Raw genomic sequence first — 72,089 nt, 5'->3', positions numbered from 1 at the left:
GATGTTTTGAAATTGATTCGGCCATCCAACAGTTCAACAGATATTCAGGAGACAAACTAACTTCCGAGTTAGGATTTCGAGTTAGATTTTCGAGTAAGGACGTAGATTCGTTTTTTTCGAGATGGTTACTAGTAATCCAGCTGCAACGAATCGGTTAGTTCGTCCCTAAACCGTCTCGTGTATTCCCAGTGCAGTCAACAAAAGAGATCCTGTAGGGGTGGGGTTCAGTAGTTCTCTTTTTTTTTTTGCGTCTTTTCTGAAGCATGGGTTTATAATTCGAAAAGAGAGCGAAATTGTTGAAATGATACCGAGAACTCATCTCTATCATTTCTAAAGAATCAGCAACTGAAGAGAACCACAAGATTAGGATCCGAAACCGCGGTCTTACCTGACCATTGCCTAAAATGCCACAGAATTTACTAACGGCCGAAGGACTCGTAGCAGCCCCTGGCCAGAGCAACACAGAAGAATTGCCTAATCATGCTATGGTGTAATCAAAACACAGGAGGAAAATACTAAGCTACCGCAACACAAAGCTTACAATTACAGAGCGGTAGCAAAAACACAGCCGTAACTCAAAGTGGCCTTTAGCCTTCAATTTAACGCATTGTATAGCTTTCAAAAGGCCCACTCTGGGACCTTCTCTCGCCGCAGGATTGTGCCAGCTCATGCGAGTTAAAGCGAGTTAAGGCAAGTTAACGAAAAATTGAGCTTTCCTATCAGTTGCGAGTTTGTGCGAGTTAAGGCGAGTTAGGGGAAAATGACTCACCTAATGATAAGTGATAAGGGTTAAAACATATAATATGCTTTAGTAACGTACATCCAAAGCTGCCTTCCAATCTTTGTATGTCTTGTATATATAACAAGGCTCCATGTTTCCCAATTACGAAAAAAATTAAACGAAAAAATTTCAGATAAGCCAAAAAATTCACTAAAGCAAAATACTATTTAAATTTAAGAATTGAATACTTTCCTCACCACAAGGCATCCCTTAATTTCCATTATCTGCTTTGTCTAGCATTGTCAAAACCCTAGTCGTCAGTGATGAATCTTCCCTGCTTCGCATTTTTACATTTAAAACTTCGACTGTACATTTCCAAGCTTAAAAGGAGGTTTTTTATCGATGCGAATTAAACAGAGCGAAGTTGAGAGAAGGTATGGGACACGTCTATTTTGGGTGCTTTTCTAGACACGTGGACCCGAACAGATTTCATTCAGTTTTTCTGGGTTTAGAAAACGATTTCAAGAAATCAAAACCACCACATTACTAGAACTACCATAGGGTATCCTTAGTCAATTTATGAAGGACTTTCATTTTTTATCATGTGCCACCTCTCGCTTGATGTTAGTCACATTCCCTCTTAAAGGATTCTGGCTACATCGCAGGCTTTTCTTTTTCAATTCTCATTAAGCTCCATTAGATTATAAGATGATACTATTGCTGCGGCTATTTATTAACATAAACAGCTTCTATGTATATATTTGCAAAGTAATTAGATTTGCAACTACAAACAAAATTTATTGTAAATCATTGGTCAGCTTAAAACTAAAATTTAATATTCTGTTATTATGTTTTTGTATTTCTTTGTCTCGCTTAGAAGTATAAGACTAAAATTTACTATTTTATGAATACTTTTTTGTGAATACTGTTTGTTCTCTTTGTTAATGTTCCATACTTTGTGGACCAAAATACTAACAGTCAATGTGGGATTTTTAACTGAATATCCCTAGGCCCTGTGACCCCATGCCTCTGGAATTTCCGCCATGTTTAGCACTGCAGTCTTTTTCATAGGCATCATCAGAAACTAGTTAGTATGCTTAGGTTGTTTCTGGTAGTTCCATTGACAAATCCAGTAGTGACTCCAAGGCGTGACAAGGTTAATTTAGAAATACCATTGCCACAGAGGCTATTGGAAATTCCAGAAGGATGGGACGGGTCAATTTATGTATTTTTTTTTAAAGGTAAAGACCCTGTTTTCCTTACGAATCACCACTATGTAAAGTATATGAAATGATTCATATATGAACTGCGGATGTAGATGAAAGTGAGAAGTGACCATCGCAGTGAATTTTCCAATTTATGCAATTGGAAATTAGAAGCCTGAAAAAAATTCAGGCTTCAACGGGATTCGAACCCGTGACCTCCGCGTTACCGGTGCGATGCTCTACCAACTGAGCTATGAAGCCACACATTGGGAGCAAGGTCCGATTGTAGGTTCCCATTTTCCCGTGAGAGGAGTGAAACGATGTAAAGTATATGAAATGATTCATATATGAACTTCTCACTTTCGAATCACTATCTTTTGCACTTTTGAAATCCATATTCTTTGGCGACTTCCCTTTGGGATTAATTTTGAAATCACACTGAAAGTGGGATGAGATAATTAAATTGGTATCTACTTTTCTGAGTGGCGAGATGGAGCGAGTTTAGGCGAGTTAAAGAAGTTTGAACATAATCTGAAGTTGCGAGTTAAGGCGAGTAAAGGCGAGTTAAGGCGAGCTAAGGTCCCAGAGTACGCCTTTTCAAAGAAGCTACAATGCTAAAGAAAGGATCAAGATACAAATAACCGTGATAAGAAACACATCTTTCCTATAAAGAAGCTAATAGCCAGGCCCGGCGATACAAAAGCTGCAAGATAATAATTACTACACGGTTCAAATCTTATCCTTACAAAGATAACAAGATGCCCCTAATGGAATTTTCACAGGATGCTTAATGTGGCCTCATTTATTCCCATTCTATGCTTCGCAGATTATCTAAAAAAAAAACCTAGACACAGTCTGCCCTGTGGGCATCCCGTCTAACAACAAGAGGTCAAATAGATAGAACGAGAAGATAGAACGCATAACCCAGAAATGGCCTTAAAAATATAAAATACAAAACATGCGACAGTTACACACATGGCTTTATTCAGTGACTATCGCGCAAATCCTCTAAACCATAAATGTTATTAATAAGAAAATACAGCGCTAAAAGAAAATTTACATAGAGCACCACTCTGAAAAGGGTGTTCTCTGAAAGACATACCCGTGAGGGCAAAACTTTTATTTAGGCTAAAACACGTACATGATAGTCGCACAGGCCTGTCAACCCTATTATTGCCTCCTTCTCTTCCATCTTGAAAATACCTCAAGACGATGTGCAACACCGCTAATAAAAGTACGTTGTGTAAAACATTGAAAATTTATTGGAAACCGGCCCCCAAAAACTCCCACCAAAAAAAACCTTACTTGAGAATCCATCTCGAAATCCAACTCGAAATCCTAACTCGGTGATTAGCCAACCTCGAGATTTAGTTGTAGTTTTAAAGAAAATCTTTTGCTTTCTTCCTTAAAATGTCGGAACAAAATTTCGTACACTGGAATACAATTAAATTCCTTTCGTTTTCGAAGAGACAAATACCTCGATAAAAATATGAAGTAGCACTAGCTATAGCCTTTTGGTAAAACCAACGACAGCTCGAAAATTCTGGAAATGTGACTGCATTGGCTTAATAAAATATGTCTTTAAAAGACCACCAAACGATCTGCAGGAACACAGGGACAACCTAAGCCGTCTGCCATTGACTGGATAAAAAAAACACTAATAATAGCACGTAGGGTACAAAGCTCTCTTTGTATTTTCGATAAATTTAATTAAGCCGTGATTGTCTGTTCGGTATTGGAATACGTTGTTTCGTGTTTCAACTTTGTCAGTTTGAAAAGCGTCTACCTCAACCTGAAATCATAAGTACGCGTCGAATGCATCTAGAAATCCGCTTCAATCTTCCCAGTGTTTTATTGGATTTTCAATCTTTTACTGAAAACCTGCTTCTAAGTATGCTTTTGCTCATCCTCTGACGATATTATTTTATCATATTTGGTTAAAAACAAGTATGGATCGCGTCTCCAAAGGAACATGAAAAGAAAAAGTGGGAAACGTGATCGCGCCGGGCGGAAAAAATCGCCTGCGTTGACTAAAATAACGAGAGAAGTAAATCAAGAACAATGGACAGCAAATCACCAATATATATATATTGGAAACATTGCATCTTCTCAACCTGGCGATAGGTTTGTGAGGAGGAAACCTTTTTAAACGATTAGTACGATTCAAACTTCGCGTCCTGGCTGCTTGGTTTGGACCTCAGACGAAGACAAGGTTCGGTAGACAGTCGATTATCTCCTCGACAAGGACAACCTCTAGTAGGACCTTGTTTTCTACTGGGCGAGCAAGCGCTCTTGCAATGACATGAGTTCGGTTCCTAAATTTAGATAGCGGAGAAGTTGTAGAAACGAAATTATAAAAGCGAAATAAATGATTGAAAGCAGAAATGAACGATTCAATGATGTTTCGACTTCAGAGGTATTCGTTGACGTTAAGCTTTCCCTGGACAAGTCCATCAGAAAATTCTCCATGGTTTCAAGAAAACGAGTGTTGTAATATGATATTAGGTCTATAATCACTAATTTGACTGACAAATACTTCGACTCCATAAGGTTTGTTTAGGTTGCGCTTTGTTATTAAAGGATGCGCTTCTCAGCGCGAGGCTTGTGATGAAGTGTGATATGCAAATCAGCTAACAAATAGTATCTAAAGCGCATGTGCACCAGCTGATTGTGTCCCTTTAAGTTCTTTAATGTTCTTGTTGAGTGCCCCTGACATTCCATGTTTGTTTGCACAGATCGTGCTCCTGGACGAAACCTCACTTCAAGCTGTGGAGGACCATTCCGAAACAACTGATCGCAAAGGTAATGTGAATAGTGATCAGATACTGACTCTTTATTATCTGTCAGCCTTTCCACTGTTTCTGTAGGAAGTACACAAGTACACAAGTTTCCATGGCTTCGCCCTACCGTATCGATAACTTAGTATCGCACTTGCAGTATCGAATTCACAAACACGCGGATCGTCCGCAGGATCTTGGTGATTGTTGTGTAGTCATACAGAGAAGTGACTCCAGTGTCATTGCTTGTATTCAACTCATTTTTTATTTTGTAATCAAGAAAGTATATCAAGAGTACAGCACTAGTTAACAGTAATACAACTTTGTACTTTTGAACAGTGTAATTATTATGTAACAGGAAAAGTACAATCATGATGAAAATGATGCAATACATTACAGTGATATTCAAAATGGCGGACCGCGTAGCATTGTCACGTGAAACACACCTGATTACGTCTTCGCTGCACTTTATCCGGGATAGACTTCAAGGGGTCCCTTACTGGATAGTCAAGAGGTCGCGCAAAATAGCCGAGCGCGAAAACACTGGAGAGAACGAGCGGAGGGGGGCTTGGGGAGAGGCGGGAAAAAGGGGAAAGTCTCTTCTCGTTTATTTTACTTCGCTCCAGTCTCGCTGCGCTGTGAGTGCACCCTCTCGACTAACCAGAAAGGGACTGCTTGCATCTCTATATCCGGGACCAAAGGTGGTATCCATCCGGCAGTAATCATAAGGGGTATCGAATGGTCTCATTTAATTTAAAAGTGCTCGCAAAATTTGGACTCTGCTCGAATTGCTCGCAAAAATTACACGGGCGCTCGCTTGCTCGTGCTCGCAAATTTTTTGCAACTGCTCGCATGCTCGCATTCTCGTTAACATGTGCTCGATTGCTCGAAACTTAATCCTCCTTTGTAGTTATTTTTTATACATATATAAACGATAAATCGGTTATGATATGGTTAAAACAAAAAGGTTGAAACATCCTTACCTCTAGCTTCAGTCTTTCTTCAACTGAGTTCAGACTGTAACTGTTGTTCTGTTTTGGAGGTGTCAGCCAGATTATTAGCTATTACTTGGCGCAAAACAACGTATCTTATTTTAAATAAAAGAGAGATTCCGGCTAGAGGAAAATTTACGAAGTACTCGAAGTGTTCGCTGCTCGCCATGTGTATTTTCTAAAGTGCTCGCTGCTCGCAAGAAAAAATTGTCAACTGCTTGTGCTCGCAAAAATAAACACACTGCTCGCAATGTCGCAAATTCTCGCAAAGACCATGCGATACCCCTATCACAGATCCCGGATAAACTGTAGCGAAGATGTACACGTCACTTGACAAAATACTGCACACATCTTCAAACACCCACAAACCTCAGAACGTTGTCGTCAATTTTGCTCAGCGGATTGTTTCGAAATCCTTGATTCTGCCCCCACTTAATTTCAACTTAAACTAAAGGAGGCCATGTATATAAACTGGGAAAAGGCCAATTTAAGGACGGTGCCTACTATTGTTACTGCGCATACGTTCTGCGCATCGCGAGATACTCAGGTTTCCTATGGGTGGTTCTTACTAATACAGGAATATTTTTGCGCGGTTTAAAACTATGCGGAGAAAGCAGAACTTACCAAATACCTTTGGTATCTCAAAAGAAAATTGGGGGTAACCATGCATTTTTCAGAGAAAATTAAGCTTCAATTTAGGAAAAAATCCCATACATTGCTTTATATTTTGGCGCTTTTTAGAGATATTGTTGCGTAATTATCTCTGAAAAATGCGTGGTTACCCCCAATTTTCTTTTTGGATTTCAATAGGACTTGCTAAGATCTGATTTTCCCGGATAGTCATAAACCGCACAAAAATACTTCGGTATTAGTAGGCACCGTCCTTAAATCAACAAGTTCATCATGTCAACCTGGCACTTACGCTTTAGGCTTCATTTCTTTCTAACACTTTGTTACTCACTCAAATATGCTCTCTATTTTTGTCACTTAATCATAGTTAACTATGCATGTTTCGCTTATAATTAGTTGTTATATAATCCTAACGGTTCCTCAAATACTCTGTAACTGGCGATGATGTTTGTAACATCGAAACATGTCTTACAAATTAAAAAATGTCCTAATGTTCTTAAAAATTACACATGTTAGTAAAAAAAATGGTGTGCAGACAACTCAAGAGTGCTTTTGGCTGCAGCTGGTGCTAGAGTCCAGTGCTTTTTATTCCAATCAAAATCAGTCAAAACTGTCAATACTCATTTTCGCTACATCTGTTTTGCTTTGTCAGATCCACCGCCCAGATCATCCAAAGTTCCAGCAATTTTTCCTGTTGCTTTTTCCATGTTGGAAAAGGTAAAAGCGGCAAACAGCTTGGGTTGCCTCTCTGCTGTTACCCATTTCACTGAAGATACCAACCTAGATGGCGAATGAAGTGCTTTCAATCAACGAGCTTTAGTAGTAGATAAAATATGAGGGGGAGATCTGTTTGGGCGTTTATAGACGCGAATATTTTATCGTACCGTGTGAAATGAAAACAGTAAATTAAATGTATTGTGTTTTGCATTTTAATCAGTAGAGATCTGTATCAAAAGTTCATGATTACTTATTAGCTGAGCAGGAGTTTCAGTGTTTCAAAAGAAATTATACTGTTTCAAAATTCATTGAGTTGTATTGGGGTTTACAGAGATGTACATGTGACTTTAATTCTACCCATTGATTGGTCATAACTTTGATGAATAATTAATGATCGAGCAATGTTGATTCTTGGAAGCTGAATATTTTGTGTCAACTCAAAATTTTAAAGCCAATAAAATTTTGTTGGTAATGTTCATGAGGCAGATGGTGTCTTTGATAACCCCCCTACACCAGACGAGGTGAGTCCACTTCGAACAAACTTGTTATGACCAGTTCCATAAATCTCCCGGATAAAAGCCACCTGGCCTCCTATTTGTAAAATAAGCTAATATTTCAACTCATCTCAAATCGCCCAAAATACTGGCTGGGATGAATTTCCGTGGAGGGGAAAGGGGGAGGGGTGGGACGTGAGTGCATCAGTTTTGTTTGAGGGGTATGGAAATAAGGGGGGAGGGGAGGGTGCTCAGAAGAAAAAAATCTCCATATTTCAGATCTTCAGAGGTTGACATCTCTGCATGGTGTATCTCCCTCAACATCAAATCTGAAGATGAATGTATCAGAATAAAATCTTGTATTGTGGTCTCTCCTTTCGCTTCGCAGATGAGTATTCAGCAGTCAGTCTGTGGTTGTGCCCCTAAGTCGGTGTCATCCCTTGTGTGGGGCTCAAACAATCTTAGAATAAAATCTAATCAAGAAATAACTTGTACCGAATGCCTATCCATGTTATGGTACACGCGCCTCATAAAGCTACCCCATTAAACACACAGCACTTCACGGCACTTGAAAACATTGTATTTGTCACTGAACAAAACTCACTTCGTCTCACGAACATTCTGCCCCGGATGTATGTGTTGACCTACGTCATACATCACGTGTTGCGAACTGACTTCCGCCTCGGGCTACTTTTCCATTTCTGGTTACTTTTATCAATGTTTACTACCTAACAGCTACACAGGTTTCCATTGAATATGACATATTTTATTCCTCTTACTAACCGAGTTTTTTCCGGTTGATTTTTGGCCCAAACGCGCAAAGACTGGACATTTTAGACCAAAAAAAATAAATGACTTTTATCAGGAGCCGCTCCTGCTTTTATACACTAAAAATGCAATTTTAAGAACAGTATACATACTGCCTTTCTGCTTTCTGCTGCTTTCTTTCTGCTTTCTGCGCTTTCTGCTTGAATTGCGTAAAAACTATCAGCCTGGCGGAAATTCGAACCCAAAAAAATACGCGCAGATTTTTCAGACCCAAAAAAATACAGGAGCTGAAAATTTTAGACCCAAAAAAAAAACGTCGGACCCTCCCCCCCCCCCCCCCCCCCCGTCACGTTTATACCCGAGTAATCCACCTGGGGCCGTAACTCTTCAATCGTAACCAAGCTCGCAGCCGAACTTGCAGCGCTTCACAGCCATTTGATTTAGCCTCTGTTAATTGAAGATTTACGGCGTAGATAAGAACATTTAGCACAAGATTTCCCAATGTGTATGAATTCAAACGAACAGCACAAGTTATCGAAAATTGGATTTAGTTTTTGTAAAAGACGAGAGAGCCGAAGAACATGAAATAACCAAAGAGATAACATTCTAATTCAATGAGCTCAGATTAACCGCAGATTTACAGCAGATTAATCTTGAATTGAGACTAGTGGAACATTGCAGTCCGCGTGAAGACTCGAATATAAACGTCACCGCAGGAAGCTCTTGGGATAAAGGGTTACCTGAAACGATGTTTTGTCTACTTTGTGTTTTATTTTCATCTTGGAAAATAAAGTTAGAAACTTTCCTAAATAGTTCGAGAAATATGTTGAAAATTAGAGAGGGTCACTTTTAAACTGTCGTACGTTGCATTGAGAGGAATAGCCGGATCTACCAAATCTGCGGGTCAGCGATGCGTGTGAGTCATGCGAGTCATGCGAGCCATTTTTTTCTTCGATTGGTCTGTGAGATCGTCGATCATTTCACCAAGGAAAAAATTAATTTAGCTACAAAAGTGCTTAAAATTGAAATATTCCATGAAAATTCCCTTACCTCGCTTCGGTTGCCAGAACTATCGCTGGGCGCATCAGATATAAAATATAGGCGAAACATCTTGGACGAATTTTGATATTGGATATGGGCAAAGATCACGTTATTTTTTCGTCAGAACATAAGATACGGCTGGGTATTTCCCTGGGACTCGTAGACAAGCCTGTAAGCTTGGATCGCTGCGAAAGTGCTGCTAATGACTACACCGAATTAGAAATGGCCACCTATGAACCTGTGTTACGGAAAAATGTCAAAATCGGTTAATGTGTATGTACCAAATTTCCAAAAATTCGGAAAAAGTCAAATTAATGGTTGAGGTCTTCGACAAAGCCGTGAATGATGCACTTCTCTCGGTCGTAGTGGAATATGGCATCGCAAATGTTGATTATCTCGGATGTGGGTTGGATCACAAGTCATACGTTGGAGACGAAGGGGCGGCGGGTGGGGACGGGGAGTCACTTTGGAAATGACTTTGTTTAGCTATAAAAGAGATCGCTGTAAAGAAAAGATTGTATGTGACTTTTTTCGTTTTAAACAACACCTAAATCGGCATAAAATTTACTTCCAAGACAGCCAGTCCAAAAATAAATTGCCGTCGCTGATGTTGGATGCTTACGACGCCCCAATTTTAATACAGGCGGATCAAGCAGCAGAACAGCTTGACGAGGGGGGTGAATAGGTCTACGGATCGGCGGATTTGGTGAATATTTTAGCCCGGATTCTGGATTCAGAGCGAAATTTTAACGGATCAGCGGATCCTATGATCACAGCGGATCGCGGTTTTATCCAGTTTTGGGGCCCGGATTTTGGATTTTGGTTGTTGGGAAGTTCAAGTTTGCTCTTTTTTCTCTTATCTACAAGTTTTTGTTTCGATACAGACGTTGGTTACATAAACATTTCGTTGATAGTCATCCTCAACGCTAAAACACAATATCATGCAAGGCAACTCCAACAACTGAAGTCCCTTTGTGTCTCGCGCATCATCTAACGCGGCAAACAATTTGCGGATTCGGATTTAGTTGATTTTTTGAGCGGATCGACGGATTCAGCCATTAATTTTAGCGGATCGGCGGATTTACATACCCCTATTCACCCCCCTCCTTGACGTATTGATAGAAAAAAGTCAACCAATGTAAAAGAAATGAACGGCTACAAGTCATGGTGGTGGTAGCCTGAGTATCAGGCTTTTCAGAGGGCGGGGGCGAAGAGGGGGAAGAGAAGAAGGGGAAAAGGGAAGAAAATCAGGAGAAGACGAAGACGTCAGAAGACGTCAGGCGTGATGGCAACGATGGTGTCGAAGCTAGTCGGCCAGTAATGCTTCCTCTGCTGAAGTAGCGAACGCAAAGTCACTTCGCGCACCGAGATTACTCTAAGCGCGAGCCAAGTTCGAGTTTGGGGCCAACTCTTTTCTCTTATGTCTATTCATGTCTATTGGTTGTTAGTGCACACTGCAGTATTTGACAGTTGAAATGAAACGGAATTACAATAGCCGGTTGACATTGTTCAGTTTGTCTAATCTGATCATACACTGTTCATCCACCAAACAGGCCCGAACGTGATTCGAACCCGTGACCTCAGCGATGCCGGTGCAGTGTTCTACCAACTGAGCTATCAAGCTGACTGGAGCTCATCGCAGAGGTCATGGGTTCGGATCGCGTTCATGGCTGAGTTTTTCAGGCTTTCGGTGGATGACTGCGAGGGTCTCTTCTGCTTGGTCTTTCGTTCGCAGTTTATATGTTTCATATATTTATATTCAGTGATCATGGAATTAACGTAAAATCGTAGGAATAGATCATCATATGATAAACAACAGATGGACAATAGCATTGACAACGCGTTGGCTCAGAGGGGCGGGGAGTTAACAGAATGTCGGTTTGACCGGAAGCGGAGACAACAGCAGGGATTTAATATGACGGTACATTCAGTCGAGTCCTTTGTCCTTCTAGTTTGTCAGTGTGATTTTAAATAAAAAATCGCAAACGTTTCTGTAACTGGGTATGTGACCTAGTTTAATTAAATTAGATAGATAAATAAATCTAGCTTACTTTTCGAGACGATTGAGTTACGGGTAGACGCACAAGGACCTGCAGGGAATTGTAGATTGAATTCGAAATATGCTCGTAGCTGTCGTAGAGGTGAAGAAATAAACATAAAATATGTAAAACCCACATATTTGAAATGCATATGTATGTTTTGTTTCACAGTTGGCAGATTGTCACCATTAAAACTATATTCAGTCATCGAAATGTTAGACCTGTCACTGAAGTTACATAACAGAGTTGTATTTTGTAAAATCATAAGATTAACCATGAGTCGGATCAGTGGAGAAAGAAGAAGTCTTTCTCAGTAGCATTACAGCCATTAGTATTAAAACATGAAGGAACTTCTTCTTAATATTTTAATACAGCTTTTAATTGGCGGTTAAATTTTATTGTTTATAACTTGTTTATGCCCATGAATAAGAAGCCTGAGCAAAGGGCGGAACAACTGAACAAACCCGAAGTGAAACGAACCAACAAACGGAAACTTGAGCGAATTTAACGAACATCCGAGCGAGCGAACGGATAGCCGAATGACCGAGTTAACGATTAAACGGTCCACCGAGCACTCGCTGGCGAAAACGAGCGAACGAGAAACCGAGTGAACGGACCCGCGAAAGTAGGTGAACAGCTGAACGACCGAGTGGACAGCCGTTTTGTTTGTAGTCATAAGAGTTTATAGGGATCGATTTTCTGATATTCTAATGCAAACTTAAAAGAGCTTATCTTTTCGGAACGAGTGAGAAGCGATGTAGCTTTAGTTCCAATTACTTTAGTGAGCGGCACCAAAAAGAGAATTAAGAAACAGCATAGATTGACGAAAGCAAACTAGCTCCGTCTGCTCAGAAGGTCTATTATTCTCGTCGGGGCACAGTGAACAGACCCAGTAGAGAGTTCAAGAAACGCTAAACAACGAAAAGCACGAAGGAAAAATGTAACTATAAAATGTATGTGACTCATGGTTTTTGACAAACCTTTATTTCAATATCATGAATTTAAGATCAAACATGTCTTCAATTCTTTCTGTTGGTTATTTGAAATTGAAAAAGATTGAGGTAAAAGCTCTGGTAATTTGGACAAAACTGTCGTGTTGAGTTTTCAGCCTTTATAAACAATAGGAACACAATGGCGATGATTTTATTTTGTTTTTTCATTTACTGGTTTTTTTTTTTTTTTTTTCATGAGGGGACACTCGACTGCATCCAAAGTCCGTTTGTTTAATAATAAGATTAACTATGAGTCATAGGAACACAAAGTCCCATTAGGTGATAAACAACACCGAATTCCGGCGACGAACATGACATGTCATTCCAATCAGCTGTTTGCTCATAGTTTTCTTGATTCTTCACAAGTGAGGGTGTCGATTTTTCCTGGTTTTGTTTTAAATAACATTCAGCCTCCAACAAGGACATTAGTCAGTTTTCGCCATATCCTTGTCCAAGATGTCTGCAACGGGCGAGGTACATGTGAGTTACTATAATCAATCTTACTCTATGTTATCGAGTTTTTTTCCTATTTCATGCAGGGTGGGATAAGAGAGAGCTCTGGGAAAGGATTAGAGCACTTGTCAAAGGATAAGATTCACATATTTTTAACACCTCGCTTCAGTTGAAATAAATGTCGTTGGAAAAGTTTAATTTTACGGGCAACCTTTTCAGTTTAAGAAGTATTACACACTAACTTGATAACTATTCAAAGATGGTCAAATAAATCGAAACTTGTCGAATTCTCTTCAATTGAGAATTGTGCGGGATGTTTTGAAAAATTCTTGGCCGTTCTTGGGCCATCACGGATTCACGATTTTGGTGGATATCAGTTCGGAAGCGGCGGAAGACCTATTTCGCCTCAGAAATTCGAATGTAGTACTGAGAAAATCTTTTTTTTTTTTTACTAAATGATGTCGGCACAAAAATTTGTACCGGCTGGAATACAAATTCCTTTCGTTTTCGGAGAGACAAATACCTCGATAAAAATATGAAGTAGCACTAGCTAGCCTTTTTGTAAAACCAACGACAGCTAGAAAATTCTGGAAATGTGACTGCATTGGCTTAATAAAATATGTCTTTAAAAGTCCACCAAACGACCTGGGAGCACAGGATATAACATAAGCCGTCTGCCATTGACTGGATAAAAAAAGCTAATAAAAGCTTGTAGGGTACAAAGCTCTTTTTGTATTTTCGATAAGCCGTCTGCCATTGACTGGATACAAGAACACTGATAAAAGCACGTAGGTTACAAAACTGTTTTTGTATTTTAATTAACCCGTGATTGTCTGTGCGGTATGTGAATACGTTGAACTCTGTTAATCGACATTAATAAGAATTGGTTCATGCTTAGCATGCGAATATCGAGTGCCCCTGACATTCCATATTTGTTTGCACAGATCGTGCACCTGGACGAAACTTCACTTCAAGCTGTGGAGGAGCATTCCGAAACAACTGATAAAAAAGGTAATGTGAAAAGTGATCAGATACCAACAAAAAATGTGCAGTTTAACTCTTTATTATTTGTCAGCCTTTCCACTGTTTCTGTAGGAAGTACACAAGTTTCCATGGCTTCGCTGTACCATATCGATAACTTAGTATCGCACTTGCAGTATCGAATTCACAAACACGCGGATCGCCCACAGGATCTTGGTGATTGTTGTGTAGTCATACAGAGAAGTGACTCCAGTGTCATTGCTTGTATTCAATTCATTTTTTATTTTGCAACCAAGAGAGTATATCAAGAGTGCCTTCAGAGGTGGCTTCTGTAGTGTATTGATTACTATAGTACAATCATTATTCTACTTCAACTCAGTAACAGTACTTTCACATCATGCTGTAGCATGCAGTAGTTTCACATAAGGTAACAGTAACACATGTCCTTGTTACTATAGTAATCAATACACTACATCCTTCCCGGGCAATGTTCAAGGAATGAGCAAAGAATACAACTAGAGAATTATTAAATCACGGAATCAATGATATACGAAATTATCGTGATCTTTGGTTGACTTAACTACTTGTCCTGACTTAGTGGTAACGACGTCCTCGTTCTGAGTGGCTTACTTGTCAACATGACCAGGCCCCGGTTGTTCAAAGAGCGGATAAGTCTTATCCACTGGATAAGTCGCTATCCAGCGGATAAAATTTATCCACTTGCGTCATTCCGGTTGTTCGAAGCTTGGATAGCGCTTTCCAGCCGCTATCCAGTGGATAAAGTTATCCATGTCAAGGTAGGTCGTATAACTTTTTATCCGGCGGATAAAATGTAGCGGCGAAAGCCCAGTAAATAAACATGGCCGCCCGTAGTCTTTCTCGTATGATGAATAATTTCGATAATCCTAGAAAGGCTAGAGTCTATCGTAGAGAAATTGACCCGTTGGCGTGCTACACTGATAATGAACTTAGATCTCGGTATCGCTTTGGGAAAGAAGGTCTTCAGCTCATCATTGACTTACTCGCCGAGGAAATTTCCCTATCGACAAGAAGAAGCCACTCGTTGTCAGCGAGCGAACAAGTGTTAATTACGTTAAGATTCTTGGCTTCGGGTAGCTTCCTTGAAGTAGTTGGTGACACTTTTTTATCTTACGATAAATCCACCGTCAGTCGAGTTATCCGTCGGGTGACTCAATGCCTTGCCGCCAAAGTGAACGATTTTGTTAAGTTTCCATCGACGAGAAACGAGCGAGATGAAGTCAAGCGAGGCTTGTTCCGAATTGGAGGCTTCCCGTGTGCAATAGGCTGTGTAAATGGTACACATGCTGAATGAACCCGATTACGTCAACAGAAAGGGCTTTCATTCGATAAATGTGCAAGCTATTTGTAATCATGAAGGTGAGCAATGTAAATGTCAGCCATGTTACGTTTGAACGTAACCATTTATTTGTTATTGTGGGCATACTGTAACGGATGGATTGGAATGGATTTATAAAACGCGGACTTGTAAAACGAGGATTTGCAAAACGCGGACTAGTACACAATCACAAGAAAAGAAACAAAACAAAACAAAATTCATTTCTTTGATGATTTACTATAAATTATGGCAAATTATTTTGACTCTTTACTCATAGATTTTATTTTATTTTATTTTATTTTTATTTTCCTCCATGCCCCGCCTTAATTGCATCAGGCCTGATACACGCTTCTACGGGAAACAATGATCTAAAAAACTGTATATTTTTGCAGGATTGTTCACAAATGTGGTTGCCAGGTGGCCTGGCAGTACTCATGACAGCCACATTTTTAAAACATCTGCTGTGGGTCGACAGCTGGAACAAGGAGGAGGTCATGGGCTGGCAGATGGAGTGCTCCTTGGCGATAGCGGGTATGCCTGCACTTCATTTCTGTTGACACCCTACTCCCAGCCACATTCACCATCAGAGGAGCGGTTCAACAGGGCCCACAAAACAACGCGCTGCACGATAGAACGTACGTTTGGCCTTCTTAAACGTAGGTTCCACATCCTACACTCGGAAATAAGAATGGCTCCTGATAGGGTTTGCACGATTGTAGTCGCATGTTTTGTTTTGCACAATATTGCTATTAATTTAAGGGAGCCAGAAGTAGATGATGGTCATGTAGATGATGAGGACTGTGATGTGCAGGAGCAATATCATGGTCCTGAGAATGGTAATGCTGTTAGGAAGCACATAACAAACACTTTCTTTTAAGTTCTCTGTGTGGGTAGGTTCTTTTTGATATGCTCATGACTGAAGGATTATGGACAGGAGGGGTGCATTTCATATATCTTATTAGATGGTTTTACATTCAAAATACACGCAGATATTTTGCATGTTGTCTAGTACTATTTTTCCAGAGCCCCGAAAGGGTGTGGAAAATGAGCAAAATGTCAGCGCGCATTTTCTATACAAATCATCGAATAAGATCGAGATTTATTATTCCACTACAAAAAGATTTTGCTATTTTGGCTTCAATTTAATGGTGAGAGTGTCGAAATAGAGTCCTAAAGTGATGACGCCACAAAAAACAAAATCTATGAAATTATGGGATATTGTTAGAATACTCTGAAAAAGCATGATGGAAAATGCCTACTTGCCAAAAATCAGCATTGCAATTTGGGAGTGAGAAATTTATAGCTCTGTTATGCCCCAATGACTCCATACAAATCCTTTTAATTTTGTCTCAGCTCCAAATAGTAAGAACTGAGACATAACTAGAAAGATTTGTATGGAGTCATTGGGGCATAACAGAGTTAATATCTCACTCCCTTAATTGCAATTATAATAAAGATGCTGTTTTTTGACAAGTAGGCATTTGTCATCATGCTATTTCCATTAATATACTAACAAATCCCATAATTTAAAAAATTCAAATATTTGTGACGTCACACTTTAAGACTCAATACACCCGGCATAATCTGTCTATTAGTATAATGTTACATGCAAATAGCATAAATAACACAGAAAGCCAGTGGAGTGTAGTGGTCATTAAATGACCATATATTCACTAATGTGAACCGGTCAAACCGGGACACTACAGTGTATTACGGTCTTGTATTTTGCGTGTTTCCTTGATCTTATTTGGTGAAATGACATAAAAGTGGAATAATAAAATGATTTATTTCTTGCCTTAAAATCAAAATTACTCTAAAGAATCCCTATTTTGGCACAGAGATTGGTTGATTTGGCTTATTTCTCTTATTCAGGTACTTCCAATTATTTAATTACTTGACTTGGTTCAGTCTACTGGGTCGTCCTGTGTACAATTCTGTATCTCTTTTGTGTAGCTAAGCTGGTTACTCGTATTTTCTAGATTAGGAAAAGCTATTTCTTGTTTATTTGGCATTATTTTATAATTTTCTCAAAAATTATGGTAAATGTACCATTTTAAGTGTCTTTATCATGACCAGTCTCTATAATGATCTGTGCCAAAATAGGGGTCATTTGAAGCAATTTTGATTTTAAGGTGCTCATGGATAAATTAGTCATTTACGCCCCTCTTGCACAAAGCCCTTCAATTGTTTTTGTTTGAAAAAGTGAGAGCACATTAACTGCTTTGTATGCTGAGTTTTTCGAAAGTCACAACTTTTCGTTTTACCTCAGATTTCTTTTCCTTAAGTGAGCAGGGAAAAAAATGAACAGGGATAGCACAGTGGTGAGAGCACTCGCCTCCCACCAATGTGGCTCAGGTTCGATTCCCGGACTGACAGTGTCACATATGCTGGTTGAGTTTGTTGTTGGTTCTCGTCTCTGCTCCGAGGGTGTTTTTTCCGGGTACTATGGTTTTCCTCTCCACAAAAACCAACATTCCAAATTACAATTCGACCTGGAAACAGTGGACAAATAGCCACTCTATCGAGAGTGATGAAAATCTGCGAGTCAGTGAGCCATGTGAGCCAAGGGGTGATCGAGCCATGTGAGCCGTGCGAGCCATGCGAGTCACGTAAGTCACGCGAGCCACAGTACAAATGTTAAGAATTTTTATTTGTTATACTTACTTTCACATGAGAACAAGAACAATGGCATCGGAACAAGATAAATGAGATCGCAATATTTAATTCTTTAACAGTTAAGGACAATGCAAAAAAAATCACTAAGGCTGAAGGACGTTTTTTGAATCAGCCAATCAGAAACCAAGTTGAAAACAGTCAAATAGGTACCAATTTTATTTCTGGCTAAAATGCCTCACAATGCACTGAAAACCGTCAGTTGGGTATTTTTAAAGGGAAAGTGTATGTAAGTGTATGCACAACTGTCACCCTCACTAATCTGCCAATCAGACGAAACTGAATGCACCATGTTCAAGCTACCTCCTCTTCTCTTATGCTAATTATCTACGGGCTTTAATCCTTACGGTTTAGCTTTCTTCGCCACTCGACATGCTATCATTGCCTTCACCTTTCTGTCTGTAACGACTCTAGAACCCTCTCTGCGCTAAGGCAAACCGTTCACGAACACTTCACAACTGGCGCCAAATGTTTTGATTTGAAAAAAGAGTGACTCGCAGAATACATCGGGGAAAGGGAGGGGGAGCTTAAAAGGAAGCAAAAAAAAAAAAAATGAGGGAGTTTGGGTACGCCCGAGTACAAATAACAAGCCCGAGAACTTAACTCGTGGCCCAAAGTCTTATCTCTCGGCCCATCGCAACCCCAAAAAATAAAAAAGGATGAACTATTTTGATAACGTGACCGAAAACGTAACTCGTGCCGGCTTACAGCCCGAGTAAAAAACTCGTCTAAAATGTTGTCATGCAAATGTAAATAAAACAAATAAAAATTCTTAACATTTGTACTGTGGTTCGCATGACTCGCAATTTGGCTCGCACGGTGGCTAGTATGGCTCGCTGGCTCGCAGATTTTGCAGACCCCTCTATCAATCTGTGGATACGATGTGCCACTGAGATTGCCATTTATTTATTTTTATTTTGTAGATGTCTAAATTGCATTTCATTAATTTCCAAAACATTGTTAAGCAATTTTTTTTCACATTTGGGCATTCATTTTTTGCTAAAAACATACAATGTTATGTAATGTTTTGAAAATTTTATGGCAATATAAATCATCTAATTATGGTCTCTTAGAGTAACATTAAGGCAGACTCTAGAAAACTGCGCTGTCAGTTGTTTTTACAATGACATGGAAAAAAGTACATGCAGAATTCACGTCATGGCCTTATTTTCTGTTGAGAAAGGGTGTGCATCACATCTGACATCATTTTTATTCATGTCTGTGCTCTTTTAGACAAAATCTAACACAAGCCAATCGACACGCGGGAATTTTGTAAAAAGCCAAGTATAGTTTTATGTAGTTGTTCAAGAAGTAACAAAAATACTCTCAATTTTTTTTTTGTTGCATTGTAGATTTTTTAAGCTAAACCCAGCATTAAGACCTTAAATGTATTGCGCATTAAAATGTTAAATTACTGATGACCAGCAAGTAGAAATTGCCTTTTCACTTTAATTTTATTTGGCAGTTTTATGTGTAAACAGTTTTTCAAAATTTAGCATTCAGGCAATTATAGAAAACAAAATTAATATATATAAATGGATGCACATTTTTCACAGAAAATCTGCAGTACATACAAAATGAAAACTGACTTTTTGGTTAGGAAAGCAGTTTATTGCAGCTTTTGCTTGTAACGCTCACTATAGGATTTGTTTGAATTAATTTATAAAATATAATGTCTTTTGAGTTTTAGTGGTTGTGAACAATGTTAGATGGTTTCAATAATTGAAAACTAAATTATCGATGTGCACTCTCATTTTTCTCATGGGTATTAATAATAATTTAATTATAAGTATAATAATTAAAAACTGACTCAGCAATGCATGCGCAGTTTCAGAGTTTTGATTGGCATTATATGTTTATTTGAGCCATTATACCATGCCCCACAAATATGGTAAGAGTATGTGTCAGGGGGCAAGAATAAGCTATTTTCCACTCAGGGTTGTTAGATAAGGTGATTATAGCCAACTTGATGCACACCAGTGACGTGCCCTGAATGCGCACTTGTGGAATAACTAATAAATTCACATGCAGGTCCATTAACCTAATAAGCCTTGCTCAAAGTAAAATATTGTTTTGATATTTCAGTTTAAGAATGAGATAAGAAAGGCTATAGCCCATTGATTTTGTTTTGTTGACTGAAGTTTAAATCCATGAGAGTCAACTTACAGCAGCTTGATAATTTTCATGATCCAATATTGCTTTATATTATAGTTAATGGAATGATGGTTTCAATGTTCAAATGCATGACTGTATAAATATCAATTTCATGGATATATATAATAAATTTATTTAAGTAATAAAAATTCTTTTTGCAAACAAAAGTTGCACAGTTGCATGATCACCTCTGAATGTTGAATTTCATTTATAATAATATTATAGGAACCTCTTCCCTAATGATATTGAATTGTTGGAAATAATGTCTATAAATTCTAAATTTTACATGAAATAGTGAAAATTTTGGATGCTTTCTGTATGATTACTGGTCCGTGATGTTGGAAAATAGAAGTTCTTATTAAGAGCTGCTGCTATTGTGATGAACAATTAAGAAACTGAATGAAGTCATAATAAGACAAAATGTTGGCATAAGAAAAGCTATTAAAATTACAAACAAGCAGTGTTGTATAACTCAAATACTGTTTTATATTGCAGCAATGAAATATTGCTATATTTCCAATGAAATTTGAGAATATTAGTTTGTATTCCCAACAATTTAACCCCAATACAATTTCAAGAATGATGTTACCTTTAAAATGGATATAGTTACAAAAAATTTATGCTTATTTGAAATTTGAAAGACATTTGAAAGAGAACAAGCATGCAGGCATTTCCTTTTTTGAATATCTCTTGTTGTAGAGATATTCAAGATTTTTTGTTCAAAAAAATGATGAAGAAAAAATTGATGATGAAGTCACAAATTGTCTCAGTACAAAGATAAATGGAGTGATGCTACTTAAACTTGGCCCCAACAATGTATGCTAGGTAAGAAACATAATGACACCCATTTTGACATTGCCATGATTTCACTGTTGGCCCCAGTCCCTCTCTGCTTTGAACCAGATATGAGAGTTCGCAGATATATTAAGTTGGTCCTGCTTGAAACACACATTTTGATTGGCATTATAATTTTCTGTTAACTTGTGACAAAAAAGGCATGCAGTGTGTAATTACGTGAAAAGGAGAAGTATAGAGAGAGATTAAGTGTGAGTAAAAGAGGATTGTGAAATCTATAGTGAGAAGAATATGAAGTTTAAATCAGTTGTAATCTGTGCATGAAAGTGACGTTGGTGACCAGTTAACATTCCTTACTCATTAGTGGTCTATAGATTTCAAGTAATTTAAACTTTAAATTGTTCTCACCTAGATTTCATGTCCTTGATCTTTGACTCATGCTTCTCGACTTTCTACTCCTCTTTCTCCTGTATATACACTGCCTTTTTTTGTTTAACAGTCGATAATCATTATGTCAATCAAATGTCAATTTAGTATCACAAGCATTTCCAACGCAATATTTCCTGAGATATTCTTGATCAAATTGGGCAGTCATGGTTGTGAAGCCTGACAAACTTCTTTTCGTTGGCCTTCAGATGGTGCACAGACCACAATAGATTTTGAAATGTGTTGGAGTAACTAACCAATAGAAACCTTCCTGTTACAGGGTGCAACTGGGGCAAGTGGATTTTGCAATTGGGCTAGTGGATTCTGACCATCACTTGCCCTGTGGGCAAGTGAATTTTTTTCAGAATTAAAATTACAAAATTAGTGTGAACCAAAAGCCATTTTTTAAGCTGATCTCAAAAAGGGAAATCTTTAAAAAAAAAGTATTGCATTACATGCATGCACATTTCATACCCGACATAATGCATGAATTTTTTTTGTATATAGTCTAGTCCACACAATTCAAGTAAAAAATAATTTGAAATACATGTATGACTTGAACCCTTGCTAAATAAGAGTTACTTCAGAGAAAGCTAGTTGTAAACTGCAGTCAAGCTGTGAAAGTTAAAACAAAGGATTGTGCATAGTCGACCGGTCATGGCCCTAATCCAATTAACATAAATTGCAGCAGCTTTGTTGTCATGGCATTAGGTTTCATGACAGTCCCTCAGTTAACTTAATCTTGAGTTTGTGATTTATCTTTGTACTGAGCTGACTTTTAACGTTATCAATTTTTGAGTAAAAACTTGAATATCTCTGGAACGAGAGAAAATACTTCTCAAACGAAAACGCCATTATTTGTCACTTTGAAAGGCCTTTCAAGTTATAAAAGCATAATTTATTTTTTACTTCCTCTTCTCTCCTCAATCTCCTCCATTTCAAGCTTTAGCTTCTTTCTGGCCAACAACAGATTTTCGATCTCAATGTCCAGCTTCCTGCTTTCTTTTTTCAAGACCTCCAACTGTGTTTCCTGGATATTTTGGGTAAGTGACACCTTTTTGGTTGGGGTCTTTGACTTTGGAATTGCAGGCTTCACAGGAAGCTGTGGTGTTGATGTTGAAGGCTGTTGTTCAACGGGAAATGATGTAACAGGAGGGTTGAGATCATCATATATTAGGCAATCCACAGTTGGTTGCTGAATGTTATCACCGGGTGGTTCAAGGCACATGACATCTGGGCATGTGATCACATGTAAGGGCTGAGTAAAAGGCTGATCTGTGCTACTACTGCTTCCACATTCCAGTACAGAAGTTGTGATCCCTAAGTCATTTTCAATGTATTGGAAAAAAATATTAATATTCTGCAATCTGCGAAATCACATAAACTTTATCATTTTACAGTCACCAAGGCGGCGAGAAGCCATGTAAGAGAAATGGTCATCAATGGATGAATTTCTTCGACAACATGCGAACCGCCGAGGGAGCAGTCCCTCGCTTTCAGGAAAGAAAATGTTTTGTAGATATTTTACTTGGTTTACGAATTCCAACATCACTATTATTGGCAATATTAGAAGGAACAAATGCACAGAAAGCATGCAAAATTAATTCAAATGGAAATAAGGTTGGCGTTATAAAAGTGCTTTTGAAATACATTATGAAAAATAACAAAGGTGCATTCACCGGTTTTGATAGGTTTTCCACAAGCCTAAACACCACGAAACTTATTTTTTAAGGAGACGAAATGCAGGAACTAGCGACATTAACAAGAGTAGAAGCACAGAAACAATACAAAATTACTTCAAGTGGAATTAAAACTGAATAAAACTGAATTATCGTGCGCGCCGAAGAGCGACGGGCTATTTTATTTTCTTGCAGTCATATAGTGGCTGATCGAGTTAATTTTAAAAAACACAGTACTTCTAGTTTAGCTAAAAAATAACGAACTAGTAATTTAGAGGAAGGTGTGGTTCAATTTAAAATTTCATTGTGTGGTCAAGTAATTTAACTTTTAACCTTGTAGTCCCGGTTGGAAGTTTACAAGTTCGGCGCACGTTTTAAAAGCTTGCGTGAAAAAAATAATCCAAATAGACATCAACAAATACGGTTTAGGACTTATGGCATTCGCATTACACATTCTTCTCCGTAAAGAGGGGCCCAGAATGTAAACTATAACTGTAAAAGTGCTATTGAATTGACCAAAATAATATAAAGGAAACACAAGTGTTGCGAAGGGTAAGCTTAATTAAATTTATCAAACAACTTACCGGACTCGATTCCTCCCGAAATTCCGGAAAACGACGGGTCATCCCCAAAAAGCTGAATGAGTTTCAATGTCTCTCCTTTCGGGGAATCGGGTTTTCTACCCCCACCTGTTTTCCTCCTTTCTGTTCCAACCTTGTTGTGCTCTTTTTTTGCACTGCTGACCATGCCGCGCCACTTCTCTTTGATCTCGATCACCGACCTCTTGCAAACTCCCAGAGAATTTACTCTCTCTGTAATTTGCTCCCAGATTCTAATTTTGTTTTTGTTGCTAAGAGTGTTTGAGAACTTGCTTTTTATAATTTCGATGTTTTCTTCCGCCGCCTCTAAAATGAGGGTGCATTCTGCCGCAGTGAAATTGGGCTTTCTCGCCCTCTTTCCCGGTTCCGCGTTTTCCGCCATGTTTGTTGACAAAAAAATTTTCGTGACGCGCGCGCTCCCATATTCACCATGGCAACAAACCGGATAGCGGCTTATCCGGTGGATAGTTATCCATGGCACTATCCAGGCTTTGTGCAACGACTTTTTATACACTGGATAACTATCCGGTGGATAGCGATTTTATCCGGTGGATAGGCCTATCCAGTGGATAAAGTTATCCGCTCTTTGAACAACCGGGGCCAGAAGGCTTAGTGTTGTCACAAGCGTCAGAAGCTGTCGCACCGGACTCAATAGAGTCGTTGGACTCTAGTTTCAGTACCAACTTCTTGTTCAACAAGATCAGTAACATACTCACTAGGCGCATGCTTTAAGTACTTTGCATTACGAACTAGCGTGGTACCCGTGTCGACGTTAACTAGACTGAACGTATCTCTCGTTTTGGTCTCAATAATGATTACGTGCTTAGCCAACGAGAATTTCGAGTCTAATTTGTTCGGCTTCATGTTCGCACAATGCACGATGTCATGACTACACAACAGCTTCAGTTAAACGGATAAAGAGCCTCTCAGTTAAATCACAGATACCCAAACCCCTATATCAAATTAAAGCTTATAGAACTGGGTATTCAAAAACATTTCATTGCTTTTTCAATAAAATAAATTCCCAGGTTTTTCGCAAAGTCGGAACTTGAAGGTCCAGGTTATCGTTCAAGAGTTCCAACTCAATGCGATTTTTATATTTTGGAAGTTTGTTTTTTTTCTCCAGGTCAGGATCCCAAAAGCTTAAAAAACGTGTCGGGGTTTTCCTTAATTCGATTTCGTTCAAAAAATACAAAACATTTTCAATACTGCGAGAAAACCATGCGGAGTGAACGCACGGAAATGGTTTTTATGGAAATAATTTTAAGAATTATTGAATTCCCCGACATGTTTTTGTTGGTTATGTATATTTTTCTAGCATCTGGCTAAATTTAACTGAAATCGGCCAAATCGTTGTTGAGTTGGAATTCTTGAAAGTGTCCCCTGCAAGCGAAAATTAAAATTTTAAAACAAAAGAGCTTGAAAAAAAATTCTAGCTACTCAAATAAGTACCGCCCCCTAACACCTTTATGGAAAATTAGCCAATCATTTTGCAAGCTACTTTTTCCTCCGGTCACCTCCTGTGAAAATTTTCTCGCAGTTTTGCACGTACTCGGGTTCCAGAGTAATCAACTCCTTCACCATGTTGTTGGATATCTGCGGTGTTTGCTGTACGCGCACGCCGATTTTGTAATCTGCAATGATTATGGGAAAAACAAAATGGGGACTGAAGCCCACCTCAACAAGCAAGGCTGTTGGGCCGAAGCAGAAGCGGCTGAGGAGGGTAAAATTATCAGCGCTACGGAATTATCGGGGAACAACCGTAACCGCATGTATTGTCTCAGTCAAAACGAAAATTCTTGCTGCTTTTCAGTCGAAAAGCCGGCGAACAAATCTATTCGAGCGAAATATTGTTGAGAATAGCGAAGTTTCGAAATTGCTTATCGAAGGTTCGGGTGAAAATTAGCTCTTGAATGAACGTCTTAATTTGTTAATGCTGCAAATAGGAAACAAGTTTCCGTTTGACGCTTGAAAGAAAACGTTTAAACGGAACCGTTTAAAGGAGCTGACTCCGTTTAACGATTTGGAAAGTACCGTAATACAGTTGTTTCTGCTTGCCGAGACTTGTAAGTTTTACGCACTCGAACAAAAGTGATCTGATAACGTTCAGCCGCAAATAAAAAAAGGAAGCTCATCAAGCGCGATTCACGGACTCGCAAATTGAAACATTAACAAGCGCGTCTCCAAACATTCGCTTCGCTGGAAGACTTTAAGACCTTTACCTACTTTAAAGTGTAGCTTAAAGCTTATGTCTTCTTTTATATCAGTGTCGTACTCGAACAAACGCAAGTTCTTCCACTAAATACAGGATATTCGAAGTGCGAGAACGTGAGGGATTCAAGACTATTCTTGGTTTTCACGTGACGTCACCAAATTCTAGAATTCAAAACTGGGAGGCCTACAAAATCTTTACCTTCATTCAAGGAGAGATTACCTAAAAATATGTCTGTTCACAATTTCTTAGCTCGATGTCGTGCTTCCTTTTGAAAATAGAACAGTTTCAATATCCGAGTTTCCATCGTGCGTGACATTAGGAGGACGGCCGTGACAGAGCTTTTCCCTATCTTAAAAATGACTCTTCGTGTGATTTTCAGCATTCTAAACAATTTAAGTTTGAAAAGAAATATTAATCTAAACATTCGAAAATTCACAAGGGCAAACAAACATCTTTTCTGGCAAAAGTGAACTCCAGATGTTTTTTCCTATTTCCGGCCGCCATGTTTGTGCCCCTCAGAGGGACACAAACATGGCGTCTCCATACTAAGCTCTATAAATTTATGTGGAACATTTTGTCAAATAACTCGAGTACGGAATGCCGCACAGACCTGACACTTGGACAGATGCCTTATTTATTTATCCTCTATACAATGTCAATTTCTTGACTTCATTCATGGAATGGTTTTGATATTTTTTTTTCAATGGCGTGACAGTGAAAACCGAGACCGTTCGCAAATATCGCAACGGTTGGTTACACCGGCTCACTTACGTCCCAATTTCTCGGCAAATACTCACTCTTTTTCGAAAATTCTTTTTTTGTTGTAAGAACTTACTGGGAAGTTCGGCAGTAATCATAGATCCCGGATAAACTGTAGCGAAGACGTGTCACTTCACAAAATACTGACCAAAGTCTGCACTCATCGCTGCCGTCCGCCATTTTGAATGAACAGCTTCCTTTTCCTTACATTGTAGGAATTCATTTTATAAACTCGTGAATGCGCGCATGCGCAATGAACGAGTTATCGTAATGTGGGGAAATTTTCACTCGCTCGGTCACTCGATCAGTCATAAACTTTATATCAATTTAAGGTTACCCTTTACCTGCAGAGATGTCTTGGGTCCAGTTTAATGTAGATACCTAAACTCCTATATCAAATATCTAAATGCGAGCGTCCGAATCACCTTCTTAAAGCTACAAGTCAAAGCGAATTTTGTTTTTCGCTAATTTCATTTGGTCCTCAGTTTCCGGACCCAAAGCGCTAAAAAAAGTTGTCTGCGGGTTTTTTTTGCCATGTTCAATCGCAATGAAAAGTTATATAACATTTTCGAAATAGGATGAAAAAAATGTGGAGTGATCGTACAAAAATCACTCTCGGAGAAAAAATATTTCGAAAGAAATAATTGGCAGGCATGTTTTTGTTGTTTATATGTTAAACTTACTACTGTCCAAAATTGAAGGCATGCGCAAGCGAACGAATTCCCTTTGAGTTTTAACTCTTTGAAGCGACTCCTCCAAGTGAAAAAGTTGATTCGAGAAAACAGCGCTAAAAATTCGGCATTTCATTTTATTTCAAAATTCTTGGTCTAGTTTGATAGCCAGTTCTCTAAGCTTAAATTTGATATAGCGGTTTAGGCCGGTGATCTACAGTTTAAACAGGACGTGCGCGCTACATCGCTTGGACGCGAGACACCTCTGAAGGTATAAGATAACCTTAATCAAAATTCAATCAAAATCATAAATTATTCAAAACTAATTAGTTAATAAATAAATAAATAAATAAATAATAAATTAATCAAAACTGTCAATACTCATTTTTGCTACATCTGTTTTGCTTTGTCAGATCCACCGCCCAGATCATCCAAAGTTCCAGCAATTTTTCCTGTTGCTTTTTCCATGTTGGAAAAGGTAGAAGTGGCGAACAGCATGGGCTGCCTTTCTGCTGTATCCTACTATAATGAAGATACCGACCTCTATGGCCAATGAACTGCTTTGAGTCAACGAGCTTTAGTAGAAGATAAAATATGAGGGGGAGATCTGTATCGGACGCGAATATTTTATCGTGCTTGTGAAATGAAAACAGTAAATTGTGTTTTGCATTTTAATAAGAAGAGATCTCTATCAAAAGTTAATGATTACTAATTAGCTGAGACGGAGTTTGTTTCAAAAGTTAAATTTACTGTTTAATAATTCATGGTGTTGTTTTGGGGTTTACAGAGGTGTAAACCCGGATAAAAGCGACCTGGCGTCCTATTTGTGAAATAAGCTAATATTTCAACTCAAAACGCCCAAAATACTGGCTGGGATGATTTTCCGTGGAGGGGGGGAGGGGAGGGGTGGAGCGTGAGTGCATCAATTTTGTTTTAGGGGAAGGTAGGGAAATAAAGGGAGGGGGGGCGGGTGCACTAAAGAAAAAATCTCCAGATTTCAGATGTTCAGAGGTTGACATCTCTGCATGGTGTTTCTTCCTCAACATCAAATCCGAAAATGAATGTATTAGAATAAAATCTTGTATTGTAATCTCTCCTTTCGCTTCGATAGATGAGTGTTTCGCAGCAGTCAGTCTGTGGTTGTGTTACTAAGTCGGTGGCATCTCTTGTGTGAGGCTTAACCAATCTTAGGATAAAATCTTAACAAGAAATAATTCATTCAAATGCCTATCCATGTTATGGTACACGCGCCTCATCAAATCAACCTATTAAACACACAGCACTTCTCGACAATTCAAACATTGTATTTGTCGCTGAATAAAACTCACTTCGTCTCACCAACATCCTTTCCTTATTTAAAACTGCCAGATGTATGTGTGACCTACGTCATACATCACTTGTTACGAACTTCCGCTTCGGGCTACTTTTCCATTTCCGGTTACTTTTATCAATGTTTACTACCTAACAGTTACACACGTTTCCATTGAATATGACATATTTTATACCTCTTACTAACCAAATTCGAGGACCGATGCGGACCGAATTTTTTTCCCGTTGATTTTTGGCCCAAACGCGCGGGCCATAATTCAACGGGAAAAAGCGAATACAGTGAAACACGGCCCGCTGAAATTGACCAATAGTAACTGAGAGATATAATTACAAAATACTAAATAAAACACTGATCTGACTAGATTCATAGAGGATATTACACGACAGCTTGGAGATACGAAATTTCTCTTCGAGTGTTGAAAAATATTTCACGAGTGAGTGCAGCGAACAAGTGAAATATTTTTCAACACGAGAAGAGAAATTTCGTATCTCCAAGCGGCCTAGCCTCCCACGCAGTCGTTTTTAGGGGAGGAGGTAATACGAGTCCCCTAAAAACGACTGCGTGGGAGGCTACAAGCGGCCATGTAATGTTCTTTTTATTAAATAAACACCAATGAAATACCAAATCATTGCAAAAGGCGCGATTTATTATGTAACCATAGAAGCAGTGATCTTTCACGTGTGAAGATATCATGTTTTCGCGCGAAAGCTCACCTGGTATAATTTATATAATTTATTCCTCGAGAAGCGAGGTTAATAAATTTGTCGGGGACAAAAAAATTTGTCGGGGCGGAGCGAAAAATATATTTATTGCGTCTACGAAGGAGACGCTCCCTTATCGGGTCGTCCCAATACTGTCCATCATGCCCAGCGCGCGTGTTCCTAAGCGCGAGAAATCGAGAAAATAGGTTGTATGTCGGAGCAAAATCGCACCGTCACAATAGCATTTTGAATATGACAGTCCATCATGCCCAGCGCGTTTCGTACCCAGTGCCTACTGCTGTAAATGTTCCTGAGCGCGAGTAATCGAGAAAAGAGGTTGTATGTCGGATAGGATTGATATAAAAATAGATAAAAACACACACACGCGCGCGCGCGCGCGCGCGTTTCGGGTATATATAACCCTTTCTCAGTGTGGAGAAAACCGCTTTTCGTACTTAGAACCTACCTCTGTGCACATGCATATCATTAAGCACGAGAAATCGAGAAAAGAGGTTGTGTATCGGATGTGATTGTTATAAAAATAAATATCAAAAGGTGTGAAAAAGGGTTTTAAAAAACATAGAAGTGTCTTCAGTGTGGTCATGTCATGCATCTCCGAGGAACTTTTCTTTCACCGTTCATTATAAAAACGTCACAATAGCATCTTGACGTCCCGCGCGCGTTTCGTACCGTTCCTCGTGTTTTCCCTGCGAAAAGTACAAGACAAGGTAAGATCCTTTTCTTTCTGAAATATCCGCCGCATCTTTGGTAAGATGCCCTGTAAACACCTGGGACTGGTTGCATAAAACGTTTCTAAGATAATACGGCTGTAGACAATTGTTCCCAGACAATAACCTTATGTTTTGCAACTATACAGTTACAGGTTCCTGTAATCTTAACATGATTTATGCAACCCAGTTAGGTGCCTAAGGGCCTAAGTCGACGTACTAGTTCCTCGCGAAGCGAGGGCCGAAGGCCCGAGCGTAGAAATTTAGAAAAATACCCCCAAACATTGATTTGTGTTATGAGCTAAGGGTTCTTGTATTGCTTGAAACGAGAACGAGATATTTCCGTTAAATCGATTTTAAGTGGCGTGAAAATAGCTTTCAGATGTACCTTAGCCTTAAGTCAAGCAGAGTGGTTAGAAAAAATTGTTCCGGCTATTTTCTAGTGCAACTTCATAACATATAACAAAAGTCAAGCCATAGCGTAAGTCTTTCGGCATGAATCAGTACTTAATTTTCACGTAATTTTTACATAATTTTCTAAAAGAAATTGGGCGTAAGAAATTGTTTATTTATTTATTTATTTATTTATTTGCTTATTTATTTATTTATTTATTTATTTATTTATTATTTTAATTTTTTTTGTCATCCACATTTTTCCATCCGCGTTTTATTATCCGCATTTTGTCATCCGCATTGAATCATCCGCCATCCGCCGCCATCCGTTCTTCGTTTTACAGAGACCCCTTAAAAAGATAAGTCTTAAGAGATTTCTTAAATAGCGCTAGCGAATCAATCGTGCGGATGGGCGCAGGCAAGCTGATTCACAGCGCAGGCGCAGAGGCATGAAACGAGTGAGCACCTAAAGTTGTGCGCATAACCCCTTTTGGATGTTCTAAAAATATTGTATCATTATTGCGTAATGAATACAGTAGTGAGGGGGGGACCAGTTAGGCCTCTTTTTCGCGGGGGAATCTCATTAATACGCGGGGGCATAAATTAACACCGATGACGTCACCGCCTATTGTCTTGATTACTCATTATAGGATGACGTCATATTTTATTTTAGTCTTACCAACAGGTTATGAACTGGTTTGACAGGTTGATCAATGATGTCATGCTCTATTTTTAACTCATTCTAGGATGACGTCATATTTAAGTTTAGTCTTACCAACAGGTTATGAACTGGTTTGACAGGTTGATCAATGATGTCATGCTCTATTTTTAACTTATGGCAGTCATGGTCGGTATTACCGGTTTGACAGGTTTTTGAAGTTATTTTTGGATACATGACATCATATAGTATATTACATACATACTTTATTGTATAGCTCCCCTTGGGGAAAATAAAAATAATAATAATGAAAACTATTTACATTTGGATGATAATATAGAGAGAAAAAAAAATACGATAATAAAAAAAACCATGATTTAAAAAATTCTTAAAAAGTCTTTTTTTAAAAAAAAACGCTACGTTTTCCCTTGTTTCTGATATGCTTCAATAAATGATTGTAGATTTTTTTGCTCCACGGAAGATGAAAGCCCTTTGGCCTTTTGCAAGCCTACACTTGGGTAGTGTGAGGTCATTATTTTGCCTGGCGTTCCTTTGGTGAATTTTTGAACGGTGTTGAAGTCATTCTCGAAGATAACCGGGAGTTAGGTTGTTCATTCATTTGTATGCAGTAGTCTATTTTCATTGTCCGTAAGCGTATGAAAAAGCGATTACTGCCAAGCACATTATTCACGAATTGTGAGTTTCGGTAATAATCATACATTTTCAGTGATTCTATTTTGGATGAATTTGATCGAGATTGTGATTTTGTTGGTTATAACAGATGAAATCATACATCAGACATCAGACGCGTGTTTCGATTCACGCACCGTTACTTAAGCTATTATGTTAATTAAGTTGAGCTTTGTCGGGGATTAAACAGTGAAAAACAGTCTTTTGTTGTCTTTTGTTTACCAGATTGCTCCGAATAAGAATATTACGGTTGATCGATTCCTGGCTGCTTAAATTAATTTGCATGTTATGTTTGGCGCGCACTGAAAAAAATAAAACACTCTCAGAATTTACTGAAAATTCTTTATTTAAATCGTTTAACAATTCAAGTACAAAGCAAAGTTCTTATGACGGCGTTAATCATCTTTATCCTCGTCATCGCTAGGGGGATAGAATCTCATTTTTGATGTCCTTTCATCCATGTGTGTGATTGCGCCACAATTTAATTAAAATTCATCCTCTTGAGAAGCCTTATATGGATGATTTCTGTGAGTTCGCCGGGATCTTCTTGAGGGACGATCATCGTCATCCAGGTAGTTTTTAAACCGAATTCGAGGTGGTTTTTTTCTTTTCTGTGTAGGTGAGGGTACTGTGGGAGGGGGTGTTAAGATGGACGAGGGAAGTGACGCTTGCGCGGGCGTCGCTTGTGTTGCGATTGGTTCTTGGGCAGCGGTCGCCTGTATAACCACGGGCGTTTGGACAGCGGCCGCCTGTACAGTCACTGGTTCTTGATCTGGCATTAGATTGCTAGAAATTTGTCTCTGTTCTTCAGAGTAGGGTAGATTTGATTCTTTGAGTCTGGAATTCAACTGTTGTTTAAACGTCAAATACTTGTTTTGCAGCTGCATGTAATGCTTTGCTCTTTCGTCATCTCCAAGGTCTGATCGTGAGAGAAGACCATCCATTGAATCTTGTAATTTCTTCATTACTGGAACTACTGGGGGAGTCATTACGTTCTGTTGTTTGAGGTACTGTAGTAGTTCCTGCGAGATATTGTCCGGTACCGCTACGTTATCAAATCGTTCTTCACCAGGTAGAACGTTCGTTCGCAATCTACAGTTGTCTTGGGTAGTGGTTTTCAGATCAATCAACAGATAACCAAAAGGTCTTTTCACAGCCTCTTCGTACTGATTTAAAAAGAAATCCGTTTGGCCGGGATACATTTGCTTCGCCAGGGTCAGCACTTGAAGGTTCTTGAAAAGGACTAAGTAGTGACTGTTAAGGCTTATGCTGCGGCTACCTTTTCCCTGATGGAATAGATTCTGCACGATATAAATCACACTGATATTACGATGATGAGAACCACGAGTAAAGAGGTTCACAATTCGCTTGTCTTTACTGGCGTCAATCATCTGATCATCAAACACGATCAAATTCCGTGTGTTTACATTAAAATAGGAATCCTGCTCCAAAGCGTTAGGAATGCCCTTGACGAATTCAATATGTGGCATGGCGACTAGCATTTCTGTGTACGCAGGCTGCCATTGTGAATAACACCAAACGATCCTCTCCGGGGGAGGGTGAATTGTCTCTGAAGCTTGTTGCAATAGAGATCGAACCCAGGCCGTTTTTCCAGACCCCGTCATCCCGGCAATCATGGAAGTAAAAGGATGCTGGAAGCGAAACCGCTGACATTTTTCTGGAGAAAACGGCATAGCTCTGAATGGTGTGAAACTCGGCGACTCATTGTGCTTATTAAACATATGTCTTTGCATGTTATCTTTTCTACTAAAGGATTTTTCGCAGAAAGAACAGAACCAACTCATGTCAACTCAGTGAAGACTTAACGTGAACTGAAAAAGACATCGAATGTGTCACATTTATATAGAATTAACCCCTATTGTTTTCCCTCCTCCTCCTCCTCCTCTTCCTCCTCCTCCTCCTCCTTCTCCTCCTCCTCCTCCTCCTCAATTCTGTTGTTTTTCCTCCTCCTCTCTCTCCTCCTCCTCAATTCTGTTATTTTCCCTCCTCCCCCTCCTCCTCCTCCTCCTCCTCCTCTTCCTCCTCCTCCTCCTCCTCCTCCTTCTCCTCCTCTTCCTTCCTCCTTCTATTGTTTTTCCTCCTCCTTATTTCTAGTGTTTTCCTTCTCCTCAAGTCTATTGCTTCCCCCACACCCTACACAATAAAAGGGGGAACTTACTTTCTTAAACTCATTCCATGATCATGTCTCGCGTTGTAAAGAACAACCGAGGTTTCCTTCAGCTCCTTTCTGATTGCCCTTCCAAGCAGCGTCAGTTTCTCTTGAGAACAGCTACTCCACAACAGTTGCATGCGTTATTGCAAGTTATTTATAACGTACTTACAGAAAACATACCAGTGTCTGAAGAAGTTAGGGCCATATTGCGTTCGCATAAGGATGCTCTTCTAAATCTTGCTCAGCGAAATGTTCCTTACAAGACAAAGAAACGCATCCTTGTGCAAGAGGGCAGTGGGTTTATACAAGAATTACTGACCCCTGCAATTAGTAGCTTGTGGTATCTTATGTTATAAAAGAGACCGTGGATTCTGAAATTTGGTCATTTGTGTCTCTCTTTTAACGAGTGCTGATCAATATGAAGAGAAAGATAAATTTGGTTGAAGAAGAACACGAGAGTGAACATGAAGAAAGCGAAAGTTCTGATGAGGAAAGCGAGAATGAAGAACCAAGAATAAAAGATGTCTTGCACAACCTTTCCAACGCCGTTTCCAGAAAGCACGCTTCTGAACTATTGCATAGTATGGCTGCTTCTAAAAATATCTTGTTCTGGACACCTAGTGGACTGTTACTCCGAAACCAGCGCGCAATACCAGTAACAAACATCTCAGAGCTGGTCGAGTATGTGTTACTCCCTCATAACGAAGATGTCGCCAAACCCCGTGCGCTCAATACTTTCCTAGATGGACTAGCAGAGCTCGGAGTGAATAAGCGACTGATCAAAAATAAAAAACTTCTAAGCGATTTGTTAGAAAAAGAAAGAGGATACCAGGATAAAGAGGACGAATCAGGTAATGAGGCTAATGATGAAAACTTGTCGGACAGCAGTGAAGAAGAGGAAACCAGTTCTAAAAATAGTCAATCCGAAGTATCTCATAACAGCGACCTGGAAAGTGATTGGGAAGAAGAGGCCGAGAATAGTAGCGACTCAGTTGAAAATTCAACGATAGTTCAGGCAAAAGTTCATGATCCTTGCCGACACTGCAACAGTTCACATGGATATGATACCGTAGTCATGAAATGTCCTAAGTGCTTTTGGGAAGATAACTGTAAAGTTTGCCCTATATGTGATCACAAGATTCCTCTTGAACGAAAGCACGCGAAAGAATCTCTCCGTCGATGTTATGATTGTGGCGCAATCACACACAAGGATGAAAGGACATCAAAAATGAGATTCTATCCCCCTAGCGATGACGAGGATAAAGATGATTAACGCTGTCATAAGAACTTTGCTTTGTACTTGAATTGTTAAACGATTTAAATAAAGAATTTTCAGTAAATTCTGACCGTGTTTACTTTTTTCAGTGCGCGCCAAACATAACATGCAAATTAATTTAAGCAGCCAGGAATCGATCAACTGTAATATTCTTATTCATAAACAAAAGACAACAAAAGACTGTTTTTACTGTTTAATCCCCGACAAAGCTCAACTTAATTAACATAATAGCTTAAGTAACGGTGCGTGAATCGAAACACGCGTCCGATGTCTGATGTATGATTTCATCTGTTATAACCAACAAAATCACAATCTCGATCAAATTCATCCAAAATAGAATCACTGAAAATGTATGATTATTACCGAAACTCACAATTCGTGAATAATGTGCTTGGCAGTAATCGCTTTTTCATACGCTTACGGACAATGAAAATAGACTACTGCATACAAATGAATGAACAACCTAACTCCCGGTTATCTTCGAGAATGACTTCAACACCCTTCAAAAATTCACCAAAGGAACGCCAGGCAAAATAATGACTTCATACTGCCCAAGTGTAGGCTTGCAAAAGGCCAAAGGGCTTTCATCTTCCGTGGAGCAAAAAAATCTACAATCATTTATTGAAGCATATCAGAAACACGGGAAAACGTAGCGTTTTTTTTTTAAAAAAAGACTTTTTAAGAATTTTTTTAATTCATCATTTTTTTTATTATCGTATTTTTTTTTCTCTCTATATTATCATCCAAATGTAAATAGTTTTCATTATTATTATTATTTTTATTTTCATGTATGACAGAAAACCCCCCCCAAGGGGAGCTATACAATAAAGTATGTATGTAATATACTTTATGATGTCATGTATCCAAAAATAACTTCAAAAACCTGTCAAACCGGTAATACCGACCATGACTGCCATAAGTTAAAAATAGAGCATGACATCATTGATCAACCTGTCAAACCAGTTCATAACCTGTTGGTAAGACTAAACTTAAATATGACGTCATCCTATATTGAGTGATAAAGACAATGGGCGGTGACGTCATCGTCGTTAATTTATGCCCCCGCGTATTAATGAGATTCCCCCGCGAAAATCCGGACAAAAACATCCCCCCCTCACTACTGAATACCCAGACGATAATCTAATACAGATCAGGTTACTTAAATAATACTAACTGAGAGATATAATAAAATCAGTAACAAAATAATAAATAAAACAGTGATCTGACTTGATGCAGTAAAATAGATGACTTTCATGAATTTCACTTTCATCTTTTCAACCCAACATACGGGCAGTAGTTACAAATTCACATCAGCTCCCAGTTGGCTTGATAACTCAGTTGGTACTGCGCCGGTATCGCAGAGGCCATTGGTTCAAATGCCGTAGAAGTTTGAATTTTTTTCAGGCTTTTATCCATGATTCCTTTCTCAACTGCTGAAGATGTCTACGTAACTGAGATGCTCATTCATTCATTAATTACTGATCTGACTGAAATTCGTTGAAACTAAAGGCCTATTGTACAATACAGAAAGTTTTTGGCACGGCTCGGAGGTACGTGTACCAAAATACAGTAGGTTCAGCTCGGGAAAATTCTGCAGTGTATACGACTCCACCGTACAAAAATTCATGCATGCCGAACCAAACTTTCACCCGTTCTCGGATCTTCTGGAAATAAACTAACCCGGCTTGGATAAATTGGGCAGTGTAAACGTTTTAATTACGAGCCTTCGCTTCTTTTGGACAGCAACAATTGTTCGAGTGTGCGCTGAACCTACAACCAATATGGCTACCGCCATTCTCGTCCCCAGAGCCCCAACGTTTTTTATTTTAAATTGTTGAACGATCCAACCGCTGACCAGAAGATCGTTGGCTCTGGGAACGAGGATGGGCTACCGCTTGCAAGGTTTCTTGCAAAACCGGTCCTCAGAAAGGAAATCACCAAATCATAGTATTCTTTATCGGAAAACGTTGTTTCTGTCATCTATTTATTTATTTAGTTAGTTTATTTGCCACACACAAGTTACAATGATTAATAAGTTACAATAATTAATATGATTGTAATGGTTACAAATGATTACAAAGTTACAGTGATTTAAGTACAAGAGATAGAAAAGAAGTGGCGAGGGAACCTAATGAAAACCATGGGGCTCGTAAAACTTAGGTTCCCTCCCAGAAAAATAAATGATGACTAAACCTAGACAATATGGTAAAATGAAGTACAGACAAGTCATATTTGTACACCCTTAACATAAGGACGCGAACTGGATGAAGAGCCAGTAATCTCAGGAGAAAGAGAGAAAATTTCGGACCTTGATTTGAAAGAGAGAAATGCCGGATATTGGTTCTACATGATGGTAGATGAAAGGAGTTTGCGTGCCTTGTATCGTAATTATGAATTTGGTTGTTTGTTGAAACAACCACAGAAACCATTGATGATGATGATGATGATGATGATAATGATGATGAAAATAATAATAATAATAATAATAATAATAATAATAATAATAATAATAATAATGTTATTTAACCAGGGTGACCGCTTCAGCATAAAATGCTGATATCAATAAGGGCCCTGCAAAAAATAAAAGAACCTAAAAACCCTAAAAAGCGTGAATACAGCCACTAACTTTAAAAGTAATTCAAAAAAAGCTTGTGATCTATAGAATTTTAAAATAGCAGTTTTAAAAATCATGACTGAGTTAAGTTATTTCCAAACTCAACAAGGAATCTTAATTACCAAATATGTTTTTGGGTGGATGATAAAGCAAGGAGCGAAGCTTCTTGGTAAATATTATTGTTTTGTTGTATATTTAAATTATTTGAGATGAGTTAGTAAGATTCACACGTTGATTTTTTTGCGTCCGACAAGATTACAGAAATTTTGCTTTAATTTCACCGCAGGGAAATGCTCGAAAAAAAAACCAGATTTCCGCGCAATAAATTACATGTAAATGAAATTGTTTTTGGAGTTCAAGGGCTAGTAAGATCCCTTATCCACAAAAACATGTTCAAAATGGTGCATGGCTGATATTGAAAACTTCCAACTTCTCATACGAGGGAACACAGCTTGAAAACAGTTTTATTTCCGGCTGCACACCGAAATGAATATCTGACAAAGGAAAATTAGAAATAAAAATTCAACATGATATTCACTAGTATTCTCCACAAACTCTACAGAGGCTCTTTTTTAAACAACATTTTGTTCCAGGATAGAAAAAGAACCCAAGTTTTGCCACGCTGTAATTAATTTGCTAATAGAATCTAGAATATTAACGGTGATAAACAGAATCGAAGGAGGGTGACAAACAATACAGTTAGGCCTTACCACCAACCAGTTTGTTTAATTTTCTCTTTTATCTTAATTGAGAAATATCCGTCAAAGGTCATTAAGTGAAATATGTTGAAAACCATCTGTATTTTTTCCATTAAAGAACCAGAGTTCGGCGAATTACCTTCGTGTAGCTTTTGACAAAACTTTACTTAAATATCACGAATTTAAGATCAAACAGGACTTTTGACGGCATGTCTTCGATTCGTTCTGTTGGTTATTTGAAATTGAAAAAGATTGAGGGAAAAGCTCTGGTAATTTGGACAAAATTGTCGTGTTGAGTTGCAGCCTTCATAAACAATGGGGACACAATGGCGATGATTATTTTGTTTTTTTCATTTACTATTTTGCATGAGGGGACACTCGATTGCATCCAATCGAAAGCCATCAAAATATTTCGTTGTCTCCCCATAACGGGTGGGAACATGAATAAAACATTCATCTTCAGCTTAAGCATAAACAAGAAGCCGTGGAACTTTTGAGCTGAGAGTCTTTCACGGGATAAAAGCTTCTTCCTTTTCCAGTTAAGGTAGGAAAGAATGCTCTTTAGTTGCTATGACATTTATTTCCTAGATTGAAGACGGGGGCGTTCGTTAAGTAAGCCATTTGAACAACCTCGCACGTCGTTTAAAATGCAAAATTTGCCTGGTTAATTACCAGCTGCATGTATGAGATATCAGTAAAAAGATGGTTACTTCTTAAGAAATAGCAAGATACCTCGCAAAAACTGATCCAATGGAAACATGAAAACTACAACTGCAAATTACTTTGCAAAGTGGGCAAAATATAAATATTCTGATTGTGCTTGAAGTAATTGGATTTGCGCTCTGCGTTATAGGAACTGAATAAGCAGCCTGGCTTGTATAATGAATTGTTTTAGTTCACACACCGAATTTTGTTTTATTTTATACCTTAGCTTGGCAAATCGTACGCTCAAAAATTTGATTCGGCGTTACTAACTCCGCTTAGTAAAGCAATTAAAAATTGTTCAGATTGTTTAGCAGTGACAAAAAGGCTCCGTCCTTCAGGCCGTATTTAATTTCCATTATTATTATTTTCAGTCATTCACTTGACACGTTGTTAATGTGCTTATGCACTAAATATATAGTAGTACGAGACACTTGACCGAGTCAAATCTTCGATGTTGCTCGCTTCTAACGGTACTGGACATTTGATTTATATGCCTTGCCACATGTCATCGATTGAAATAATTTCGGCACCACAACCACTTTACTTCAGTAAGCTGTCAAGTTTAATACCACTGAAACAAATTTCAATGAACTTAGATAGACACAACAGATTGGAAAACTACTTCAAAACTGACGCAAAGTACGAAACAAGAATAGTTTTAGTATAATACCTGACTGGCTCTCCTTTGTATTCTATAAATGGTGTTTTAATCTTTTTTTTGTCTTGAGAATCTCAATTTATTCAGCATCTATCCCAGACTTAATTAAATAATATATTAGGTTTGCGGGGATCCTAATGCTGACATATTCAAATTCTGACAAATTGTTTTCTCCAAATGCTATTTACTTATAATTGATTGGTAATTTCTGCGGTCTGCGTTTGAATGAAAATTTAAAATTGATAGTAAAAAGGAAAATTTGCTTACTCGTGATCTGTCAGGGTTCCAAATGGGGGGCAGACAGCGGTAAAGGGGGGAGTGGGGGGAGGTCTTTGGATTCATGAAGTCTTAGCATTTTTGCCATGGAGCCTGGAGACCGAACAAAACTGTCGATCCTGGCTGAATGGAGTAAAGCCATGGGGCTTTGACTATACATGGAGCCCCAGTTTTTATTTCTTGTATCCCTTGAGCCCTCAGGAACCCTGAGCCAACCTCGTTCCCATGTTTTTTTCCTCGTTAATTGGAAGGGGCCTGGGAAGAGGCGGAAGAAGCCCGCTCCAATTTTCAAAGCTTATGACCTGGGAACGAGGTTGACCCTGAACTTAAGCCATTTGGGACGGCTGGGTGGTCTTTGAGGTAAGCGTTCTTTCACAGGTTTCGATGTGCAAAAGTTGAATCAAAAGCAAAATGTTGAAAGCAGTCGCCATCAAAACCCTTAGAAAACGCCTGCGACGCAGGCTTCGTTATGCCGTTTCATCAAGTTTCTTTTAATACTACCCGAATTTTTGTTGCAACCCACTGATGGTAGATGCTATATCTTCATAATATATTTTGGCGTGGCTTCATGGAAGCAGAAATGAAATGTCCCGTAGGGGAGTGGTACCTAATAGGATGTGACAAGTAGCAAAGCTAGTGACTTTGAGCAAACCAGTATGCTATTTTGTTTCCTTGTTTTTCTTTATTATTTTTTATTTTTTTGTTTTCCTTTGTTTATCTCCCCTCTTGTCCTTTAAAATGATAGAATTTTTTTTAAGGCTGCTAACAATCTCAGTTTCGGGCCACAATTTCCAGTTCCGATCAAAGCTTTTGGGTGTAAAACTAGTCACTAATGCACTGCGTTTTGCATGATCCAATGAATTCGATATCTACCCACCCACTATCTGTCTAATACATACGTTTGTCCACAAGAAAACATGTCTTGATGTTCGGCAGTCCTTCCCGCGTCTGTCCGTCCGTCCGTCCGTACGACCGTCTCTCTGTCTGTCTGTCTGTCTATCGTCTGTCTGTCCGTGTCTGTCTATCCAGCCATCTATCCATCTTTTCTTTGCAAATAGTAGTAACGACTTGTTCATACTCAAGTTTCGTTATAGGGCCGTTAACCCAAATGGGATTTAAAAAACAAATTCAGCTTTTAACACCATCCATGATAAATTCATCTTCGTATTCACTCAGCTAGTCTTACAGCAGATGAAATATTTAAATTCAAAGCCTGTTTTAGTCAAAACAACGCTTTCTTCTTGTATTTAAGCTCTAACGATGCCGAAAAGTGTATATAATATTTATAATCTTTAGATTAATTTAGTATATCTGGAGAAAGCGCCGCTAAATTGATCGATAGCGTAATATGCTTGTCAGAGAAAAACTTGTTTCATTGATCGATTACTTCTTTCAACTGATATATTCAACAACCAACTCAATATATTCAAACCAATGCATTTTAGTTAAGTCTTGAGAGAATTATCCCTCTCGTAAATAATTTATTTAGGCGGAATTTTTAGAATGATCTTGATTTAAAGACAATACCAAATAGAGAAATGTTTACACGGACTTTACAGCCCAAAGTTTCAAGTAACGCCCTCTTGGCTCCCAATTTAATGCCTGGATAAATGGATTGCGAGCTTTTAAGCTCCTTCACACAAACTTGACCGATAATGAATTGTAATTTTGTTGTCAGTTTCGCTTCTTATTTGTTGCGCGAACCCTTTGTCTCATCAAGTAAAAATTGAATTATAAATTATTCACTGATGCACGCTCTCTATCGAAAACACGACCGATTTTCATGCATGTGTTTGTTCTCTAAATTTTCTTTTGCTTGTTGGAGTAACAGCATCAAATCAAGATGCCTTTTTTCCGCTGGTTTACAGTTTGCGTGGGTGGGAGCTTATGGGTCATTCCGACAGACTGCGGCGAATTTTCGTGGTTTCACCGCAAGTAGAATTGTTAATATTCATCGCTGCGGGGTAAGTCATACGACAGGTCCAAAGTGAGCTGAAACGAAATATTGAACTTGGTTACTAGCTTCACTGGATTTAAACGTCAGTGCAGATCGTAGCCGGCCATAAGAGTTGACAACTTACAACCGAAAAAGAACTTTTCGTGGTAAACTGATGCTATTTTTTTCCTTTGTTGTTTATGTTTTAATAACCAAACTCTTAAAAATCGACAGGTTCAGTTACTCCAGTGGATCCTCCTATAATCCGGTGATTTTGTACAAGTTACAGACCGCTGCAGTTCAACCATTTTGGATCTTTACTGAAGGGTGCTGAAAAGTTTTAAACGAGCTTCGTGCGAAAAAGGGCAACGCCGCGATGGTAAAACGTAAAGAAGAGAATCCGTTAAACTGTATTCTGAACTACCGAAACAAAGTATTATAGATATTCTCTTGGGATCTTACTCACTTCGAGGTAAGCAAACATATACTGATTCATAAGTTTAAAACCTCGGTTGTTACGATTCCAGCTTAGTTATTTTTTATTCCATATTCTTGTTATCCCAGCTTATTCATGCAATTCATGATCGATGAGATTTTACTTCACGCAGAGTTGAAGAATCCATCCAATAAGCGAAAAAATACACCAATTGGCAATGCAGAAAGCCGTCGCCCTGCGCCAGACATCAGTTCAGTTATGAATAACAACTTGATTTGTTTTACATTCATTTTAGATTTAAATTTTTCAGTTTTATCTGCAATACACTCGGCTACTCTTTCAATTAACTCAAGAAATTGTTTCAACCTCTTTGAAGCCCGTAATTGTGCAGAATGCCGATTGTTATGGCGTTGTAAGTTTAGCCAGCGCTTCTTCTGAGACTTTCCGAAAATATATACAGAAATATATAGAAGAAAACTAAACTACCAAAATAAGCCGACAACAAAACGTTAAGTTCTAGAGGTTCACAAAGTTGAATAACTGTTAAAATCGAGTGGAAAGTTCTACTGAGGAAATTTCAAGTAGGATTGATTAGGATGTTGTAATATTTAGATCCTTATTCGGCTTTATGATGTTTTTGTATATATCGGAAAATTTCAATGTGATTATGTGATTATGAATTTGTAGTCCACCATTCTTTATTCTCCTTCAAGCTGAAACTCGTTTAATATTTCATTGGTCTCCTCAAGACCGTGACCTTTGTTTTGTCAACAAAGAGTTGAAAACAAAGATTTCGAGTAAAGAAAAAAACCCCCGACCCTTGGCTAATTTAACCCTATTCAAACAACGAAACAATACGGTTAACGAGATTGCACCTTAATATAATTATTTTTTTCAACTAGGGGCTGCACGTAGTCTATTACAGTCTTCCATCGCGATGATGTGATTGGGAAGAAAAGGAAATATTTTAGTTATAATTACAGGAGAACTAATATAAGAGAAATTATAACGTTGAAATCTCGGAAACTTGTCGTACTTCAAATGAAAAAACAGATGAAAAAATTGTTTTGTTCCCGCATTAGGACTACCCCACCAAGTAAAGCAATGTGTGCACACGGCTCATCAGCATTGATCTGAATGATCACATGCACTTTAGAATTGTATTCAGAAACTCAAAAGTTAGAACCACCTTGTACAGCATAATAAACAGCACCACAGGAAAGTACTGCTTAGTAGCTTTCATTTGAATGGTCACGCTTTAGGATTTCATCCACAGACTCAAAAGGTAGAACCACCTTGTACAGCACAATAAACAGCACCAGAGGGAAGTTAGTAGCTTTCATTGGAATGGTCAAACTTAAGGATTTTATATACAATCTTGCGCTTACGTGGAAGCGCTATTTTGTATAGCAACTACTTATGCTACATAAAATATAACTAGAACTGAAACTACCAAATGGAGATGGAGGGAGTGCCCCCACGAGACAACTGTATTGTCACAGAAATATTGCTTTGTCCTAGGGCCATGGCTTCCTGTTTCTCGTTTGTCCCTTAATGAACAGGTGCCGGGATGCCTACTTTTCTTCGCTTAGTTATTGTATCTTATTCCTTTAGTTCCTTTTATTTTAAATCTCTTCATTTTTGGTTCCTCACCTGTCATTCATTTCTAAACATCGTTACGTAATATGGAGGCCAACTAGAAAATCGGATGGTTAACTTGGCCTCCATCCTCAATCGCTACCTCAAAGTTATTCAAAATAAATTAAATTTTTACTATACAAGAATGTACTTATAACAAGCTAATTACCATGAGGAAAAATAAAGGTTCAGTGTTGTTGTTCTCCAATCTCAAGGCTTATTTTGCTCAAATTATGCTCGAAAATGCCTACTCTGTCCGGATTCCACCAGAATTTAAGTTTCTGCACTCGAAGCTTAACCATTCTCAAAATCTGCCAGCAGTACTAGTACCCAAACCTTCCCAAGCCTACTGAAAGCAGACTCGTTCCCAGACCGCTTACACAAATGCAAACTCTTAGAATAATTAGCAATTAGACGGCGAGCTCGAGGTTTCTATCGGCTGATAGTTGGCGGGGGGCGAAGCCCCGAGCCAACTATCATAGGCGATAGAAGCCGAGAGCGAGCCGTATAATTGTTTTAGCATACCTCAGTGATCGATCTATGAAGCAAAAAGTCTTTTTATTTTATAAATTTTGATATATTTGTGCAATGATGCATGCCAAATCGCGCGCGCTCTGACAAACTGCCGTCTATCGATCGATAGACGGCACCTGTGTAGCCAATCAGATTGCGCGTTACGCGATAGTCGGTCACTGAGGTATGCTAATCGCGGTTGGTGGCTTTCATGTTGTAAGTTCCCTCTTCTGAAAGTAATTCAACTACATTTTTGACGAATTAATGACGCGCCTTAAACAATTATTCTATCCCCGTTATTATTCGTTACAGACTGATTGTGAAATAACCAGCGGTGATGCATGCAATATCAGCAGCTGTAGTTTCACGCCCCGTTGATGGATATGACATATCAGACCGCTACAGGGATAGCCTGGAACACCGCCCACAGTCATTTACTACAGCAGATACAGGTATTAGAATACGCATCAATGTCAGGGGATTGGTTTTCGAGACGTACGAACAAACTCTGGCCCAGTACCCCGAGACACTGCTCGGCTCACCGAGCAAACGCGTGGAATATTATAATCCTTTGAGTGAAGAATACTGTTTTGATCGAGACAAATCGGTGTTTGATTCTATACTCTTCTTCTACCAATCTTGCGGGATATTATCTTGTCCCGAACACGTCCCGCGGGAAAACTTTCTGGAAGAAATCAAGTTTTTCCAGTTACACGAGGCTGACAAGAGATATAAACAAGAAATTGAGCCGGAAGAACCACAAATTGAACCGGAAGTTGAGATATCTGCTCATCCAATAAAACGAAAGATTTGGGAACTTTTTGAGTATCCCGATTCATCTGTATTTGCAAATTGGCTGGGGAAGTTTTCTCTTCTTGTGATAATTATGTCTACGATTACGTTTTGCATAGAGACTTTTCCTTCGTTTCGTTCACATACAATCTGTTGGAACGTCACCTCAAAAACGGCAAATAATTCCAATGTTTACAATGCGTCAAATTTGCTCTCAAACAGCTCACAAGTTGTTGTTGTGTTAAAAACTCACTGTACTTTAAAACAGCGTGGAGCTTACTGGGAGAGTATAGAGACAGCTTATGTAGCTTGGTTTACTTTTGAATACCTTATGAGAAGCGCTTCCGCTCCACACAGAATCAAGTTTCTAACCTCAGCTTTGGGTATCGTTGATTTTCTGGCCATTTTACCTTTTTACATCACCCTCGTTTTCAAGGATGATGGAACACTGTTGACGTCATTTCCAGTTCTTAGAATCATTCGATTGATACGAGTTTTACGGGTTTTGAAACTTTCTCGTTACAGTAAGGGCTTAAAGGTGCTCGCTAGAACGCTTATAATCAGCGGCAAGGACCTGCCTTCGTTGCTAGCGGTATTAATCATCAATGTCGTTCTATTTTCGAGTGTCATCTATTACGTTGAAAACGAAATCAAGGACAATGATTTCGAAAGTATCCCAGACGCCTTTTGGTGGGCGATCGTGACCATGACCGCGGTGGGTTATGGGGATAAGGTGCCGAAAGGTGCTCTGGGAAAGCTGATTGGAGCTATCTGCGCAGTCTCAGGCATCGTGGTCCTGTTTTGTTTTCCTACGCCAGTTCTTCTTTCGCACTTTGAAGAAATGTACCAAAGCAAGGGTGATCCAGGGAAGAAATCTAATGAGAAGGAAAAGCAAGAAGATGACAGCGCCCAAGGGGAGCAAGTTGAAAAGAAAGAAACAGAAGTAACCATGGTCGGGGAAAGAGAACGCATTGAAATTTATATTTGAGTTTTAAACATTGCAGCCATACAAACTTTATTGAATCAAAGCGTGCCTTAGTTTTGGTCAAAAAAACGTAGCCTCGTCTGGCAGGCGCGGTCACTAATTGGTGAGCGGGTGACCAACCGTCCTGGAGCACTCTGATTGGCTACGCAAGGACGTTTGAATTTTCGATAGATTGCCCTAATAAAGCCTGCAAGAAATTTGAAATACTGGACTGGCAAATGAACCAGCTAAAAATAAACCACTCTTATTGAATTTCTTTGTTGAATAGATTAGTGATTAGGTTATGCTAAAACAATTCCAGAGGGCTCGTCATGGCTCCGTTTCTTTCAACTTTGATAGTTGGCTCAAAAATCTGCCGATAGAAACTGCAAGCCGTTGGCGACTGATTGTTAAGTAGAACTAGAATGCGGCAACTTAGCTTGGATTTTATGGTGAAGATTTAACGCAATACGTATTATCAATTGAACAGAATATGGTTTTTCTAAAACCTATGAACTAGACTGCAAGCAGTCCCTTTCCGGTTAGTCGAGATGGTGTGCTCATAACGCAGCGAGACTGGAGCGAGGAGAAATAAACGAGAAGAAGCCCCCTTCCGCTCGTTCGCTCTAGTTTTTTTTACGCGCTCAGCTATTTCGCGCGACCTCTCGACTATCCAGAAAGGGACTGCTTGCAGTCTACCTATGAACTGAAAAGGAACCCTTTAGAGGTGTTGAAAAACTGCTGAATGCAATCGCGTATTATTCGTAGGTTCAGTGTAGCTAGGCGTACATTACGCAACTATTTTTAAATTCGTCCTTCACTGAATTGGTGATTAGAAGGAAGAAACATTCAAAACGAAAACAATTCAAAATGGCACTAAAACTTCAACTTTACTAACAGTTGTTCATTTAGAACAACAGCCTAGAAGGATTCAGAAGATCGGAGATATAGTAAAACTGAGAAGATCAGAAATCAGGAAATAAATACAATGCATAAGTGCGCTTCTCAATTTCTATAGCGCATTTTCCATCAAATGCTCTTAACGTAAACAGATTTAACATCTAACGGCTATTAAGAAAATACATAAATACTTACTCAGTAACAAATTAAGCACCTAAATCTAAATTTGTTTCATTGTCAGAAATTGCTTTCTTTGGAATTGACTGCCAATCTGATTAATTTTGACCTTGAACTGAACATCCAATAACATTTCACTTTGTATTAGAGCGGCAGCCTGGGGCGAGAGTGGAGTGAGGGGTGGGTGGAGGGAGGGGGTGCCCTAAGTGCGCATGCGGCCTACGTCGTGTCATGAGTGTAGTATGAAAACTTCTCCTTGCACCGTATTTCTCACATCCAAAGACTCCATAATTGAACACGTATCCACTTTCGAATAAAGGTTTATTTACACGTAATTGGGCCGATTTGGCCATTGCATGCACTCGCAGTGACATGTCACCGATTAACGTTTAATTTCCAGTTGTTGCGTCAGTAGTTCACGAACGGGTCTGTTAATCTTGAGAGAGGTTTAGAATTACGCCCTACGGCAAACGGCCTGAAACGACAGAAATGACCACGTAACAATGTTCATCCTTCATTTGCCGCTCGCCGTTTCCAGTTTCTGAGTAAAAACTGCGCAGTTTTCCTATACCATGAAAGGCCAGAATTGTTTCCACTATTCTTATCTATGTACGCATTTTATCAAGAAAACATAAACGCGAATCTCACGTTTGCCATCCCGCCATTTGCCGTTTGCCGTAAAAACGATTCTTAATCTCTCTAATTTTTATCCATCACCTTCAAAATGAAATTTCATGCAAAACAAAACTACTTACATTCGATGAGAGAGTTTGCGCATTGAGGAATTTCAGTTTAGAAGCCATACCGACCATTCCGGACTAGGCTATAAAGCTGACACAGCGCCAATTTTTTTGTGGAACTTATTCAAATCTATGGCAATTTGAAGTCGGCCTGTGTATTTTATTACAAGAATTACTAGATTGAAAGTACCTCAGCCTCGCACTTATGGATTGCTATGTTTTATTTTATTATTATTTTTTTACTACTTTTTAATTGTTTCAACATAGATACAAGTAAAAATAATCAGTGGCAGTCATTATTGATGCCTTTTAGCTCCTTTTGAGTTAATCTTTCTCTTTCATTTTCTCTCCCTTTTACTCCCTTTGACAGGATCGATTACAAACGTGTTTGCGTTATAGTAAAGTGAGATTTGTACAGAAAAGTGAATAAACATTTTTTATGTTAATTAAAAGAACATTTTTAGTAACTTGTGAGCCATCCATTTCATGTGTGAAATCCTTCTTCCACCACAGAACCTTCAAATTAAAAATAAGCGACTAGAGAAAGAAGCATCACGACCGGAAATGAGAGCGTATAATTGATCAAGTATTCTTTTTGAATAACAAAACAAAGCAAGCCAATAAAAATGTAGTTTACGGCTTCTGTTTGATAAAGCGTCTGCTCTCGCAGGCGAACAAAATGTCCTTATTTCAGATTCATAATTCAAGCGCAAAAAATCTTTCCTCTGACCCGGCAACATTTTACCGGTAAGGTACAAACTAAATTTGGTCCAAGTCGTTCGCTTTGCAAGTCATTCTCTGGACTCCATGCACCTCCTTGTCGGGAGAATTCACAGGCTCAGTAGACAAAATTTCAGTGAAAAAAGAAAGCACCAATAGTTCCCAACTGTTCAATATTCAGGGCGGACCCAGAAGGAATGCTAAGTGCATTTTGTATTGCCCCCTCCATAGAGCGGTTTTCAATTGAGTGACGAAAGTAATTGCGTTTTTGCTTTGGTTTTGCATTACTACGCTCTGTGATTGGTTGATAAAACTCGCACTACTTTCTCATCCAATGACATGTAAAACCAAAACCAATCGCGCCTCGCTCTCACGCGTTTTCCCACGCTTGACGCCTGTTACATGTATTTGCTTCGAATTCTAATTGGTTCAATGCGCTGTTTGCATCTGTTGTGATTGGCCAGAGTAATAACTTTGGTTTTGGTTTTACGATACTTGATTGAAAACAGGTCTAAATTATTGACAACAAACAAACTGATTCCTCAATTTTCACGTTGTTTGATTGTTTTGCACGCGAAGCGTGCCTACAATTTCTGCTTGACAGTCGAGGACTGGAGCGAGAGTTCCGTTGAGTTTTGAATAGAGAGAACATGGAGTCACTCGTCGAGTCAGTTCGCTCGTCTCTTGTGGGAATGTGAGCTTTAATTTGTGGAATGTTTTACGGTTACAATCTACAGAAATGCGGCGACGAACATGTAAACGATTGAAGGAAGAGGATACATCTGAAGGTAAAGCAAGGCAATACGTTCTTGATATACGGCAAAAGGTTTCTCTAAGATCGACATCACATCCTACTGAACAGCTAGAGACTTCATTACAAATTTTGCAATGCAAACCCGCGGCTTATAATCATTTTTTAAAGCTTAATGAACTCAGGGAATGAACTGAATTTAACAGAGGCGTTTAGGTTTCATCGAATTCTAACGAAATTATTTTAATAACGTTGTAAAATAGGTAAGTGCTCGCTCTCCGGCTGTATATAAATTATCGACCTGTGGAATCTATTTACACGGCGAGTCTCTTCGGTATTCTTGAAATTTCGCGCCCTTTGTAAATTTATCTTAGAAGACTCATGCTTGACAACAGCAAATAAGGGGTTAGTTTTACCCGATATGGAACAAAAATGGCATTGAAGCGCTGAATATACTTGACAAGATCATACCTGATATCTTTAATATTTAAAAATGTTTACAAATGGCTTACAGTATTGCCTATTTCCAATAAACTTGGCATACCGGCGCAAGGAACATGTGAGGTGGTCTTATATTAGTATAACAACAAGGAGCTTAAATATATATACTTGAGGCTATGGATGATAAAAGCGGTTTTTCAGTAGCATTGGGGTTCAACTCCGAGTCGTTTTAATCGGTAGCGTAGTATAGAGTGTTTGATGTAGTATAAAAAATCAAAAAACCATTTCGTCCATTGAGCTTAGCAGGGGCCCGTTTCTCGAAAGACCCGGTAACTTACTGGGCCCGATAAGCAATTTTGGTGACAAATGTTTCTTAACAGAAGGAAATTTTTGTTAGCTTTGAATACTAAATCAGGCATTGTGATTGGTTCATTCTTCTGCTTCTGGTTGCATCTTTGACAGTCTACTTTTCACTAGATCACAATTAACAGAATCATAAGGGCAAATATTTGCAAGAAAATGGAAATGTTAAAGCTGCGATTCCATGGAGCTTACAATTCTGCTTAGGACTCCATTGTTTGGTTTATGTATGACTTTCTGTAAAATATACTTGTTATTGTTTTGCATTTAATATTATTAAATGTAGTCATTGTTTTTAATGTGGAGGCACGGCAAAGTGGTGGTCTGAGTGCGTTGGACTTGTAATATTATTTTATGTAAAGCTGTACACTATCTATTTCTTGTGTAAACAGGAAGCAATGTTTGTCAACTGTGTTATGAAGAACCAAATGAGGAATTGTTTGGCAAATTTTTTGTGGAGGAAGGAAGTGGATTTTCAGTTCACCAGTATTGCATGGTAAGTGATCACGTATGGAAACACATCTATAAATATCACAGACTATTCGGTGATGGTCAAAATAAAGATGTTAGGAAAAGTTTGCCGTTTGTATGTTTAGGGTGGTACATGTACTGATCTGTGACAATCAATGATGCCCCCCAGCAGCTAATATTTATGTTTTCACATGTCAGTGGTTGCCAACCATGATATGGAATGTGTTGGGAAAATAGAAATGCTCCTAATTTTCAGGATTAATCCCCGACGATCCCAGATGATTGGGATGTCTGTCTGTTTTTGTAAGTCAGTAAAATCCGGGACGGTCAGGAAACAGCAAAATCCTTGATCATTTGGGATTTTCCTGGGACCAATGAAAGCCAGTCCCCCCTATACAACGTGCCTCCAGTGAGAACAATATACACTTAATATATGGTCCCGAGGGAAATAGTTACTTTTGTTTTCCCTTGAGTCCTGATGTTTCCCGAGACGAACTCAAGGGAAAACAAAACTAACTTAGTAGTTTCCCGAGGGACCATACATTTAGTGCTTTGTTTTATATTTAGACTTTCCCTTCAACAATCACAGCAAAACAAACAAACAAACAACTGAGAGGGCAACAACTGTGGAATTGTATCCTGGTCAGGATACATTTGTTTTTGATCAGGGGCACGTGACCAAAAATCAACCAATCACAGTGCTCGTTTTGTTGAGTGAAAGTCTAGGTATATAACAATCCTTGGTGATCTACTCCCACTGTTCCATATCTATAGCAGCCACGATGATGTCTCCTGGACATGCAACATCCATGAATCAAAGATACTGTAAGCATGGCCAGTTGGTAGTGTTCCACTTTCAAGCCAACCAAACAAATAAAAGTGCCTACTTAAATTACAATTCACTTTGATATAGAACTGGCGTTGTGGTTTGATCTCCCATTTGATAATGATTGGTTCCACATGGTACAATCATTATGTTAAAGTCATAGTGTTCATAAAAAAAGGCTTAAATGTGAAATAAATCAGCAGGTCTTGTTAAGATTTGTAAAAGAAGGTAATAAATTGCAATAGCAGGTGGACGCCATCTGGTTAATGTCTGTCAGGGAATGATGGGAGCAAGATGGCCCTGGGACAGACTGCAAGCAGTCCTACTTTTTGTTCAGATCATGCATGCAAAGTGACAGTAAAAATATGCAAATTAGAACAGCGAACAAGGAGGGTTGCGGCTTGCGGCTTCTTTGCTCGCCGCTCGCTAGAAATCGCGCAAGCGTGACAGAACTTAGGAGAAGAAAGAAACCACTTGCTGTCAGCATTGTTTTTGATGAACGAAAATGCTCAAACCAAGAGCGATTTATTTACAAGTGATGGATTTTCAACATGATATTATCTGCTGGATGTTTCATTATTTATGAAAGGAAATTCCCAAAACAAGGACAAGTTGTTTTAAAATGTGATTAATTTTGAAAGCGGTTTCAATAATTTCAGAAACATTTTTGTCATGATAGCCAGTAAACATTTAGATAAACAGACATTAAGACCGTGCCTACTAATACCTATTGTAAGCATTTTTGTGCGGTTTATGACTATGCGGGAAAAGCAGATCTTAGCAACGGCTGTTGGAATCCAAAATGAAAATCGGGGGTAGCCACACATTTTTCAGAGATAATTAAGCAATAATACCTCTAAAAAGTGCCAAAATATAAAGCAATGTATTGTATTTTTTCCTAAATTGAAGCTTACAGCTGTAATTATCTCTGAAAAATGCATGGTTACCCCCAATTTTCTTTGGAGATACCAAAGTTCTAATTTCTCCATATAGTATTAAACCACTCAAAAATAATATTCCTGTATTAGTAGGCACCACCCATAGGAAACTCGGGTATCTTGAGATGCGCAGAATGTATGCGCAGTAACAATAGTAGGCACTGCCCTTAATATGAACCGGTTACCGGCTCCTAACAGGAACTCTGAATGACTAATGAGATAGATATCACGTTTTTGGCCTGCATCCAGTTGTTCAAAGGGCAGATAACTTTGGCAGATAAAATGTGTGGAAGATTTTCACGATAGTCCTATAATTTGTGAATAGAGTAGAAGCATATGTCAAATTTAAAAATGGGATTGTGTGGAAAACTTGCCAAAAGCATTGGTTGGAGTACGTAAATTTGCTCTGCTAGATAGCGACTTATCCAGTGGATAAAGTTATCCGCACTTTGAACAACTAAGGCCTGGTGAATAAAATAATGATAGAGGTCAGTCACACAGGCATAGGTGGAAAAAGAAAATTGTGAGTGTGCCATAGCTCATTGGTAAAGCATCTGAACTACAGTGTAGTATTAATATTTAGTATTATTATTTATTTAATTATTATTATTATTATTATTATTATTATTATCATAATAATTATATAATTGAAGGGCTGAGAGCGTAACCAACCTATGTCGAATTTAAGGCCATTTTTCGATTTTGCTCGGACTTGATTTTCAAGTGAACTGCAGTTCGATTGAAAAACGTTGTCCAGTATTTTTTTTCGCCGATTTGTGTTTTGTATTTGAGAAAAACTGCGTTTTTGCTTGCGTACACAGAGAAATCGACAACGCTCTGTTTATAATTACTGGTATTATTATTTAGTAGTGTAATTTAGTATTAATAGGAAAGGTCATAGGTTTGACTCCTGCTGAGTGAACATGCCTGGGTCACTGACTGAATAATTTATCTGTTAATTAACCCTTTAATCCCTAAGAGTGCCATTTGGCACATAAGGCCACAACTCTGTCAATATTTATCAGATTTCTATGAATTTTTCACACCAAGATGGTCTTGTGAAGATCTACTCATTAAAGGGATAAAAACTTAACCCCCTCCCATATGTGATATGGTTGACCACCCCCATAACTTTTCAACTTTTTTCCCCTAGAAGTTGAGGGACTTAAGACATCTCTCACATTAATGAAGATGTTGAGACCTGCAAAATAAGCTATAGTTTAGGGGTATACCTAATATACACAAGGATTGGTACGTTTTTGAAGTTTTAAATTTTTACGTTTTAAGGCCATTTATCTCAAAGCCATAGCTTTTCTCATTCATAATTATATCAGTTATGAAATACACTCATGAGTAGCTTTAAAATGGTATATCATACATAGACATTGAGTTTGTAGACTTGGATCTGGAGAAAATGTCGTTTTGCCTTAGGGGTTAAAGGGTTAATAATACAGGGCTCCTGATATTATGCGATGTTGCAATTTCGCATAATTGACGTAAAATCGCAACAAATCGTGTAATTCATGAAAAATCGCACAATTTAAGAAAAAAAAGAGCAAAACTTTTGCCTAATGTTAAGTTCTCCGATAATTTGAATGTTATCTCAAGGAGTTTTTCCTTTCAAAAGGCGTCAAAAATCACCTGGAAGCGTTCCTTCGTTGAACAAGCAAACAAACAGGCGTTCTATGCTTCATTTTACAGGTTGGGGACCTGGTGCTGGTTTTCAATATTATGCGAGTGATCATTGGCACAGAATAAACAATCCTTTTATGTAAATACACCAATCACAATCATTGCTATATTTTTAAGATGTCATTTGATCCCTTCATACTTTCGATGTAGGCATTTGGCGTAAAAAGTGCTCGATAGTCGCTTCCAATATGTAGCTACATATTTTGTTTTAATTGAAACAAACATCCTCATTATGGATAAGTTTGTTGTTAAAACGCCAAGTGCTTCATCGCAGGAGAAAAAAAGGTCGCAGCTTCCTGTAAATATTTCGGCAAAAGACAGGACAAGAAAGTAGGTGTACCCCGAAGGAATTTTTCATGTTGACGATGGTCTGTTGTTTTGCTCTTCGTGCAACATAGTGGTTGATCATCTTTGAAAGTTTGTGACCTTGAAGCTAAGTCACATGTGAAGCGGAACGCGGAAAAAAAATGCGGATGGAAAGCAACAAACGCTGACTTGACCAAATTAGCAATATCTGATTTTCAATAATTGAAATGAGGCAACAAATGATTTATTTCAGCTGTTTCTTCATTTCTCCGTGCTCTAATTGCTTCTTGAACAGCAAACAATGGATTATGCCCCTCTTAGATCTAATAAAACAAGGTTCAATTAGCTAAAATGAAATCGCATAATTTGCCGCATAATAGACCTTTCTAAAATTCTTGCCGCATAATGAGACTTAAAAGTGCCGCATAATTTCCAATTTTTTTTCGCACCCTATCAGAAGCCCTGAATTTAATAGGCTTTTCATTTTAAATCTATTTGTAAATTTCTTTATCATTATGTATAATTATATTTTGTTTCATTTATTCTGTGTTTACTTTGGTCTCCTGTTCATGTGAACCTTTCAACATCTGGAAACTACTTTTGCCTTGCAGTTCTTTTCATCAGGTTTGGCTCAGCGTGGAGAAGATAATGAAGGCTTTGATGGATTCTTAATTAAAGATATCAAAAAAGAAATATCAAGAGCAAGAAGACTGGTTGGTATTAAATAAATGAGTTGCATTCTAAGGATCTGTAGTTTCAGCAACAAAAGGCACTTTTAAATATTTAACCCCTACATTGTTATATCAAAGAACAAATTCTCCTATCCGTCTCCATACTTTCCTTATAAAAGTACTAGGGAGAAGTTATTAAAATTTCAGTAAAATTCACCTTAAGTGATCGTATCCTTAATTCTCATGGCCTCAGGGGTTGAATAAGCATTGATATTACAGGGAGAAATTTCATGCTGATCACTTTTAGGGCTTAAAGGGTTAATAACCAATACAATACAGTGGGTTAGTTAAATTGTTCTGATTGTTTTAGACAAAAATACAAAAACTAAATCATAGGTGTTCATTAAGGACGGTGCCTACTAAAAGCGAAGTATTTTTGCGCAGTTTATCACTATGCAAGAAAAGCAGATCTTAGTAGCGGCTATTGAAATCCAAAAAGAAAATTGGGGGTAACCACGTATTTTTTAGAGATAATTAAGCAACAATTATTCCAAAAAGCAGCAAAATACAAAACAATGTATGGCGCTTTTTTCCAAATTGACGCTTTATTATCTCTGAAAAATGCGTGGTTACCCCCAATTTTCTTTTTGGATACCAAAATCACTTGCTAAGTTCTGCTTTCTCCGCATAGTTTTAAAGCGCGCAAAAATATCCCTGTATTAGTAGGCACCACCCATAGGAAACCCGAGTATCTCGAGATGCGCAGAACGTATGCGCAGTAACAATAGTAGGCACCGTCCTTAATCCTATGTTTGTGAAAAAAAGAGGGAAAGGGAGATAACTGGGAAAAAGAGCAAATAAAAAGAAATTCAAATAGTTTTAAAATAATTATGAAGCAAGAGGTACCCAGGCATTGACCGTTTTTATACTAGAGGATGCATTATCCGTCTGGATGAACTTTGGCAAACATTTTGTTGTTCACGAGTCTGGTTATTCATCTCTAGTATAAAGACAGGCACAAGATACATTATCCGTCAGGACGAACTATCTTCTGTTGTGCCTCGTCAAGACGAACAATGAAAGATAGTTTGTCCAGATGGATAATGCGTCTTGTGCCTATCTAAGTTATACTAGGGACGCAAAACCAGACAAACAACAAACAAGATGCCTGCTATACTGGCATTACGCGTGATGCTGGGGCTGATTCATTTATTCCAACTGTATGCTTCGCCGATTGATAAAACTATCCTTGCTAATGGAATAGTTTGAGTCACGACGATCGCTTTACGTTGTTTTCCGTGTGTTACGCGACTCAGACTATCAGCGGAAATTTGTCAAATTCCATTACGATAACGTAAGCTTCTCAATGACCTCTTTTCTGTCTCGCGTCGTGGCCTAAGACTGTCAAGCAAAGCACGATTCCTTCACTAAGAACTCACCAATTTCCACCGTTTTACGTGTCGGGTGCTTCTTAGAAGTTATTCTTTCGATTTACCGCTTCAAAATGGTGAAATTTCCGTTTGAAAACAGCACACTTGAGTCCAGAACATGTTAAAACAATATGGCGCGACTTAATCCGTCTTTAATAAATATATCAAATGATGCATTGACGTCACACAGGTAGGGGTGAGTGGGTCCCCTCCCTCGCGATATAAGCGACAAGAATGGATTTTGATTGGCCTGCTGTTGTTGAAGACAATCAGAACAATACATCCCGAGTAGGAGAGGGGAGAGTTTAATGAATAAATTAATGTACCGATTTGTGACTATGAGGAAGAAAAAAAAGAAATCGACCCGTTTTTAGACACGGTATGCCCCTTCAGGGCATCCCGCGTAATGAAGGTGTGCCTGGAAAAAGCCATAAGTGACTTCTGATAAACTGCTAGAATCTCCTTCCAAATTTTCTTGTTATCGCTTGTGAAATAAAAGGAGAATTTGACCTTACATCAAAATTCACTTAGGGCCTTATTCTACGCACCTCTTCAAATGTTTACCCAAGATTGTCCAGACGGATAATGCATCCTCTAGTACAAAATGGCCATTCTATTGATTATCGTGGTACGATCAATAGTCATCCTCATTTTTCAAGTAAATGTATTGACCAGTTTTAAGACCTCACATTTTGATCAGTCAAAACACAATGAACATTCAGGACATGTTAGGTAGTCAGAGTAAAAAAAAATTACAGTCATGTTTTTCATTCTCATAATCCGTTTGTTTGACCAAGTATTGACATTGTGAAGAAAAATGAGGTGCTGATCACTACTGCATGTAAAACACATCAATAATCCAACAAGATGGTGACTGGTACATGTACATTTACCAGAAATTGTTAGCAGACGATATCCGTAAAAACGCCTATGAATGAAAATGCACTGAAAAGTTCTCAAAACTTCAAAACTAGCATACACAATGTTGTTGATCCAGGGATGAATTTTGCAAAAAAAAAAAACACAAAAAAGTGGCTGTTGGCTGTGTTAGGTTCACAATTTGTAGTGGTAAAATGTACATCGGCCAAAGACTTTTTTCTGTACAGTAGATTGAAGGGCTTGGTGCATCGCTGACCTGGAGTGCTTTTCAGATTGCTTTTCATTGTCTAACTTACGACTGTACATGTAGCTCAGATTCACCAGATTTTCTGCAAGAGGCCTTCAATTCCTTTAGGAAACGTTGCCCCAACGTTTTATCCGTTGTTTTAAGCTTCAATTGCAATAAATAACCATGGGCATGATGTCTGTTTTTATCACAAAACGAAGCACAAAGCAGTGGATAAAACATTGGGGCAACGTTCCTGAAGGGAACGAAAGCTACATACAAAAAGTCCGGTGACCCTGTCGGGCACCAGGCACTGGGCACATTGACCGTCTGTAAAGAGAGCTTTGCCTGGTTGCCTTTAACTCCTTAACCAACTTTTCCATAAAATAACATACTGTACCCAAGTCAACTCTCTTGTCTAGGTGCACAAAACTCTTGCCTGCCTGTTCAGAGTCATAGTGAAACCCCTGAATCTGAGCTAAAACAAAAAAAAGCAGCCTTAAATGCATAAGTATGATTACTCAGGTGATTATAGAGATTCTGTTAATCTGATTGGTGGAGGATTGTGTCATATCCTACTATAATCACGTGGCGCAAGGTGATTATAGCGGGAGCACAAATTTTCAAAATGGCCGCTTAGCAATTTGTTGATGTTTCTGAGGAAGAAGTGCATGTAAAGAGGATGAAAAAAAAAATGCACTTCTGAAAGGCACTAAAGACGCAGCTAAGTCCGAGGTGACACTTTTTGAAGGCAAGATATGAAAATTTTGCTAATTGTGATAAAAAACCCTTGTAAATTGCATGTTGTCATTGTTGATGTTGGGGACAACAAATTATAAAGTTAAATTCGTGCAAGAATTCCTTTTTAATGTAACAGAATGATTTCACAAACAAAACGAATTTAAGACAATTTGAAAGCATGGAAGTAAACAAGATGAATAAATGTTTCTCTAAGTTTTTTACGTTTCAGTGAGGAGGAAAGACAACAGATTTAATAATCTGAAAACTAGTTTGTTGTCGGTTCAAGCCGCTCTCGACCACCATCTAAAGTCGCCTCCTCACAACAAAAAATTTTCATCTGCCACAACCATGTACTTGTTTAGTGAAGCCAATAAGGGACTTCACTCCTACCTGAAGCAGCTTATCTCCAAGGGCAATTTATAAACGTCCATTAACTGGCGAAGCCATCATGTCAACAAGAAATTGTGGGATAAAGTGCTATCGCTAACACTTGTGATCCCGGCTTGAGTTTTACACCAAACAGCCTGGTTCATCTCCATCCATTTTCGTAAACGAGTCAGAGAAACTTAACATTCATTCACAGAAGTCAATGCTTCGTCTCAATGAAGTGGCAGTTAAAGAATACTGCTTGAGGCATGTGCAGTCTATCGATTCAGCATGTGATTTGGATTGAGGATTTGATCAGCAGACAGTGCTTCTCTATTCATTGATGCGTGACAATTTGAAACAAACAAACAAAATGACATTTTTAGGACGGTTCTTGTTTTTCTCTGATAATCACCTGTAGTGAGTAACTATACTAAAACAATTACTCGCCTCAGGCTCAGTATATATTGGTGAATATTTACTTCGCCTTCAGCGAATAATAAAGTTTGGTTATGCATCAAGCCCTCCATTTTGCCACATAGCTGTAAATGATAACCAGACACAACTGTTTCTTGTAGAGGTGTAATCGCTGCAAAAAGTATGGTGCAACAATCGGCTGCTGTTATTCAAGATGTCATCAAACCTTCCATTACAAATGTGGTCGTGACAGTGGCTCACTGTTCCAGTTCTTTGACAGTTTCAAGTAAGCAGATTTTCATCTTGTGGTGTAGTTTGGTTGGCAAACATAACGAATGCTGAATGTTTAATATTTTAATGAAGTGTACTTTAATATTCAGTATAAAATGCGTTTTTTAGAAAAGGCGAATGTTGAACTTCATAACACAAGCATGTATGCATTTTATTAAAAATACTGTCAAACCTTGTAAGCAACCACCCAAAATGCCAAGATGGAGTGGTCGCTTATCGAAGGTAGTCACTTAGGAGAGTCAAACCACAGGGAGTGTCTTCTGGGAACAGGTCTGACACATCTTCTTATTCGAAGAGAATTTATTGCATACATTTTGCTAGTTATAATACGAGCAGTGCTAGGTTGTCGCTAAAAGTTCCTCGTAAACTCTGAGTAGTGTGGTACATACAGCGCACATGGAGATCAGGGGTGCTTACCATTTATGCAAACCACCCGCATGGAAATTTTCGACATAAATACGAAATGATTTAGCTTGTCTTAACACAAGGTGGATAATATTCAAAATGTATGAACATCAGCTGTAAATCCCAAAAGGAGTAATAAAAAATGCATCACTTTGACCAGAAGCCCATAATTTCAGAAGTACTGTACTCCAAATGGAATGATGCGTACTTTTTGATTTTCCAACTGGAATTTACGGGTTTTCCACGTAAATGGTAAGCACTCCAGATGAAGTGTCCAGTGGTCACTTACAAGAGGTTAAAAACAATGAAAAATTATAATGCTGTCACCTCAAAAAGTGTCGTGGTCGCCTATGAGATGTGGTCGTCTAGAGAGGTTTCTGCTTTACTGCTTTGCACTGGAAAAAAATTTGGTGTTTTTGGAATGTGGTTGTTGTAGGTTAAAATGAATCCTACGTTAAAATGATTTCAACCTAGGTTGATTTGTATTTTCCTTTGTTAAGGTTGGGTAATCTACATCTGCAACAAAGGAAAGTACAAATTAACCTAGGTTGAAATCATTTTAACCTGGGATTCATTTTAACCTACAACATGGTCGCTTACAAGAGGTAATTGCACATGGAGGTTCAACTGTGGTAACAGTGACACAACAAGATCATTAAACAACAACAATGACATGGCACATTCTATTACTCATTTAATCCCAACATAAACAAAGAACAAATTTTCAAGGAAAATCACGGGGCAGCCTTAAATTTTGTATCCCAAGAACAAATTTATAAGAATATTTTATAGAACTATTTTTGAATGGAACAATTTCTTTGTATGAACTGTTTCTGCCAAAACTATCGACTTGTTTAAATTTAAATTTAAATTGATTTCACATATTAGTTATTTTATTTTATAGTTAACATGTGATAATTTATCTTTACAAATTTTTAGGCCTTAGTAGCTAGTTAAATATAAATATTGATGTAAATGAGCACAAACAAAAATATACACTCACATGCAATTTCTGTTCCTGAGGGAAATAGTTAGTTTTGTTTTCCCAAGAGTTGTGACGCTGCTTGAGATGAAGTTGAGAGACAGAGTACAAACAGAATTATTTTGTTATTGCTAGGCAGCAGCTTATAAATTTTCTCTTTCTACAGGTTTTTTTTTAAAAAAAAAAACTTTTTGGGAGGTTTTAGAAAGGGACCAAGGTTTCTTTGCTGGTTCTAGCTCAATGCCAGTCACTCAAAAATAATCTAAATGTCATTGAGGCAAACAGCTGCGGCCTTAAGTTAGCAAAGAAGCCACCTTATTCTTACTAATTTTCACGAGCACTAATTTTTGCGATTTTCATGATTTCAATATAATTGTGAAATTTAATATGTGTGAAAAAAAGATTGGGCAAAATTTAATACCATATCCTATAACAAGGCAATACATATTTTAAATGTCCCAAGTTAACCGGGCCTTGAAATGAATTGTTCTGAATTAAAACTGTATAACTATCTGTCCTTGAAAACATCTTTACGGTCTTCTTTTTGACTGGCACTCTTCCTCCAATTTACTGTCATCTCCAGCTTGTAATTCAGTCAAAACCCCTTTAGTACAGTGGTCAAAGTTTCCATTTGTAGGCTCCTTGTAGTTACCTTGTACGGGACCTCATCTATTTTCGTTGCGTTTATGGTCAAGTTCTAATTCTGTACTGTGTAGATTTAACGAACATCTCAAGTTCCTCAAGAACTATAAACTCTTTTGAGTGTGAGATTAATTCATTGCATACACAGTAAGCTGTGATGTTTTGTTTAGTTTAATATTTCTAAGGTAGCTAAATATTAATGATGTGTAACTATCTCATTATCAAGGTCCCCGTTTAGGGCAATGAGGGTCTAAGAAACTAAAACACAAACAAAATTGTGAAATTTAGTACAGTTTTGCTCTAATTTTTCTTGCGATTGTGAAAATTAATACTCGCAAAATTCAGCTGCTGTTAAGTATGTATGAAAATTAGCAAGAATAAGGTATTTGGAGCTGGTGTTAGGGTAAAACAAGGGAAGAGAGCAATAATTTCACCATCCTACTTACACAGTTCCATTCAGTTAGGCCCAGTTCAGACGCCAAACTTTGAAATCACTCGCCGAACTTAACTCAAATGAAGGTCTGCCCAAATCACGAAAATCCTGCCTTTTGATTCAGACGCTGAACATTATTAACCAAGCTTAATTTACTTGAAGCAAAACATGCTCTCTACAAGAGACGGCGTCTGGAATAAGTTATAATATTTTATGCATTAGGTTCGGCTCATGAAAAGTTCAACATCTGTATTAAAGCCATTCCAAAACTGAAATTCCCGGCTGAGCCAGGCAGGAAGAATGGCTGAACCATTCCAAATTGAAGCAGCTGTTCTCAACTGATTCAGACGCTGAACTTGTTATGTACTTAATTCAAGGTATTAGGTTTGGCTCATGAAAAGTTTGGCATCTGAACTGGGCCTTAATGTAACAAATGAGGATACAGGAACAATTTATCACTTTACTTTTGTTGTCTTGAATTATTTTGTACAGTTCTTATTGTCACCACCATCGTCCAACCCAAGACGTTAACTTGTTGTCCAGTAATAACCAAACTTGTCCAATCTGTTGGTGTGAAATTAAGTGGGATGGTCACAAGTCCCTAACCCTCAATGATGTTCCTCTTGTTATGCCTTGTTGCAAAAACTCATGGTTCCACGGAAGCTGTCTTCAGGTAATACAAATTTGTTGTTTATCTTGCTATAAGAAATTTACTCTGTGTTAATTGAGCAAATTGAAAGATTTTCAATTTAATAAAATTATGTAAAGATTAAAGTGATTAAAGTGTTATGTAAAGATTAAAATTATGTTAAGAAAATTATGTAAATGAAAAGGCCTACAGCTGTAATTTCCAAATAGAGGAAATTACCCCTATCTAGACTGACACTTGCGGAAAGAGTTGAGCAAACTGCCTTGCAAGGCATCACAAGGCAATCAGCTCAGCTGTTTCCTCAGAAGTGCAGTTGAGTTTTTGTGAGAATTTTGCCTTGCGAGGCGAAATCTCAAATATCAAACAAGACAGACATTTTCCTCATAGCCTCATGAGGCGAAAGACTCGCGAAAACTCAACCACACACTAGATGAAACAGTTCAGCTTATTGCCTCATGAGGCAGTTTGCTCAGCTCTTTCCTCGAGTGTGTGACAGGCTTAAGCTTTTATCTTGTCACAGTCATGATTCAATCAAACAATGTCGTAAGTTGTGCTTCAGAACAAATTATTCTTGATTAATGGATTTGCTATTTTGTGGAACGTATTAAAAATTTTAATTAATTCCTTAATATTATCGTTGTATTTTTTATAGAGACATGCCCTCTCAAGTGGCTTGTATTACTTTCGATGTCCAGTGTGCAACAACCAGGAGACATTTCAAGCGGAAATGAAAAGAATGGGCATTTTTATTCCAGATCAGTAAGTAGAATTATAATAATTGAGGAGTACTGTTATATAATAACGATTAAGGATAACATGATGATGAGGAGGAAAACTAAAAATCAACTACAACATATACAATAATCAAGACATTTGTGAGTTAGTATCACAGTGACTGAGCAGAGTCAAAATTCTAGACTATTGCGCCCATGCAATTGTGGTACCCTAAATTAGAGTACCATCCGAAACAGTTTTGCAAACAATCATTTTATTTTCAAAACTAACCTTTATCCCAGAAGGAATTTCTGACACCAAAATATTACAACATGCCAGTCACTTCACTGCTGTTTGTGATCGATGAGCATTTCGTGTTTAGTAAGCTGGTAACTGTAAGCTTTTTGTGGTCACATCATTTACAGGCGGCAATGGTGCCATCGGGGGCTGGGTTGGTTGTGCCTAGCCTGCGTAGCTGGCAGTTTTTGTTGGTGGGCTTGTGGGAAAGCTGGGCCAAGCCGCCAAAATGAGTGGCAAAGCTGTGGGGGTAATGGGGCGAGAGCAACGAAAAACTCGCTTCACTCGTTTTCGCCTGGCTTTCCAGTGAGCCCACCAGCTACGCAAGCTAGATTGTGCCAGTCTCTGGTGTTTTGCTGGTGCACCCGACCTCCAATTGCGACAAATGGGTGTAATTAGAAACAAAGCTATTTTGAACAATTATTGATGTGGTATATGTTTGGTTTCTTCAAAGGGATGCTAGTTGGGAAAGAGACGATGCATATGCAGAGCTCCTTTATCGGTACTGTCGCTGTGACGCACAGAGATGCATCTGTCCACATGGAAGAGAACATAAAGGAACCTCAGGGTACACAAACTAATTTAATGACTTTACAGTCAACTCTTGTTATAGCAGACACCCTTGGGACAGACATTTGGGGTCCATAATAGTGAGACTCTGCCTTAGTGGGGTACGAAGAAACTGACCGGATTTCATTGTCACTAAAATAGGGTCCGAAAGTGATGACGTCATAAGAACTAAATTTATGAAATTATGGGATTTGTTAGTATACTTGGAAAGAGCATGATGAAAAATGCCTACTTGCCAAAAATCAGCATCTTATTGCAATGTGGGGGCGAGGTATTAGCTCTGTTATGCCCCGATGACTCCATACAAATCCTTCTAATTTTGCCTCAGTTCCACTAAGAACTGGTAAGAACTGAGACAAAATTAGAAGGATTTGTATGGAGTCATCGGGGCATAACAGAGCTAATATCTCGCCCCCAAATTGGCAAGTAGGCATTTTTCATCATGCTCTTTCCGATTATACTAACAAATCCCATAATTTCAAAAATTCAAATTTTTGTGACGTCACACTTTAGGACTCTATTATAATTATGTTTAGTGAGCCAAGAAGTAGGAATTGTATAAACCGCAGGGTCTACGCGAAGGTGGGAGGCTGTCAAGAACATTAAATGACAAAACCAACTAAATTACCGCAAAAATGTAAATACAGTACAATGAGAGTCTCTCGAAGATTGGAACATACACCTTGGACATATTGAATGACATCATTTATATTCTTCTGGCCCCAGTTGTTCAAAGAGCGGATAATTTTATCCAATGGATAGGTCGCCATGCAGGAGAAATAAAGCGTGAGTACATTTGCACCGCTGGATAGCGACTTAGCCACTGGATAAAGTTATCGGCTCTTCGAACAACTGGGGCCTGGTTTTCATAATTTCTGAGAAGTAATATCGATATGTTATTTAGTATGTCCAAGATGGCCGTTGTAACAAGAGTAAAACAATAAAAAATGTTAGTTTGGGTCACATGAAGTGTCCACAGTTCAATAATATCGGGAGTCTGTAATAGCAGGAGATTTCCATGCATTTCTTTGTAGTTTTGACCAAAGTATTAGCTCCTGTGTTTAATAGTGGGGTGTCCGCAAGGCGAGAGTTGACTGTATTACCAAAAAATATACACCCAATAATAAAAAGTTAGTCAGAGAGTTATGGATCCAGAAGGAAGATACCAGCGAATGGGAGTAAGACCATGCTACATCTCACCCTCATAGAAATAAAAGATAATGTTATGCTAAAGATCAAAATTGTCATATGCTGTTCATAGTCCCCTATTTTCCGTGGGATTTTCAAGACTCGTACACTTCAAGCGAACTGCCGCCATCTTGGTTTGTAATGGCGAGGGCAACCTGGGGAGAGTGTCTGACAAGAGCTCCCCTCTGTAGTTTAGACTCTCTCCCCAGGTTGCGCTCGCCTTTACAAACTAAGATGGCAGGAGTTCAACTGAAGCATACGAGTCTCAAAAATCCCACGGAAAAATAGGGGACTGTGAACAGTCTAAAACTGTCATTTATCATATCTTTAATCCATTAGCTTAAAGGACCCTAGTCAGCCACACCTTTGTTTTTGTTTATGTGCGAGAGTTTGACTATTATATTTTATTCGGAGCATGTCGAAATGAACGAAATCATTGTGAAACTACTAGAGATAATGAAACATATTTTCAGGAACACAACTTACAGTAAAGCAATAAGATTTTGCTTCACCATGCAATATCAATAAAGGCTGGTTTCCATATGATCGCAGATCGCAATAAGGTCTGCGATCGTCTGCAATCATATGGAAACCAGCCTTTAGATAGAACATGGTTCTATCTTCTGCGATCGTCTGCGATTGCGATCCTAGGATCGCAGACGATCGCAGAAGTAGTTTCCATATGATCGCAGACGATCGCAGACCTTATTGCGATCTGCGATCCGCGATCATATGGAAACCAGCCTTTAGATGAAACATGGTTCTATCTTCTGCGATCGTCTGCGATTGCGATCGCAGGATCGCAGACGATAGCAGAAGTAGTTTCCATATGATCGCAGACGATCGCAGACCTTATTGCGATCTGCGATCCGCGATCATATGGAAACCAGCCTGGCATCGAAAATGGGGGAGGCTGACTAGGGTCCTTTAAAAGGAGGAAGTTCATATAACTTTGTATAACCGAGGGAGCAGGGATGGAGCAGTGGTGAGAGTACTTGCCTACCATGGTGTTGACGCCATACGTGGGTTGAGTGTGTTGTTGGTTCTCGTCTCTGCTCCAACGGTTTTCCTCCAGGTACTCCGGTTTTCCTCCCTGCACAAAAAACATCATTCCCAAATTCCAATTCGACCTGGAAACATTGTGGAAGCCACAAGAATTCTCATTTATTTATTTTATTTAAAACTTTGATAAAAATGGGTTTCAATGAATATAATACTTTCATACCATCCTAAACTTCACATAAGTGATTTTGATTTTCTTATATTTACAGTCAACCCAGGTCACGCGTGAACAGTAATTCCAAGAATGAAATGAACATTCGAATTTCTCTTTTGTAATGTCCGACGTGTGAATGAAATGTTGGACATCTCTCTGGAAATCGTTCCGAAAAAGACTACTGTCAATAAGCTAGGGAAATTTATACGGGAACTCTGAAATCTCGTTGGCGATTTTGAAAACTGACATGTAAATTTCAAAACTCCGTTCAAATTTCAAAAATATCGTTCACGCGTGACCTGGGTTGACTGTAAAATAATTTGATTGCCCCAGCTCAGAGCTTATTCTTCATTTTTCATGGAGAACAATGATGTGAAATGGAACAGATAACTGTTGTAAAGCTGCTGAAGTGTTAGTCAACCAACATTTAGCAGAAGAATTGAATGATTGAATGAGTACTCTTACCAAAATATTTTGGATTTGACCAAATGTTTTTGAAATAATATTTCTCAAACTCATTAATAATTCATCAAGAGAAAACAAAGAAAATCACTTCTGTGACCGTGGTTTGGATATGTGATCCTAATTACCATAAAATTTTGCCAACTTTAGCCTTGAATTTCTCCAAGAATTAATGATCATTTGAGAAGCCATATCAAACACTCAAAAGTGTGTTTCATCAGATATCCAAACACCTCAAAGTAGTTTAAAAAAACTCGGCTGCGCCCCGTTTTTTCAACCTTCTTCTCAGTGTTTGGATATCTGATGAAACACACCTTCTCGTGTTTGATATATTACATCAAACACGAGGCACAGTGTGTCATCACATATCAAACACCGAGAAGAGAGTTGAAAATACGACGCGTAGCGGAGTATTTTTGACGAACTTCGAGGTTTTTGATATTGTGTTCTCAAACTTATTAATAATTCATCAAGAGAAAACAAAGAAAATCACTGCCGTGACCGTGGTTTGGATATGTGATCCTAATTACCATAAAATTTTGCCAACTTTAGCCTTGAATTTCTCCAAGAATTAATGATCATTTGAGAAGCCATATCAAACACTCGAAAGTGTGTTTCATCAGATATCCAAACACCTCGAAGTAGTTTTAAAAAACTCGGCTGCACCTCGTTTTTTCAACCTACTTCTCAGTGTTTGGATATCTGATGAAACACACCTTCTCGTATTTGATATATTACATGAAACACTGTGACGAGTGTTTGATATAACTTCTCAAACAAACTGATTTTGAAGGAGAAATTAAAGATGCAAAAGCGAGTTTTTCATCAGATATCCAAACACGTCACGGTACATGATTTCCTTTGTCTTTGGCTTTTGAATTATTAATGAGTTTGAGAACTTACAGTAATATGTGACATTTTTTTCATATGGTGTTACTACTATAGAGGTATTTTTGCGCAGTTTATGATTATGCAGCCGGAAAAAGCAGATTTTTGCAAGGGCTATTGAAATCCGAATAGAGAGTTGGGGGTAACCACGCATTTTTCAGAGATAATATTATGTAACAGTAATTCGAAAAAGCTTTAAGCTTTAACATATTCCAGTCATTGACATTCCAATCCTAGCAGTATGCAGGATGTTTGTCCCATGAACCTAGCTTAAGGGCCTTAGCTCCCACGAGTGTCCTGTAGCTCAGTGGTAGAGCATCCCAAATAATAATCGGAAGGTCTTAGGTTCGACTCCTGATAGAAGCACTCGGACTTTTTCCGAGTGTGCCCGTGTCATTTACTGATTAAATACACCATTCTCACTACAAATACATAGTTGTTCAATGTATGGAATTTTTTTTTTTTTTTTTTTTTTTCAAATTGAAGCTAAGTTATCTCTGGAAAACCCGTGGTTACCCCTAATTTTTCTTTAGGGTTCCAATAGCCTTTGCTCAGGGCCCATTTGTTCAAAGCCCGATTAAGCTTATCCTGGATTAATGTGAACTTTGATTCAAGTTTAAAGACTAAACGGTGAAGATTATTCCAAAAGATTTTTGTCACTTAGTTTTGACTTAGAGTTTTCTTTACCTTTAGCTTGAAATTAGGCTTTGAAACCACTCTTTAAGAGCGAGATGAAAACCTCGATTAACTTTTAATCCTAGATTAGCGTTAATCGGCTTTCGAACAACCCGGCCCTGATATTTTCCCGAGTGCATTTAGTTATAAGTTGCTCAAAAATACGTTTGAATAAGTAGGCACTGTCCGAGCTTCACGGAAAACCTCAAGATGCATAGAACGTTTGTGCAGTAACAAAAGGTGGCACTGACCTTAACAGGTACACTAAGGAATCATCTTAACTTTCTTCTCTCTCTACAGAAAGTGGCGTATACGTTTGTGTGATTTGTGTGGCCAGTTTGGGACGCATCTAAAATGCCAGCACTGGAAGAGGCCACCGTTAGAATGGCACTGTGATGTTTGTGGCAATACTCTGCCTTATTCCAGTACTCGACAGAGACCAGTAGGAGATCACTCCATGGATCCACATGTCAGCGATGATGATCAGAGTTCCTCCTCGGCTGATGACTGTGAAGTTAATGTATGTGCTGTATCGGATGATGATGATGATGATGATGATGATGTTCCTCTTGATGTTCTCAGGATGGAACTTCAACCTATTGAAGTTCTCAAGAGGGAATTTCAAGGCACGTCGCAGCCACAAAGCAGTGTTGGAGAGCGTGTGACTGAGCCAGTGTCATTTGCAACAAGTGATGCCCAACCCGAAGCTTCCAGGAAATGCCAACACGAACCTTTGCAGCTTGGTAGCAGCATTGAGGAATGCATGAGTGTCAAGGATGGGGCATCTCCGATGAGAAAGCGCCGACGAGTTTCGCTGCTGGGCTCACCTGGAAGAGTAAGAAGAAACCGTCACGAAGAAGATCCTGTTCTTCTAGAACGTGAAACCACTGTTAGTTCAATTAATGATCTATTAGATTCTACATCAATGTCATCGTCAGTCTTGTTTGCAATTTCGGATGCTGTGTTAGGTGATGCAGCAGGGACTTCAGATGAGACATCAGACTCAGCAGCTGTGTCAGCTGATGCTGTTGAGAGCTGTGAAGCAATTTTGATAAGGGAGTCGGATTCCGAGTGTTCATCAGATGCCAGTGTAGAGCTTTTAAATATCAAGAAAGAACCTGGCCAGAGTAATGAAAGCATAAACCCTAGATCAACAGCCACCAAAGCATTTGACGCTGTCAAAGAGAGGAGTCCCTTAAGGACAAGAAAACACAATCTGGCGAAGTTAAAAAGGCTCAGGCTTGGCAATGTTACTAAAGTGGAAGCAGATTCAAGTGCTACTGTTGTTTCTGATGAGGAAGAGAGAAAGGCACCAGCAACAGAATCAGGTTCACTGGATTTTAAGTTCAAACAAGAACCTTATGACAGCGATGATGACTCGTGTCTTATCACTAAAGTTGTGAAGAAACCATGTCCCCTTGGTAATGACAAGTTCGGCAAATGCACCTTGCGGTGTTGTAATCCAGCGGAGTACTTTTATCCAGATGTCATGGCAACAAGGTCTAAGGCAACCAATCACAAACGCAAGGATTTACAGATTACAACTGTCAGCAGTACCAGTAGCTGTGATCATGGGCAAGAGAAGTCCACACAGGAGGATACATGTTGGGAGCAAACAGCTGCATCCTCTCAAGGTCACGCAAGCAAAGACGTTTGTACCATAGGCACGAACACAGCACCTCTTAAATTACCTGCTAGGAAAGATTATCCATCCAAACAAAGCAGAATTGGACAATACTATTTTCCAAAGGGAAAGAGGCCAGTTTCTCCATCAAGCCAGACCAGGAGATTGAATTTGCGCAGCAAAAAGAGCGGCAGCTACCTTGAGAGGTCACTTAAAACATTCTCGTCACTTTGCGAGCATCACATGGCCGTCAGTCATAAGTGCTTCAGATAACGATTGTGAGAAGTAGTTGTTTTCAGTTGAATTAGAGTGGTTTTCAATTGAATGTCGAAAGTAATTTCGCGTTTTCTTTGGTTTTGCATTACTACGCTCTGTGATTGGTTAACAAAACTCACGCCAGTTTCTCAACCAATGGGAATCCAATCCAAAACCAATCGTGTTTTGGTCGCACGCGTTTTCCCGCGCTTGGCACCAGTTAAATGTATTAGCTTGCCTTATTTCTTGGAGTTTGTAACTGTACAGCGTGACACACTGAAGAATGACCACTTTTGTTTGATTTGCAACCAGTATCTAATGTCTTTTCACAGCAACACTAACTACAGAGAACAGACAAAGAAATTCTCCCAACCAATACCAGAGAAGACGTATGAGAGTTTGTATGGAGAAAATACACTTTGATGTTAGGGTCCCTTGGAAGGCATTGTCAAATTGTCATGAAATAGTTAGTCCATCTTGTGAAAGTACTTTATGTGGATGAATTAAAAGTGGTCATAGTTTGGGTGTGTTGCTTTGACACAGTTTTACATTGTACATATCATAACATTTTGCCTTAATTTTACGTTTTATTTGATGTGACTGCTTATTTTAACCACTGTGCCAGAAAAATTGTGTTTTCTTGCTTTCTAGGCTTGTACTAAAACAAGGAACACCACGGGAATCAGGAACACCAGTTACAAGCTAACTTGCTGAGCCTGGCTGTTTGAAAGTCAGTTAAGGACTGTACTTCCTAATACAGAAGTATTTTTGCACAGTTTATGACCATGCGGGAAAGCAGATCTTAGTATGCGCTACTGGGATCCAGTAAGAAAATTGGGGGTAGCGGGACATTTTTTAGCGATAATTAAGCAACAATTATTCTAAAAAGCAGTAAAATACAAAGCAATGTATAGCGGGTTTATTTGTTTTTGTTTGTTTGGTTTTTTTTGTTGTTGTTGTTTAAATTAAAGCTTTATTTATCTCGGAAAAATGCACGGTTACCCCCAAATTTTATTTTTGGATACTAAGAGTGCTTGCTAAGTTCTGCTTTCTCCGCAGTTTTAAACAGCGCAAAAACACCCCCGTAATAGTAGGCACCACCCAAAGGGGGCCCGACTATGTCGAGATGCACAAAACATATGCTCAGTAACAAAAGTAGGCACCGTCCTTAACAAATCAACAGCAATTTTTTATGGTCTATACTCTTCTAGATCATAAAATGACAACATAAATGCTAAAAACATCATGTGGAACGACGAGCCGTAGACAAGTGGTTTTGCTGCCAAGTTTAAAACATTTGATGGTGTCATGTTATAGTCTGTAAGAGTATGCCGTCGATAAATTCTTTGTTTATTTTATTTTATTATTATTTTTTTACAATAGCATGGAACAACATGAATGAAATTGGCTTTATTTCCTTCTAAGAAAG

At 38.5% G+C, this 72,089-nt stretch overlaps 4 protein-coding genes and 1 long non-coding RNA gene across 7 annotated transcripts in view; 4 read left to right on the top strand and 1 right to left on the bottom strand.

The window, feature by feature from the left end:
• Positions 1-7,524, top strand: part of LOC146480824 (uncharacterized) — a 7,970-nt gene extending 446 nt beyond the window's left edge. Inside the window, exons 2-3 of the long non-coding RNA XR_014864615.1 lie at positions 4,662-4,728; positions 6,978-7,524. This is a non-coding gene — a long non-coding RNA (uncharacterized LOC146480824). The remainder of the gene's footprint in view (positions 1-4,661; positions 4,729-6,977) is intronic.
• Positions 7,525-11,008: 3,484 nt separating this feature from the next.
• On the top strand, positions 11,009-27,949 carry LOC146480822 (uncharacterized). Of its 3 annotated transcripts, none has more exons than XM_085109189.1 (3): positions 11,009-11,266; positions 13,774-13,840; positions 27,552-27,949. In XM_085109189.1, exons 1-3 carry the CDS (start codon positions 11,165-11,167, stop codon positions 27,692-27,694), a joined length of 312 nt encoding a protein of 103 aa, XP_084965315.1. In that variant the 5' UTR covers positions 11,009-11,164; the 3' UTR covers positions 27,695-27,949. The 3 variants fall into 3 exon arrangements, with proteins under 3 accessions (XP_084965315.1, XP_084965316.1, XP_084965317.1); XM_085109190.1 differs by lacking the exon at positions 11,009-11,266 and adding an exon at positions 12,668-12,856; XM_085109191.1 differs by lacking the exon at positions 11,009-11,266 and adding an exon at positions 12,670-12,850.
• LOC146480823 (uncharacterized) lies at positions 22,114-23,875 on the bottom strand. Its single transcript, XM_085109054.1, has 2 exons — positions 23,463-23,875; positions 22,114-22,582 (listed from the first exon to the last, which is right to left on the bottom strand). Exons 1-2 carry the CDS (start codon positions 23,873-23,875, stop codon positions 22,114-22,116), a joined length of 882 nt encoding a protein of 293 aa, XP_084965180.1.
• A 14,196-nt stretch (positions 27,950-42,145) lies between the features above and the next one.
• Positions 42,146-48,589, top strand: LOC146480821 (potassium voltage-gated channel subfamily A member 2-like). Its single transcript, XM_085109155.1, has 2 exons — positions 42,146-42,446; positions 44,874-48,589. Exon 2 carries the CDS (start codon positions 44,899-44,901, stop codon positions 46,339-46,341), a length of 1,443 nt encoding a protein of 480 aa, XP_084965281.1. The 5' UTR covers positions 42,146-42,446; positions 44,874-44,898; the 3' UTR covers positions 46,342-48,589.
• Positions 48,590-49,488: 899 nt separating this feature from the next.
• LOC146480820 (uncharacterized) lies at positions 49,489-71,181 on the top strand. Its single transcript, XM_085109154.1, has 8 exons — positions 49,489-49,642; positions 50,799-50,902; positions 55,251-55,352; positions 59,531-59,655; positions 62,615-62,795; positions 63,424-63,530; positions 64,237-64,350; positions 69,082-71,181. The coding sequence occupies exons 1-8, from the start codon at positions 49,594-49,596 to the stop codon at positions 70,676-70,678; spliced, it is 2,379 nt and encodes a 792-aa protein (XP_084965280.1). The 5' UTR covers positions 49,489-49,593; the 3' UTR covers positions 70,679-71,181.
• The last annotated feature ends 908 nt before the right edge of the window (positions 71,182-72,089 follow it).

The sequence above is a fragment of the Pavona decussata genome, unplaced genomic scaffold (assembly GCF_977016875.1).
Source record: "Pavona decussata unplaced genomic scaffold, jaPavDecu1.1 SCAFFOLD_52, whole genome shotgun sequence".
Lineage (NCBI taxonomy): Eukaryota > Metazoa > Cnidaria > Anthozoa > Scleractinia > Agariciidae > Pavona > Pavona decussata.
The sequence above is the reverse complement of the archived record's forward strand: the minus strand, read 5'-3'. Positions and strand labels throughout refer to the sequence as shown.

Excerpts from the sequence above, each read along its gene's own strand:
- LOC146480822 (XM_085109189.1), top strand. The coding sequence starts at position 11,165 with ATGGACAATAGCATTGACAACGCGTTGGCTCAGAGGGGCGGGGAGTTA. Across the intron at positions 11,267-13,773 it reads AGCAGGGATTTAATATGACG|ATCGTGCACCTGGACGAAAC; the intron begins GTACATTCAGTC and ends TTGTTTGCACAG. Across the intron at positions 13,841-27,551 it reads CGAAACAACTGATAAAAAAG|ATCCACCGCCCAGATCATCC; the intron begins GTAATGTGAAAA and ends TTGCTTTGTCAG.
- LOC146480823 (XM_085109054.1), bottom strand. The coding sequence starts at position 23,875 with ATGGCGGAAAACGCGGAACCGGGAAAGAGGGCGAGAAAGCCCAATTTC. Across the intron at positions 22,583-23,462 it reads TCCGGTAAGTTGTTTGATAA|ATTGCAGAATATTAATATTT; the intron begins ATTTAATTAAGC and ends GTGATTTCGCAG.
- LOC146480821 (XM_085109155.1), top strand. The coding sequence starts at position 44,899 with ATGCATGCAATATCAGCAGCTGTAGTTTCACGCCCCGTTGATGGATAT.
- LOC146480820 (XM_085109154.1), top strand. The coding sequence starts at position 49,594 with ATGCGGCGACGAACATGTAAACGATTGAAGGAAGAGGATACATCTGAA. Across the intron at positions 49,643-50,798 it reads GGAAGAGGATACATCTGAAG|GAAGCAATGTTTGTCAACTG; the intron begins GTAAAGCAAGGC and ends TTGTGTAAACAG. Across the intron at positions 59,656-62,614 it reads CAGTTCTTTGACAGTTTCAA|TTCTTATTGTCACCACCATC; the intron begins GTAAGCAGATTT and ends TATTTTGTACAG.